This window comes from Leucopleurus acutus, assembly GCF_964270905.1.
Source record: "Leucopleurus acutus genome assembly, chromosome: 1".
NCBI lineage: Eukaryota > Metazoa > Chordata > Mammalia > Artiodactyla > Delphinidae > Leucopleurus > Leucopleurus acutus.
The window spans coordinates 178,468,333-178,529,023 of NC_139142.1; the positions used below are offsets into that span (position 1 = coordinate 178,468,333).

Below are 60,691 nucleotides of genomic sequence, written 5' to 3' on the forward strand. Positions count from 1 at the left end.
CTCAAGACAGCTGGTATATTCCACAGTGGTAAATGCTATGGAGAAAACATGAACTAAGGGAAGAAGATATAAAATGTTGAAGGAGGGAACAAAATTCTAGATCTGGTGGCCAGGGACGGGCCCCACTTTTAACACCCAAAGGAAGTGAGAAAAGTACCTATAATTAGGAAGTGAGAGAATAATACTAATGATCACCACCATTGTCATTAGCATTCTCAATATATTACTACTGCGGTAATAGGTTGTAATTACATCATCACCACTATCTTTGCCACAATGAATGTTACTATCATCACTGCCCTCTCTGGCTCTCGAGTAGCTTTGGCAGCAGCATCCAGCAGCCCTGTCCACACTACAGGGGCGTTTTCAATGGAGAGCCGTGTACTGGAGAACCAAGCATAACCCGACAGACCATCATCATGGCGAGTGTGTAAGGCAGAGGCACAGCTCGGGTGGGAACACACCTGTGTGCAGTCACTGCAAAGAAAAAGCTGCTTCACGTGTGTGTTGAGGGGAGAAGGGCAGCCCCAGACCGGTCTTTCTGTCCCACCTGCAAGTAGGGATGCACATAACAGGCCATCCTCAGACCCAAAGGCAGGGACACGAAGACATCTCTGGAGCAACAGGAAATGGTTAACTGCAGCTGGAGAAGGTGCAGATGGAGACAGTGTGTGATTCAGAGGTCCAGTCGTGTTTCTACCAGCACATTTATCTGGTTGTTAGGGATAAAAATCAGCCAGCACCACCTGGGAATAACAGAGAACTGGACATTCCTGCTATTTGCCCAGCCTGGCACGATGCTGAGAATGGGGGTGAGGGCATGCGATGAGTTCTTACCAGATGACACTGAACGAGGGGACTGAGTCTTGCTTGTGATTGATGCAAACGCTTTTTTAACAGATTGACTTGGACTAATAATTATTATTTGCATATAAAGAAAAAAAGAAAAGGAAAAGAAACAGGAAAAGAATCCAAATGCCTGAGGACTCATCCTTTCTTCAATCTGTTTAAGTTGCTACAAAATTTTTCAAAGTTACAATGTCGAGTGTTTCACTTCTGGACAGCCACAAGCTTCCGTGGGCAGGTGGAAGGTGGGACAGGAAATGTGACCTGTGGGACAAACCCCATTTTTCAAATGAGGTCGTGGAAAGGCTTTGTAAATATCTTCAATGCGTTTTGAGATGCCTTTATTATCCAAAGGGAGCCAATTCAGAACTTGTCATTAAAAAAATAATAACCTCAAGATTAAAACATTATAGCTCAAGGAGCAGTGCTTAGACTATAGAAACGTTTCCATTCCTTGTAAATGTCTATGTAAACAGATCCCAGCATTTCATTCCAGGCTTTGAAGCCAAAAGTTAAACCACTGCAATGCCAATGAAAAGCCCATGAAAGAAGAAGGTATACAGGCCAATTATGTTTTATCTCTCAAGGCAATAGGAACTTGCTATATTCTAAATATCATTATCATGGCCTCACCACACACTCTTGATTATAAAACATTTCACACACATACATAACAGCATGTACACTGTATTTTCATGCTTCTCTAAGGATTCCAGACACCGACTTCATCAACATCATCTGACTCCACTGGAAGGGCAGAAAAAGTGAATCAGAGATTATGGAAAGATTCCGATCATGTGGTGTGCAGTCATACAGCCAGGAAGACAGACGCCTCATCCCTGGGGAATCCGCCACCAAAGTGGGGAGTCTAGGAGAGGGAGGGCAGAAAACACTGGCTACTGGCCCATTTCACTGCATCTGCAAACAGATTCAAGCAGCAGGACGTGGATTACTGTGGGTTCACTGTTTTCCTCTGGAAACGCCCTCCGCTGTTGCGCTGTGGTTGAAGCACTGAAGGACGTCCGGACTCCGTGTGAGCTGCTGAGCCAGGGCGCCCGTCATGTCCAGAGAGTCCCCGAGCCCAGAGCACAGGAGGAACTTGACGCAGGCCGCGTGCTGCCCCGCGCAGGCCAGGTGCAGGGCTGGGTGGGGACAGAGGCACCCAGCTCAGTGCATCACCTACAGCAGTACTGACTGGGGAGCAGGATGCCCCTGATAAAAACCCTGACTCTTTTGATTGCACGATTTCATAGTTCCATATTCTTCCCCATGACTTTGCCTATTCTGGATCAAAACACTTTTCCTTTTAACCTGACTTGGTCACAAATGGTTTTAAAAGTAACAAAACCAATCGGAGAGAATTTGAGAGACTTGTCTAAAACAACAAAGTAAGTTAATGAGAAATAGGAGACTTTAAATAGTACAGAAGACATTTTCAAAGTTTTGTGAATTCTCTGTGTAAGTGAAAATATCACCATGAATGAGAATGACGTAACAGAAAGAAAAACTGCTGACACATCTTCCCATTCTGGTTAGAAATTGGCGCTGAGGGTTTCTGATGTGCTGTGAGCCATGATCCTGGGTCCTGCTCCCCTGTCGTTAGGAGACAGTTTGTGTCCTGGGACTTAGTGATCTTCCTCTGCAGCCCTGGAGTGAGTTGTGAAGCATCACAAGGTCCTACTTAACCCTTGCAAGATGGACACTGGTGCATAGAGTGCTACTGAGAAGGTTTATTCTAAAGTCCAGGTCTAAGGAATTAGCTCTGAATATATCTTTCTGAACCCAAAATCTAAAAAATTATAGTGATTAAGGTTTTAAAATACATTCTGTAGAGAGAAGACCTATGAAGAATCTATGTAACACCTGGGGAGCTGGTGTGATCATGGATTAAGATAGAAAGTGCTTTGATGTCACATACGTTGTGTGGTTTAAAATAATCAAAACAACAACAGTAATACCAGCAGCAGTAGGGAGTAGTAGTCATCATCGTTACCATGGTAACAGCAGTAGTTCTATAGCTTTGCAAATGGAGGAGGTGCTTTTTTAAGGAAAAGTTGCTGAGCTACTAGAGGAATAATATTAAAAGTGATGATTTTAACATAGAAGTCCATTGTTTACATGGTTTACATTCAGTTTACTAATAATTTTCAAAGCACGTGTAAAATGAGGTCGTACCTGATCGATTTCTTTCGTCCTTGGCGTTGATGTCGGCACCCAAGGACAAGAGTGTCTGGATTGTGCTTACGTGTCCTTCCTGAGAGTTGAAATAAAGGTGTTACCACTGTAATGACAACAAAAGCAAGCCTTAAACACAAACTCTAATGCACATTAGGTGCTTCTAAAATACTCGACTGCTGAAACTGAATTTTCATATCCAAAGGAAGGCTCATCACATTACTCTCGAACTTCAGCATAAATCATTAAAGATGTAGGTGACGTTTAGTTATTAGAATACAGGTGATCAATTTTGTAGCCAAATCACTGACCACTATGGTTGGGTTTCCCTCAGTGTAAGGAGTATACATCTTGTGATTTACTCAGAAAGCACAATTCTAAATGTCCCAAGCAAACACACTCTTTGCTAAATCTTTAGGGGAGAAATAAACTGGAAAAGAGCGTAACCTCCCCTGGATGGGATTCTTATCATAGCTGGCATTGTCCTTCGTGAAGCAATCATATACCTTTGTCCAGCCAGTTAGCCTGTCAGTACCTGCTGAGACTGAAACCAAGGCTGCAGGTTCAATCTTCCCACTCGCTTTTATCCCCGTGGCCATAGACCATGCTCTTAGCCCACCCTCAACTGTATACCCACGTTCTCAAAGGGGGAACACAGGCAGGGAGTGCAGTTCACCAGAAAAATGTTTATTCCTGTTGCTAGGAAAACAAGTAAAGGCAGGCGGCCAATAATATTAAAGATAGTGGCTAGTTTTCTAGCAAAAACTTTTGTGTGTCTTCAATACTTCATACATCAGAGAGCCCAGTAAATGCAATTCCCTTTTCTTAAAGAAATCTTCTGAAATCCGGTAAGAGGATAAGGAACTAGGAATTTCATACGATGGATTTTTACGGCTTCAAATAACATTATTCCTGAAAACAAAAAAGGGCAGGAGGGAACACAGAGCCCAGACATTACATGGAGTAAAGGGCTCTTCTCAGTTTTTACCCAGAAACAAATAAAGGCAGGTTTCTATTTAAAGGGCCACAGGGCTTTAGAATCATGACCATTTTAAGAGTATGTCATGGGCAATTTCTTTTTTCCATAGAGATCGAGCAAAAGAACCACGACTACAGGGTTACTCATCAACAGAGCTAGGCAAGCCTCAGGAAGCAGGAACACTGTTCTGGAAAGAAACAAACCTTAGCTGCGTAGTGAAGTGCTGTGAGGTGGGTGGAGGCTGCTCTCACATCTACGTTGATGCCAAGCTCAGAGACCAAGAATTGGATGGCCTCATTCTGCCCAGTGACTGCTGCCCGGTGGATGGCCTGGGCCCCCAGGGAGTCCTCAGCAGAAACACAAGCCTAGAGGTTGGGAGAGACATGAACAAAAGTAAGGAGCAGAGATACCTGGGTCCATGGACTTCTGACATTTTGGCAAAACTCTGTGGTCTACGTACATTTTCCTGGGCACATGATACATACAAAGCTTTTGTCAGATTCTCAAAGGATGCTCTAACCAAAAAAAATGGTTAAGATTCAACGCTGTAGGCTAAAGTGCCAAACAAATAGAGTTACTGGGGAGAGCCCGTTATTATTATTACGAAACAACTACTATTTATTGAATACTTATTTTGCTAACTGCTTTATGTACATTATGTTATGTAATCCTTATAGTAACCCTGTTTTACAAATGGAAACACTGCTGCTTAAAGAGGTAAAGGGGACCTCAGAGGGGGGGATGTGGCAGAGCTGAGATTTGAACCTGTGATCTGAACAACAATGCTTCCTGTTTATCCCATGATCTAAAACTTGTAGGAAGAACTAAAGGGATAAAACCAAACCATTTCTATACCTTGTGTTTTTCGAGGAGCAGCCTGGCTACGTCGATGTGTCCACACTGGATGGCGTCCATGAAGGGTGTGAGGCCACACTTGTCTCTGCAGTCCGGTTCATACTGGCACCTAGAGCCCAAACACAAAGTAACAGCTGGGAACAGTCACTGCTTCAAACCCAACGGTGCTGACTCCTGACCACCTGCCTTATAGATGATCCGTGAGAATCTGGAGTGCTTGCCCTCCTTCCCCACCTCAGTATCTGTACCGAGCTCTTCGAGAGCAGGTTGGTTTCCCCAGCAAACCTTCTCCTCCTCTAAGCTTCTTGTCACATTTTAGGGACCATGATCTCTCCAGCTTCTCATGCAGAACCTTGAAGTCACCCCTCATCCCTCATAGCCAATCTATTACCAAAACCTCTCACTTCTACATCCAAAATATTAAACAAAACTGTATCCTTGTCTCCATCTTTGTCAAGTCCAAGACCTTAAGACCAAGTCAACAGGGACCTCCCTGGTGGCGCAGTGGTTAGGAATCCGCCTGCCAAGGCAGGGGACACGGGTGCGAGCCCTGGTCTGGGAAGATCCCACCTGCCATGGAGCAATTAAGCCTGTGTGCCACAACTACTGAAGCCCGTGTGCCACAACTACTGAAGCCCGTGCGCCTAGAGCCCATGCTCCACAACAAGAGAAGCCACCGCAATGAGAAGCCCACGCAAGAGGGATATATGTGTATGTATAGCTGATTCACTGTGTTATAAAGCAGAAACTAACACACCATTGTAAAGCAATTATACTCCAATAAAGATGTTAAAAAAAAAAAAAGCCCTCACCCCACAACTAAGAATAGCCCCTGCTTGCTGCAACTAGAGAAAAGCCCATGTGCAGCAACCAAGACCCAGTGCAGCTGCGAAAAAGAAAACAAAGACCAAGTCAACACGCAACAGCCTCCTACCCATTTTTCTCTCTTTGGTTCCGGCCCAGCCATTCTGTTCTCACCGCTAACAGAGTAATCTTTTCACCATGTAATTTGGGTACAGCCTCTCCTGGTTAAAAGCTTTAACTACTTCCCAACCACAAAGGACAAAGCCTAAAACCTCAACATGACCTCCCATGGTCAGGATTATGTGGCATCCACTCACTTCTCCGGGATCCTCTGGCCCCTCCTCCCTGTGCTTAAGGCGACCCCCCTTCTGTCCAGTCCCACTTTCTTCTCGGTCCCACAGCCTATCTGTCCTCCTTCTTCTGTTCCTATTGCTTCATGGTCCTACCTTATTCCTACCCGTCTTCCCTTCTCCCCAGTCCTCCCTTCTTCCGTTCCTACCTTCCTCGTGGTCACACCTGTCTCCCCTTCCTCTCGGCCCTACCTCTCACCTGTCCCATCTTCTTCTGTTCCTACCTTCAACGGTCCTGCCTGTCCCACCTCCTTCTGCTCCCCTGGGTGCCAGGCTCTTTGCTGCCTCTGCACTTGCTGGTCCCCTCTGCTTGGAACATCCTAGTGCCATTCTTCACCTGGCCACTCCAAGGCATCCTTCAAATCTCAGCTTCAGGAGGACCTCAGAGGCCCATCTTCTCCCCCAGATCTACAGGACGACCCCTGCTCCCGCAAAGCATTGTGGACTTTCCCTTTGTAGTATCATCACCATTTGAAATTTTATGACATTTCTGTGATTGTGTGTCTATACTTGGCTTCCACACTAGCCTGCAGGCTGTTAGGGAAAGAACTGTGTTAACTGCTTATCACCCAGTGCTTAACACACACAGGAGGTGCTTAGAAAACATCTGTTGAATGAAGGAAGGAGTATTTATGACTGCAGGTATACAGTCCCAACGCGTAGGAGGCAAGCCCTACACAGTGATGCTTTCGGGGCACTACATGAGGCCTCCTCCTCTTCACTCATCGTCTCCTAGGTAACCACTTCCATCCTATGGCTTCAATCGTCACTTCCATGTTGACGAGGCCCACTCCTGTATCTCAGCCCACACCTCTCTTCTGGGCTAAAATCTGTGTCTAACTGCCCGCTGGATGTCTCTGCCTGGGTGTCTCACAGGTACATGTGACTCAACATGCCCAAAAGTGACACTGCCAGCTTCTCCCCAAGCCTGCCCCTCCTCCCCAGGTGTCATCTACCTCGGCAGGTGGCACCAACACAGCACCAGCTGCTTAAACAAGACACCTGGCCATCATCCTGGACTCGTCCTTCTCCCTCATTCCGTTTGTCCCTTTATTCACCGAGATCTGGTGATTCTACCTCTCAAGTGTCTCCAGACCTTTCTCTTCACCCTATAGTCAGCATCGTGGTCCAGCCACCACCATCTCTCCTGTTCAACTGCAATAGCCGCTGGACTGCATTCACAGCACCCACGCTTGCTCCCCCTCCAATCCATTCTGTTTTGCAACCGGGGGATCTTTGAAAAATGAAAATCTCTTATTATTCAGTGGTATCTTAGACGCTTAGCACAAGATCTGGAATCCTCAGGTGGTGCCCAGTGTCCCACTGGCCCTGAATCGCCCTTCCTCTGCAGCCTCCCCGTCACTCTTGGGACACAGCAAGTGCCTATCTTCTTTTGGTCTCTTCCGTGCACTGTGTTTGTCCCCGGCCCTGAGCATTCACGGTACTGTCACCTCTGCCTGGAATGCCCCCTCCACCCTGCCCCCATTTTCAGCCTCCTCCAGGTCATAGCATCAGTGTCACTGGGGCTGAGATCCCTCACCCCTAGGCCACGTCCCATGCTGTTGTGGGGACCTCGCAATTCCCTGTAATGCTCATCAGACTCTCACGACGTGGGCAGCGTCTATCTTCCCTGCCCGTCTGTGAGTTCCATGGGCTGGGGGGGAAACCGCATTATCTTGTTGCTGTGGTAGCCCCTGCGCCTGGTACAGTGAGTGCTGAGTGAGTATATGAATGTCTGTTGAATGAACAGATAAAAGGCCAATGTTTCCCCAGGTTTGTCAGCTATTTTTGTTTCACCTTCTTTATCTGCTTAAGTCCTTTGTTCATGTCTGTTTCGGTACCTTAGAGTCTTTATGAACATTTTGTCTGAGCTCTGATATTATGCAGCACTGATATTAACTGTCAATTAGCAAATATTTTCCTTAATCTGCTGTTCTGTTCTTACCTCTGAAGAAGCACCTCTACTGCCTCTGAACAGCCATGCATTGCTGGGTGGAGAGAGTTGAGAATGAGAGCTTTTTAGCACAAAAACAAAATGCTTCTTCCCTCCTGGCACCTCTCTGTGCCCCATCCCTCTAGCTGTAACTTCCAGGAAAGAGTATTAAGTTAGGTACACTGCCACCGCCCCAGAAAAAGACAAATTTAGCTCGATGAGTGGTAAAGGGTGATGTTTTCACTTAACAGGTACAAGGCTCACACTTGATTATCTTGTCTTTATGAGACTCTGATGGCAAACATTCAATCTTAAACCTGCCTCCTCACTTTCGTGCTACAAATCCCTAGGACCAGTCAGTTTTTTCCCCAGAAATGTAAAACATTTTAAGAGTAATCCATGACAAAATAACCAGGAATTTAATTCTCCTGCTAGAAATAACTATCCTCTATAATAAAGATTTCGAGGGAGTTCCCTGGTGGCCTAGTGGTTAGGATTGCGAGCTTTCTCTGCTCTAACCCGGGTTCAATCCCTGGTCAGAGAACTGAGATCCCACAAGCCACATGGCGTGGCCAAAAAAAAAAAAAAAAAAAAAGATTTTGACTACCTACTCTCCACTATTTTGTGTGAATGACTGGGCACTGACTGTTTCTCCACAAGAGCAGGGTAGTTCGTCAAACAATTCATGAGCAGAGAAGTTTTTCCACTCATGTGCAAAGTTTTATAAAGGATTCTTTAGTCCCTAACTGTGGCCAGAATAACTGTGTGCCTATCTCCTCAATTACATCATGTCACAGGTATTGATTTCAGAGAAACCTAAAAGCCCTGTATTCTAATTCAATGTGCTATCCAGAGGGCTAAAGATTATGTTCTAAATGTCTTGACCTGGACTCTTGGTCTATTTAATGCCCCTTTTGTCTTATACCGTGGTGCTTTTGCTTTCAACTAAAATAATCTACAAATAAACAGTTCAGAGTTAAGGATAATTACTCCAAACAATGAAAATGGTAGTCCAGATTTATATTCAACATTGTCACTAGATAAGTCACATCCATTGAGCCCTGGTATTTAATTATAAGCACCTATATTTATTTAAATGGACAGTACCATAGTAGGTATTACTGAAGATACAAGGAAATAGTCCCCTTTCCTTTTGCTTTTAATAATAATAATGTCAAAATGGTTGTGAAAATAGCAGCTGTAGCTGTCCCGTGCTCACTGCGTGTGGAGCACTGCACAGAGGGCCTTGCATGTGCCTTAATCCCTACGACCTTGTGATACGGGCATCATCATTATCATTATTTTGTGGCTGAGGAAACCTGCTCAAGAGACTAAGTTCCTTGCCCAAGGTCAAAGACTTAGTAAGGAACAGAACCAGCCTACCATCTAACTGGGGAGGAGAAGACAAATGTATGTGAAAAGTCACCTAAAACAAGAAAGAAGAGCATGTTAAGGGCCCGGTGACACTGGTTTTAGAAACTAAGTGTTTGCCAAAATACCCCAAAGCTGCTCGTATTCCTTGCCATTTCCCCAACCCCTCGCTCCCTGGTGGGTGGCATCCCGCACAGCTCCAGGTCATACCTGCCGTGTGCAGCGGGGTTCTCCCAATCTTGCTCTCTGTCTTCCAGGCAGCTGGGCAAACAGCGAGCAGGTACTGGAGGATCAGAGGGTCGCCTTCTCGGCTGGCAATGTGGAAACTGTTCCAGCCATCTTTGTTCTTCAGCAGTGGATTGGCGCCATGCTCCACGAGGTCCTGGACCACCTCAAGATTCCTCCTTGTGCAAGCCATCATCAGAGGAGTCCTAAGATCAATCGGGACAAGCTGTCAGACGGAAGGGCAGCTGAGGCATTAGAAGCGCTCGACCAGGGCTTCAGAAAAACGCACACCCTTGGCAGAGACGGAAGACCTAGAGGACTCGAGGGTCTGGGAAGCAGGAAAACAGCTTTGGCTGGCAACTTCCCTGCCTGTCGTGAGGGCCCTGGGAGAATTAACAAGGGGAAAATGATTGTGACGTGGGTGCCCCTACAGGTGGGGAATACTGAGGAGGCAAAGTTGTTTCTGAACTAGTTTTTAGTATGGCACTGAATTGGAACAGAACTAGTCAAAATCACAGTTTGTGCTTAATATTTGCATAAGAGGTACTCTGCTAGACTTATCCCATTCACATCAATCAGTAACCGATAATTAAACTGTTCTGAAACGGAGTTAAAACAGAGCAGATGACAAAGTGCCTTGCCGTAAGGAGCCTACATTGGTGGAGCAAATGAAACGGCGTGATTACAATAAGGTTCTGAACTGATGTGTGTCCACAACTATGGGACAGTGAACTACATCACTATCAACTCCTCTTCTCCCACATCAGTGATTTTGTGCTTCTGCCTTCTCATCTGCTATGACTCTCGGAAGCAGGGGCAGGTCTTGTTTACCTCCTGTCCCAGGGGCTGGCCCAGCTGAAGCTCAACGTAACTACATGGGTCTCAGCCAGGATCTGTCCTCTGAAACTGCTTTGACATTACTTAATTACCAACACTATTTTGATTTTTTATTTTTGGTAATGTAGTAATGATAGTGAATGAGAAATCAAGAGGGAGACACCCAGATAAATGAAGGCTGGAATCTTCAAGAAGTGCTTCACAGAGGGAATGAATCCAGGGAAGGGACTTGAGAAAGCCAGCAAGGTGAGAACAGGCAAAAATGTCTCACTGTAACTGCACTTCCTAAGCACACAATCAAATGAAACGTGCCCTTTTAACGGTTGTTTGGGAAGACTGTTTCCTTACCCATAGAACTGGATAAGCATAAGAAAAATCAGTTTTGTGCTTAGTCACAGCCAAAGTGCAAACCTCAAAAAGTCACCAGGTCTACGCCCCCCGCCCCCCCCATGCCAGTGGGCAAGATGCACTTTGTTTAGCTATCTGGCTGTCTGATGTGTTCCTTATTTATATCAGATCAGGAATCCCTTGTGGATTCATTCAGGAACTTCATTATGTTATGAATCTTCAGATGTTCATAACCTCTAAGGAGGTGGACAGACATAGTACTAAAAACGATGTGGATCTAACACAATGCAATTACTTTGTGTGATGGTTACAGGTGAGCATCGTTGACTGTGGAGGTGGTCATGCAAGGCTACACGTGATAAAATCACACAGAGTACCCCCCCACACACACATGTGTACGTATAACTGGTGAAATCCGAGTATGTATACTGATTGTAGCAATTGCAGTTCCTTCTTCTTGTTACCTTACTGTGGCTGTTAACATGTTAACTTTGGGGGAAGATGGGGGAAAGGTGCATGGGACTTCTCCCATGTCTTTGCAAATTTCTGAGAACCTATAACTACGAATTTCAAAGTATAAAGTTAAAACAATGTCACTGGTGAAGTAACCATTTAGCTACATGTTCCTAGAAGAACATCCCGCCCTGGGGCTCATGCTATACGTAGGACATATAGACAATTTGTAGCTTGCTTATATTCTATCTGATCATGTACTTTACTGTTCTCTGCTCTATCATGGGAGGCAGTCTGGAACAGAAGATCGGAGCAGTTAACCCCATAAGGGTAGCAACCATGTTCTGCTCAATAGGGGAAGGCTGAGGGGCTATGGCGTGGAGGCCGACCAAGGAGCGGGAATCTACTATTCTGCGGGGAATGGTGAGGGTCTCTCCGCAAGTTCCGCCACCTACCAGTCGGCCTTCTTCAGGCAGTCGACCGCGGCCCCTCGGCCCAGCAGATACCGCACGCAGTCCCGGTGGCCCATGGAGGCAGCCTCGTGCAGAGGCCGCTTGTAGTCTCGGTTGGCAGCCTCGATGTCCAGGTCCCAGGCCTCGGCCAGATAGGCCAGGATTTCCCGGCGGCCGTGGCGCGCGGCGCAATGCAGAAGGGTGTCCCTGGCCGGCCCCGCGCAGCCGGCGCGCCCGGCAGCCCGCAGTTCCTCCCGCAGGGTACACAGCCGGCCTTCCTGCACCAGCCGGCACAGCCGCCTTGGGTCCGCGGGCGCTGCCATGGCCCCTGGCTCCGCTCCTGGTCCGCCCCCGCCCCCCAAGGGCCCTCCCCGACCCTTCCCCCGGACGCCCCCGGCCTCGCCCTGCCGGCTCGGCCCCGGGCGGGCGCTCAGGTCTCCGGCTGACCACGCGCCCAGCTGGCCGCCGCGAACGCACGCTCGGCGGCTGCAGCCCGCGCTGGTTTCACTTTCCGGCGAAACATTAGGTGAACCCCGGGACCGCCGCTGCCGGTCCCGGTCACAAGCAGAGCGGAACCGCGGGGACGGGGTGGGGCCCGCGCGTCCCCGCCCACAGCCCCGCCCACCGCATCCTGCCCCGCCCACAGCATCGGCCCCGCCCCACCCCGACTGCCGCAGCCCCTCAGTGGGTCCCCGAGCTCGGAGGAACTCTGGGAAAGTTTCTGTTCGCCTCTTCCGCCCTAGCGGAAGCACGGACAGGGCGGGGCCCGCTAGCGGTAGCCACCCCTTCTCCGGATGCGCGTTTCGATTGGCCGCCAGAGAAGTCCGTAAGCACGCCCCCTCCGCACGCGCGTTTCAATTGGCCAGGGGCGCATTCCGTCAGCGCCGGCGGCGGGCTCTTCCCTGGGCTGCGGCGGGGGCGGAGCTGGTGAAGGAAGTCCGCGGCCTTCTCGGGCTCGCGCTGCCCGGGGGATGCTGGGACTGGGTGTCCGGGCGGCTCTGGCCCGGAGGCGGCGGCGGCGGCGGTGGCGGCGGCGGCGGGACCCCCGGTGTGGAGCGCCATAGTGCGTGAGGCCGACGGCGTGGAAGGGGGCGCGGGCGGGCCCAGTCGTGTGGACGCTGAACCTTTGGGTTCCTCAGCGGGTCCCGCCTCAGGGGGTCCGCGGGGGACTGGGGGCCGGGCGCGGACGCAGATGGGCGCGGGCCGGCGGTGAGGGGCGCGGCGGGGCGCGCGCGCTGGAGGCCGAGGCGCCCTGCGACGCGGGGGCGCGGCGCTGCTCGGCGGTGTGGGAGTCGCGGAGACGTGGCCTCCGCTGGGGGCAGCCAGCGTTTCCTTTCCTTCTGCTCTGCTGTTTTGACCTTGGGCGAGTCATTTTATGGTATCCTTTTGCCTCTTTCGTTTGCAGTCGCCCTCCCCCTAACCTGAGTATTAAGAAAATTAAGGTGATGTGGGAGGGCCTTGAGCGGGTGGAGGGTACTTGAGGTCTGAGCAAGCTGTGTGGGGTGACGGGAGACGTGAGGGTAGGTGTTGAGTTCTTTACCCGATCTTCCTGGATGCTCGTTGTTTAACCTTCCTGGTGTTTTCAGTTCCTTTAGAGATAAAATGGGAGCAGCTGCTATTTGCCAGGCCTGGAGACAATTCTGCTTTACATCTTGTATTGTACTCTGGTTTACAAACCACTTTACATTAATTATCTCATCCGCAAACAACCCTGTAAGGAAGGCATCATGACAGGTGGGCAAATTGAGACCTAAAGAAGTTAGCGATTTTCCCACGGGAGGTACAGCTAATAAAGACCTCTGGAAGGAAGGGTGGTAGCCCCTGGTGAGGGTCTGCTAGTGCTTGGCACTCTGCTCAAATAAATTAAGGGAGATAAAATGAAAAAAGACCTCAAAACAAGCTCATTTTACTTGTGAGCGGATTGAATTTGGTTAACTGAGTGTAATATGGATAATCATCAGAGATAGAACCAAGTCCAGTATCAGCTTTGCCAAAGTTATTGTCCCCTTGTATTTTGCCACTTCCAAAAGAAAGGAAGGTGTAAAAGTGCTTTGAAGTGCATCAAGTCTTAGGACATGCCAAGCATTGGTCTTAGCGCAGCTGTTGGTGTTGGTGCAAATGGAAGTTGAGGTATCTGGTAGTTTCACACTTTTTGTTGTTAATCCCCCTCCACATCCTCATTGCCAGTGACTCCACCTTCTCTTGCCTTACGCCTCCAGCTTCCTTGCTTTTAAAAACAAAACGTTTGCAGTATAGGACAGTATTTTAAATTCAGATGATTGGTTATTTAACTGGTATCCCACATGCAGTTCTGCACCTCCTGCCTTCTTTAGGAGCTTATTTTGGTCTGCGTCCCCCTTGAGATAACTAGATGACAATGTATGTTAACCTGTCCACAGCCCCTGTGGTTCTCTGGAGTAAAAGTTCGGTGTAGACGGGACAGATCTTGACAGTAAGCTAATGGATGGAGCTATACTGGGGTCTTAAGGTTTCCCAGTTGGTCTGCTCATTCCTTTTTGTGCAGGTGTTTGGAATTTGTGGTGTGCCCTGTAGTGACTCATTTCGCATGTGGCTTTCATTGGCATTGTGATTTGCTGCTTGGCTGTCCTCTTTCCTTTATCTTTTGCTGTGTTTCGTGGTTCCGGTGTTGTGATCATTTGACATGTTTTGTGACCTGTGAGTGTGTGAACACCAAACTTGGTATTGGACTTAGAACTCTCATTTCAGATTTGTTGTCATCATCTTTCTCTGCTTGTCATTCCCCTCTATCATTCCTAGGCTGATTTTATTAGAAGATTCAATGTGAATTCTGTCTTTGCCCATCTGTCAGTGGAATCATCTGCTCTTAGAGCATCTCACCAAAGCGTCTTGAATCTTATGTCTCCAGTTGTCACTCACAGACGTTTGAGGACAAGTCTCATATCTCAGAGTACCTCCCGGAGCTTAACCTGGCATGCTACAGATAATTTTAAAACAGAACAAACAGCCATTTTCAAAACTGAAAGCTTTCATTTTCCCTTCATTCCCAGAAGAAGTGATTAAAACGAAAACACGATTTCTCCTTTACGCTTTAACGTGGTTAATGATGTGATCATTGAGCTCTGGCTAGAAACGTCAGTTACCTGTTTTGTTTTTTCTCTTCCAGTCTCACCAGTCCAAAAAAACTTGTTAGGCTTCACTTTCCCCTTCTCCCTATTTTTGCTGCTGTTGCCCTTAGGCCTTGACCACCTCTTGCCTTGGTTGGTAAAGTGACTTTCTGCCTTGTTTTCTTGACAGTCTGCATGTTTACTCATCCTCTGCCTGCCTCCAGAGTTACCATTCTAATGTGTAAATTTGGTTGGTCATTGACCCTGCTTAGAAAAGCGAGATGATTCGCCGAGTTGCCTACATGATAAAGTCCAAATTCCTTGGCATTATATTTAAGGACATTTATCCTCTGTGTTTCCAAATTCTTTTCCATCCTTTTCCACAATCCATGAGCCTCTTGTTCTAATGAAACCCGGCTTACCGGCACACCACTGGTGTGCTATTTCTCTGTGTTTCTGCACACACTGTTTCTTTTGCCTTCCCCGATCCTACTCATCTTGCAAGGTTGAACTCTTCATAAAGCCTTTTTCATCCTTCCTAACTGGTCACTTTTCTTCATTTCATAAGTGCATTTGTGTAGCACTTATAGTGCCTTATGTATAGTAATTTGTGTGTGTTTTGAGAGCTGCCTTATGGACAAGTGACATCATTTGTTTTTGAATCCTCAGTGTCTCAAATAGCATTTGACCCCAGAGATGCCAAGAGAGGAAGCCCTCATGGTGTTTATAATGAATCTGGGAAATCATAGATACTTAAAAGTGGTTGTGGGTTGAATTGACAGTAGAAAAAAGCCTTTCAAATCTATAAATTCTAGTCTGTAAGTAATGGTTATTTTCTTGTATTTCCGTTCTTCCCCTGTTCTTTCTTTTCCTTGTGAGAAACACGTAGAAAAGCTCTTGCCATCCTTGTTTGCTGTGATAAGTGAGTGCTCTTCCAGGGGAGGAGCAGGTGTTTGTGGGTGTGAGGGGACCTAAGTGAGGTTGGGCCTGCGGGCCTGGACCTTTGGGTTTGTAGGGAAGCGGGATGTAGTGCTGGCAGGGACCCAGCTCTGCACTGAGAGTGAGGACTTGGATATTGTGTTTCCTTTCTGCCGTTGCTTCTTGTAGAGCTAATGGGGACAAAATATTTGGAAGTTTTTTCATTTTGAGTGTACAGTATTTTGTGATATTTTCCTTATGCTTGCTATTTTCTAAATACTTGCTATCTTTGGTTATGGTGTTCCACAGTGATTTCTAAAAAGGGACAGAGAAATTAAAGCTGAGGTTTTTAGAAGCTGCTTTGAATATTTCTGGATGTGGAAGAGAGAATATTACCTTCCGTAGAAAGAACTCTGGCTTGAGGAGTCAGAAGACCTAAGTTCCATCACCTGAGCCCCAGCGTCATCCTGGCACAATTGCAGGGTTGTGCAAGGATCAGATGAGAGTACGTGAAAGAACTTCCAAAAACTGTGAAGCACATTGGACCTATAACATAGTGTAGGATTTCAAAGCCAAAGAAGACAACCTCAACCTCATCTTCTTCAGAGGGAAGTGCCGTAGTTGTGCATTTGTTCTTTTAATGCATTCATTTCATTAATATTTATGGAGCAGTGAGTGTTGGGTGCTGGGGCCGAGTGCCTTGCTCCTCCCACCAGACTATAAAGCTTTCAGCCTAGGGGCAGAAGACATAAGTGTTAATACACGCTTAAACAATGATTAAGAAGACGTTAATAAAACATACTATAGGGACTTTCCTGGTGGTGCAGTGGTTAAGGATCCGCCTCCCAATTCAGGGGACACAGGTTTGAGCCCTGCTCTGGGAAAATCCCACATGCCGCAGAGCAGCTAAGCCTGTGCGCCACAACTACTGAGCCTGCGCTCTAGAGCCCACGAGCCACAACTGCTGAAGCCCGCAGGCCTAGAACTCATGATCCACAACAAGAGAAACCACCGCGATGAGAAGCCCACGCACCGCAACGAAGAGTAGACCCCGCTCGCCGCAACTAGAGAAAGCCCACGAGCAGCAACGAAGACCCAACGCAGCCAAATTAATTAATTAAATAAATAAATTTAAAAAACCATACTATAGTAATAGTAATAATTTGTATATAAATGACTTATATTAAATATAGTTGTACAGATAATTGTTGCAGGTCTCTCAGAGACATACAGGGTGGTTTTATTACTACAGAGTGCTGCCTGGGTTGAATGAATACTTTCTGTCGCACTGGAATTGGGGACCAACACCGTTCATGTTGCTCAGATTGGGCTCTTAGTTCTCTCAGGGCGCAGTTTGGCCTGTGAAGTACCTGCTCCTGGTAACGATGGGCCAGCAGTGGGCACCTTTGCTGTCTCACCAGAAACAAGAGGGTGTCCGCTTGATCTGCACGGAGTCCCTCGGAGAAGGGCAGGAGGCTTGTGGGGAGCTAACAGGACGAGGTTGGGTTTCTCTAGATTAGCAAAACCACCCAGCTGGGTTCTTGTTATGAGCTGTTTCTCCAGTCAGGCACCTGTGCTGGTGAGTTATCTTAATTTTTTTTTTAAATGGTTTTTTAATAATCTTTCCTTCCAGGAATTGTAGGCACTTATTATTTTCAGCTTGTCCATTTAGGTCTGTAACCTGTACATTTTGGAGGCCTTTTGTTTTTTCTTTTGTTTTAGTTTTTTTGTTTTTTTGCGGTATGCGGGCCTCTCACCACTGTGGCCTACGCCATTGCGGAGCACAGGCTCCGGACGCACAGGCTCAGCGGCCGTGGCCCATGGGCGTAGCCACTCCACAGCACGTGGGATCCTCCCGGACCAGGGCACGAACCTGCGTCCCCTGCATCGGCAGGCGGACCCCCAACCACTGCGCCACCAGGGAAGCCCTGTTTGTTTTAATTAATTAATTAATTAAATTTATTTTTGGCTGTGTTGGGTCTTCGTTGCTGCGCACAGGCTTTTCTCTAGTTGTGGCGAGCGGGGACTACTCTTTGTGGTGTGTGGGCTTCTCTTTGCGGTGGCTTCTTTTCATTGCAGAGCACGGGCTCTAGGCGCGCAGGCTTCAGTAGCTGTGGCACGTGGGCTCAGTAGTTGTGGCTTGCGGGCCCTAGAGCGCAGGCTCAGTAGTTGTGGCATACAGACTTAGTTGCTCTGTGGCATTTGGGATCTTCCTGGACCAGGGACCAAACCCGTGTTCCCTGCACTGGCAGGCAGATTCTTAACCACTGTACCACCAGGGAAGTCCTGCAAGCCTTTTGGTATAAATTATGATTAACAAATGTAGGGGAATAAGGGAAGTGACTTGTGTCAATTTCAAATGATCCTAGAATGGTTAGGGTAGGTGTGACTGCAGTAACAAACAGATCCAAACGTGTAATGACCTCACAATCCAAGCTCATTTCTCAATCCCATAACAGCCTCAGGTGGTTGCAGTTTTGTGTGTGTGTGTGTGTGTGTGTGTGTGTGTGTGTGTGTGAGCGTGTGAGCATTGTGCGGGAGGAGTGGTGCTCTTTAAAGCAGTTATCCGAGGACCCAGCCTGCTGGAGGGTCTTCCTTTTCGAATGTTTGGCCTCTAAGATTCTCTGGGGTCACCCTTCCCTTCTCTGGATGGGAGCAGCGGACGGAGGAAGGAGCAGGAGAGGCTTTTATGGGCCAGGCCTGGAAGAGGCGCACATCCTTCTACGCACATTCTGTGGGGCCTCCAGCTACCAGCACGATGGGGAAGCGTGGACCAGCCATGTGCCAAGGAGGAAGGGGACTGACAGTCTTCACCACGAAACCAGGAGCAGTCCATTCTGCTTTGTGTGACTTGTTTTTTAAATTGTCTTGCAATCAAGAAGATGACAAAACGAAGCTAGGCGGATTACAACAGAATTGAGTCATAGCATGTACTTCTCATTCAATAAGCGTTGGAGGAAATAACTGTTATTTGCACAATGTCGTGCTAAGTGCTTTGAGGAAGAAGCTGATGAGACATGTTCCCTGCCTTTTCAGGGCTGGTGGTCTCATACAGGTTTAGTGATGATCGTTCCGGGGGGGCTGAGGAGAGTCTAATCTCCAGCAGTGTGCCTGACTGGGGGCGGGGGTGGGTGGGACAGGTCATCATCAAGGTGAAGAGATCGGTGATTGGCAGAGGGCTGTACTCCAGGTGATCGCCACTTCAGAGTGAGATGCAAGGCCGGGACCTGCACCTGCGGTCCGGTGAGGCGTCTCTCTGTGAGAGGACCATCACAGAAAAAGCAGCGTGGGAATGAGCAAAATTCTGTTTGACAAATGGTTTTCATACTTTTCCAGTGTTTTTCTTTCATCACATCTGAGGGATGTGACACATTTCTGTTAGTTACTGTGGTAGAGTCTCCAAGGGTACAGATACCCACTGTGGCCTGGAGATGATTCCGCTGGGCCTCTGGGGCCTCACGTAGTTTGGTTGTCATCTCCCTCCATCCCTTTAATGGTGCACGTTCCTCACCGACCACTTTAAGTTTGCTTCTTGAAGAAACGCGAGCAGCTTCTAATAGTGCCCTTGGAGAGCGATGCAAAGGGCACCTACTGCTCAGAGGACGGAGGAGCAACACGAGGTTTGGGGACTCAGGGAAGCAAGAAGTAGCATTTGAGCATCTTTATTTTGATAAAGTTATATTTGAGCTGCTGGTTTAGAAGTATATTAACAAGAACAGAAGGTGGTTAGAATTTTACTGTAGTAATTTTAAATAACTTCACAAGAACATTGGTGCTGTTAAAATGTAGGCATCTTTTAGGAGACTCAGCACAGTGTGGTCCACGTGTAATTCTGAGCTGCTGGGCTTTGTGAGCCTCTGCATGGGTGTCGCTAGGTACTTTCATCTGTCTTGTCTGGTTCAAACCACATGACTGTGGTGTTAACTCTGCATGTTAGCTTGTCAGGGTCCTCGTTGTGATGAGAAGGGGACCAAGGCTGTTAGGGAGGAGGTCTCCCGGCTCCGGATCCGAGTGCATCACACGGCCTTTGACTTAAGTGCCTTGTTAACTCCGGAGACAGGTGCGGGGGCCCCAGCTCCCCGTGCAGTGAGTCACAGCGCTTCATCTCGCAGAGACCTGAGAGGCAGAAAGAATAGTCTCAGTTTCTGACCTCTCACTGAAGTCAGAAAAGTAAGAACGTAAAAGTGCTAGCTCTGCCTCCCAGATGAGCAGTCAGGGCTGTGAGGACCATTCCAGATGGACAGTGTAGGCGGCTGTGCTGGTACCCAGAGGCCAGATGGCCCAGTGTGGGCACCTCTGTCCCCAGCTGCTAGCCTTTGCTCTGTGATGGCTTCATGCAGGACCACTCTGGGCTCTACCAGGACTCTGGAAGCAGAACGCTTCCTGCAGGTCTGTACCAGCGCCAAGGTCCTGGGTCATATGAATTTGAGGGTTTGATATTGTTAATCTTATTCGTTTGTGATTTTATCTATGGAACCTTCTTTAAATAAGATACTGTCTGTTGATAATTTTTCTAGACTGTTTCCAGTTTTAATTCTGGACACTGTATTTGCCAGCTTTGAAACAGTTGGGAATGTTTGAAGAGAAAGCAGAGATCAGTCTCATATCTGGAATCTACAGGGTTAGTGGGTTTATTGGCTGGAATTCTTCAACTGCTTCTGTAGTTGACCCAAGTGTGTTTGGAGCACCTGAATTAGGGGCCAGTATTCGTCAGTATAGTCATTCCAGGGTTTCTGCAGGGAATTCGTTCCAGGACCCCCTATGGCACCAAAATCTGAGAGGGCTCAGGCCCCTCAGTCCACCCTGTGGACAGGGACCTGTGGATCCCACATCCGCGGATTCAGCCAACCACAGGTGTTGGTGTTTTTCATCTGCGGTTGGTGGAACTCGCAGGTGCGGAACTCACGGATCCCAAGGGCCAACTCTGTTCTGCAAGGCCCATTGTAGCTTCCTTATGTCTTCTGCCAGTCAGCCCAGAGGTCCCCATTCAGACAAAATAGCAATTAGGTTGTTGGCTTTGTAATATGAAGAATTTTGAGCAGAAGAGGTAAACTTTCGTGTCTTATTTTTAAAAAGAATAATCAGATTTCAAGCTTTTTTTTAATGTGGAAAATTTTCAAATTTATTGTTTTAACATAGAAAAACTGCACATTCATTTTTTCTGCCTCTGTAAGTATGAGGAATATGTTCAACAACAAAATAATTATAAAACCATTATAGGGGAGGGGATTTTTTTGTTCATAATAAGTAATTAAGATATATGACTTGGCTTTTTTTTTTAATTAATTAATTTATTTTTTGCTGCATTGGGTCTTTGCCGCTGTGCGCCGGCTTTCCCTAGTTGCGGCGAGCGGGGGCTACTCTTCGTTGCATTGCACAGGCTTCTCATTGCGGTGGCCTCTCCCGCTGCGGAGCACAGGCTCTAGGTGCGTGGGCTCAGTAGTTGTGGCGCACGGGCTTAGTTGCTTCATGGCATGTGGGATCTTCCCGGACCGGGGTTCGAACCTGTGTCCCCCGCACCGGCGGGCGGACTCCCAACCACTGCGCCACCAGGGAAGTCCCTTGGCTTTTTAAAAGGTATTTTCAGTAATACAGAGTATGCTGTAATTGGACTGCTGATATACTTCATGTCTTGCCATTAGGTGACATCTTTATAATTTGAAAGTTATTTCAATGTTTTATGCAAATCAGTCACATCTAAGCTTTGTTTAACACAATAAGCAGATGTGTATATTTGTGTAGGGTTTTATAGTTTAACAAGTCTTTTGGAGTGTGTTTTCTCATTTAATCATTGTAACGCCCCTGAGTCTTAGAGAAGCTAAGTGACCAGGGGTCCTCCGGCCACTATGTGGCCAACTTAGGGCTCACACCCAGTTTTTTTCCTTTTAAGTCCACTGTCCCCTCACTATGTGACACTGCTTTTATCCGGCTGAGCATTTTTTAAAATAAATTTATTTATTTATTTTTGGCTGCGTTGGGTCTTCGTTGCTGCATGTCGGCTTTTAGTTGCGGCGAGCGGGGGCCACTCTTTGTTGCGGTGCGCGGGCTTCTCATTGCGGTGGCTTCTCTTGTTGTGGAGCATGGGCTCCAGGCGCGTGGGCTTCAGTAGTTGTGGCTCATGGGCTCCAGAGCACAGCCTTAGTAGTTGTGGCACACGGGCTTAGCTGCTCCACGGCATGTGGGATCTTCCTGGACCAGGGCTCGAACCCATGTTCCCTGCATCGGCAGGCGGATTCTCAACCACTGCGCCACGAGGGAAGCCCGGCTGAGCATATTTTTAAGTACTTCTTCATGACTTAAGAGTTATACCACTGCATTTTAACTCTGAATTCAGGTAGTGAAAAGGTCTCTAGCGTCCTTTCAGAGGGGCCTGTAGAACTATTTCTGTGTGTAGAAGTAATTTTTAAAAAGTCTTGAAATATCCATGAAGTTTTTTTAAACTTCCATTAAACCTTGAAAGAATAAACTGAAATTTGGAAGGATCATTTCTGAAGAAGCTAAGGGCTGAGGGGAGTTATTAAGTTTATAAACTGTATCAGATATACTCAGTGGTGTCTTGGTTTCAGACGTTTTCAGGCTTACAGGAAATGTTGAGTGAGATTCTGGCATTTGATACTACAGTTTACTGGAGTATTTTTAGCATCTGAAAATACGGTACTGGCAGGAACTGATTTCTCTGTTGACCATCTCCTGTAAAGGGTCACGTTTTTATTTTTTTTAATTTATTTTTATTTATGTTATTTATTTTTGGCTGCGTTGGGTCTTTGTTGCTGTGCACAGGCTTTTTCTAGTTGTGGCGAGCAGGGGCTACTCTTCGTTGCGGTGCACGGGCTTCTCATTTCAGTGGCTTCTGTTGCTGCAGAGCACAGGCTCTAGGCACTGGGCTTCAGTAGTTGTGCCTCGCGGGCTCTGGAGTGCAGGGTCAGTAGTTGTGGCGCGTGGGCTTAGGTGTTCCGCGGCATGTGGGATCTTCCTGGACCAGTGATCAAAACCATCTCCCCTGCATTGGCAGGTGATTCTTTTTTTGTTGTTTTGTTTGTTTGTTTTTGCGGTATACGGGCCTCTCACTGTTGTGGCCTCTCCCATTGTGGAGCACAGGCTCCGGACGTGCAGGCTCAGCGGCCATGGCTCACGGGCCCAGCCGCTCTGCGGCATGTGGGATCTTCCCAGACCGGGGCACGAACCCGTGTCCCCTGCATCAGCAGCCGGACTCTCAACCGCTGCACCACCAGGGAAGCCCTGGCAGGTGATTCTTAACCACTGCGCCACCAGGGAAGTCCTTAAAGGGTCACTTTAATTCTCTTGTATCTGTTCTTGTCCTCTCTTTTTTTTTAAGTGTAACTATTCTGTTTTACAGTAGTGTAACTGTTCTATTTAATGCCATAAGGAGGTAGTTAGATCTTACATGCGATAAAATGCAGAAATAGGAATGAAAAAATACCTGGCAGAAAAATGACTAATATAAACAAAAGTATTTCAATACTCTCGAGACAGAATTCTAGGCACAGTCACTGCTGTAGTGTTTTGCTGAGGGAGAATATGAAATTTCCTCCTCTGAAGATGCTGAAAAGTGGGCTCCATTCTCTTCTACTTGGGGGCCTTGCTCCTGTCCTATTACATCAGTGCCCAATGCTGAGATGCTCTCGGGGCCGAGAGGGGTGCATGGGGTGGGGTGGAGTGCATGGGGAGAGACATACAGCAGTGGTGGGAAATCTCCTGTGACTGTCCGCTTAGTGCCTTCTGCTTCTCAGACTTGGAAAAGCTGGTGTATACAGGGGACTATGCATGAGTATATTTTGAAAAGCTATAGCCAACTCTTAAAATATTTATGGTTATTATGATAGTATAAATGGCCTGGCTAAAGTCAAGGAAAAGTTGCCAGATCTCCATTTATCCATTAGTGGCAACTTCTTTTTGAATGAGCATTTCATGATCAGGGCTTCTACAAAGTGTGATAGGTGGAAAAGAAGGCTATTTTAGGATCTTATTTTAGGATTCTCAAATCCTAAGGAAGAGATGCAAAGAAACTATAAAATGACTGAAAGTTGATGGGAATATGGGGAAGAGGGAAAGGGCTGGCTGGGGTGGCCCACAGCCACTGTATTCCTGAAAATTAAGGTTAACTTGCTAGCTTGTAGAATTGGTGATAACTAACAAGTGTCCCATTTCTTCTGCCTGTTGATACAAAACAGTGAGACGGTTTAAGCGGAAGCATCTTACAGCCGTCGACTGCCAACATCTGGCTCGCAGTCACTTGGCCGTGACCCAGCCCTTCGGTCAAAGATGGACAAACAGAGACCCGAACCACGGTCTCTATCCTAGACCCAGAACCAAAAGAGGGACTAGAGGTATGTCTTTCCCCCAAATATCTTGCGTTTCAGAATCTGTAGTGTGTGTGGCCTTTGAGTATCTCCCGGTATTTGTAAATACTGCTACTGTGATCTTGTGGTTCTGTTGCAGTAGTTTGACACTTTTTCACTATTTGTGAGTTTTCTTTGAAAATTCCATCCTATCATAGTGGTTGGTAAAAGCCCCAGAAAAGCACAGCTGAATGAATTCCACTAGCTGGCTTAACTTTAACGTGGCAGGGAACACATCCCAGCATCACCACGATACCATTCTGGAACCGTCGTGATTTCCTGACTCTTCAGCAGTCCTCTTTGTCCAATCCATCACTAGGTCCACCGTCTCACTCTTTTTCTCCCAAACGTCCCCTCACTCAGTGCTTTTACGGTAGATTGTGCGCTCAGTCACCTCGTACCTGGGCTGCTGCAATAACCCTCTCCTTGCCTTCAGACTTTATTTTTTCCATATCAGCTCGAATATCAAATAATTTTCCTGAGTACCATTTTCTGTCATGTCACTGCCACTCTCAAGAACCTCCAGTGTGGTATGTTCCCTGTTACTATGAGGGACTCAGGCTCAATCCCCTGACGTTATTACATGCAGGCTCTACTTCTGGCAGATTGTTTTCCTTATGACCCATTTAGTGCCAAGTGAATTCCCACTTTCATTAATACCTGTTTGTATAATCCAGATTGTCTTATTTCCCTGTGATATATCTCATTTCAGAATCCAACTCGGATCTCACTAGTCATCTTCAATTCTTGTGATGTGATTGTAGTCTCTGTTTCCCACTTTTTGGAACCACTGTAACCAATTGTATGAGGCAGTTTTAAACTCGGTGGTTATATAGTGTTTGATATTTTGTCTGTTTTGTGTGTATAAGTCAACTTCTTCTCCTCTGTGTTGTGAGTTCTTTACTGATAAAGACTTATCAGCATGTGTGTTTGAGCGTGAAGTCCTAGCACTGAGCAGGTGGTAGCTCTTCATAAATATTGGTGTAACTAACTTCACAATTAGAAAACATCAGAATTTAACCCTGGCCTATTGCAAGGTGTACTGTGGTCCTCACACCATCCAAAGACTGGTATCTGTCCCTTTCCAAATGTGTATCTGACTGTATGATAGAGCCCGATATAAATATTTTTTGGATTAACCTATTTATATAATCAGTTGACCAATAAAATACATCCTTGTCTCTTTCCTCTATTAAAATAGATAATTGAAAATTAGTTTGTCTTATTTGGGTCAACAAAGGGTCATCAGTCATTATTCACTTCTCGTTCACCTTGTTTGGGTTCTCTCTCCAGGTCGAGGATGCCTGGGATACAACCCTGAATTCTTCCTCGCTGGCCAGCAGCGGCGCACCAATGACATGGCCAAAAGCAATTCTGTGGGCCAGGACAGCTCTAAGGACTCGGAGGACGAGATGATTTTTGCTGCAGAAGGCCACTGCGCCCTGCCTCAGGGAGGTGATGGAGCAGTACGGCCACGCTCGTCAGGGAAGCGGTCTCGGTCCTTCGAGGACGAGAGGAATCAAGCCACAGGGACCAGTCAGTGGGATGGGGTTTCTAGGAAGACCCCACGGCATCATCTGTCCCTGTCGTGCAGACGGCCCAGGGAAGGCAGGCAGGAAGCAGAGGACGGTGTGTCGTGGTTCTCTGTGCAGCCTGGAGAATCCAGCCAGGAGGTGGAGGACATTGGTCCTGATCCTGTTCCTGACTCTTACTATGGGCTTCTTGGGACCTCGCCCTGCCAGGAACCCCAGAGCCACATCTGCAGCCTGCCCAGTGAGGTCCTGAGGCACATCTTTGCTTTCCTCCCCATGGAAGACCTCTACTGGAATCTGAGCTTGGTGTGCCACTTTTGGAGGGAGATAATCAGTGATCCACTGGTACGGAAAGCGCTTTTCGTTCTCTCATGTTTTCTCTAAAAAGTCCATGGATTCGCTTCACTTAATGCATACTCCTGACAATGGCATTTCTTCAGAAATGTTGGTGTCCATTTGCCTCCAGGATCAAATCCCAATCTCCTGGAGGCAACCGGGACCTTCTGTGTGTGTCCCACCTTATTATTCCAGGCTCATTGCTGACTTCATTCCAGTCCATTCCTGTATTCTGTCCACAACCAATGATGTTCTGCTTTCCAACTGTGGACTGCACAGTACTTCCCTTATGTTGGTCTAATCTGCACCCCACTTCCCCCAGCCAACCAAAAGGGCCCCTCATAGCTCTGTTGATGTCTTTCCTCTTCAAGGCTGCACTCTTAGACTAACGCTTTCCCATTCCATCCCATTGAAATCACTCACTCTCTTCCTTGTGCTATTATAGTGATTTATACCTCTGTTCAAGCTTATCATGTTCTGTTATGGTCTTAGAGAGCCTTCTTCCTCCCTGTAAATTATTAGCATATTGCTAGAGGGCTGGTTGTCCTGTTTGTTTTTGCATTCGGCACTGTCTCACGATGTTCTACATACAGTAGGTGATTAGTAAATGAGTGTTGCGTTTAGTCACAAGAGTACCTTTTGAAGATGACACAGGGGCAGCCCGTGATCTCAGAAAGGATTTCCTGATACCGTTATCCTGTGCCCTGCCCTTCCCTTTGTTGTGTCATTATACTTCCCAGGTTCAGGTCTCCAGTAAGCCTGAGGGCTGGGAGAATGTTCTCCTTAGCTTGTATGTCCCTTAGACCAGACATTGGGAAGAAACCAGAGGTAGAGAGTTTAATTTATTCTTCAAATGCATTGAAGTTTAAAACCTTGGAGATGGAGGGAAAGGTGGATATATCAAAACTTAGTACATTTCTCTTCCAAGCCCAAAAGATTTTGGAGGAAATTTCATATCGCTCTTGCTCCATTCTTTGCCTGGGGTCTTGTCTCCTACTTTCTAAGAAATATCTTTCTGTTTTTATTTGTGAACTCTGTTTTGGTTCAGTATTTCTACCCATTTAATTATCTCTCTGATGTGAACTGGGGATAGATGAGGTTTCACTCCATTCTGCTCGAGAGGATTTTGGGAAGATAACCCAGCTTATCCTTACCTCTTGATGTTTTTATCATCACCAGCAATGACTTGGTTATTTTCAGTGACCTTGTCACAGCTCTCATTTTCTTTTTATTTCTTGTAGTGTCTTTGTCTGGCTTTGGTATAAGGTTATGCTGGCCTCAGAATAAGTCTGCAAGTGCTCCCTCCTCTTCAGTTTTTTTGAAGAGTTTGAGGGGGATTGATGTTAGTTCTTCTTTAAATGTTCAGTAAAATTTTTCAGTGAAGCAGTCTAGTCCTGGACTCTTAACTTTTTGGGAGGCTTTTGATTACCGATTCAGTCTCTTTACTAATTATTGGTCTGTTCAGATTTTCTATTTCTTCATCATTCAGTCTTTGTAGGTTGTGTGTTCCTAGGAATTTATCCATTTCTTCTACTATATCCAGTTGGTTGATCTGCAGTTGGTCATAGTATTCTTATAAGTCTTGTTATTTCTGTGACATCAGTTGTAATGTTCCCCTCATTTCTGAGTTCAGTTATTTGAATCTTCTCTTTTTTCCAAAATATATCTAAGGGTTGTCAATTTTGTTGATCTTGTTAAAAAAACAAACAACTCTTAGTTTTATTTTTTTATTTTTTATTTTTTTTGCGGTACGCGGGCCTCTCACTGTTGTGGCCTCTCCCATTGCGGAGCACAGGCTCCGGACGCGCAGGCTCAGCAGCCATGGCTCACAGGCGTAGCTGCTCTGCGGCATGTGGGATCTTCCCGGACCAGGGCACGAACCCATGTCCCCTGCATCGGCAGGCGGACTCTCAATCACTGCGCCACCAGGGAAGCCCTTATTGGTTTTTTTTCCTATTTTTCTATTCTCTATTTCATTTATCTTTGCTCTTTAGTCTTTATTATTTCCTCCCTCCTGCTAGCTTTGGGTTTAGTTTGTTCTTTTTATAGTTCCTTTAGGTGTAAAGTTAGGTTGTTGATTAGTGATCTTTCTTCATTTTTTTAAAAATATTTTTAAAACATTTTATTTTTGGCTTGTTGGGTCTTCATTGCTCCATGTGGGCTTTCTCTAGTTGCGGTGAGTGGGGACTACTCTTTGTTGTGGTGTGCGGGCTTCTCATTGTGGTGGCTTCTTTTGTTGCAGAGCATGGGCTGTAGGCACGTGGGCTCAGTAGTTGTGGCTCGTAGGCTCTAGAGCACAGGCTAAGTAGTTGTGACACATGGGCTTAGTTGCTCCGCGGCCTGTGGGATCTTCCTGGACCAGGGCTCAAACCTGTGTCCTCTGCATTGGCAGGCGGATTCTTAACCACTGCACCACCAGGGAAATCCAGATCTTTCTTCTTCTTTAATGTAAGTTTTTATAACTATCAACTTAACTTTTAGCCCTGCTTGCACTTCATTCCATAAGTTTTGATATGCTGTGTTTTTGTTTTCATTTGTCTCAAGGTATTTTCTAATTTCTTTGTGATTTCCTTTTTGACCCATTGGTTGTTTTAAGTGTGTTGTTTAATTTCCACATATTTGTGGGTTTTCCAGTTTTCTTTCTGCTACTGATTTCTAGTTTCTATAGTGATTGAAAAACATACTTTCTATAATTTCAGTCTTTTAAAATATGTTAAGACACTTGTTTTGTGTTCTTGTACGTGATCTTTCCTGGAGAATGTTCTATGTATACTTGAGAAGATTGTGTATTCTACTGTTGCTGGATGGAGTGTTCAGTGTATGCCTTTTTGGTCCAGTGTTGTTTGTTCTATCCATTCTTGAAAGTGGAGTATAGAAGTCTCCTGTTATTATGTTGCTGTTTTTCTCTTCAATTCTGTCAGTGTTTCCTTCCTAGATTTAGGAGCTCTGATATTTGGTACATGCATATTTATAATTGTTATATTTTCTTGGTGAATTGACCCTTTTATCATCAAGTAATATTCTTTGTCTCTTCTAATAATTTTTTTTAAGTTATTTATTCGGCTGCATCGGGTCTTCATCGAGGCACGCAGGATCTTCATTGCAGCGCTCGCTGTGGCGCGCGGGGTCTTTGTTGTGGCACGCGGGCTTCTCTCTAGTTGTGCTGTGCAGGTTTTCTCTTCTCTAGTTGTGGCGTGGGCTCCAGGGCACGTGGGCTCTGTAGTTTGCAGCATGCAGGCTCTAGTTGAGGTGCGTGAGCTCAGTAGTTGTGGCACGTGGGCTTAGTTGCCCTGCAGCATGTGGGATCTTAGTTCCCCGGCCAGGGATCGAACCTGTGTCCCCTGCCTTGGAAGGCGGATTCTTCACCACTGGACCACCAAGGAAGTCCCTCTTCTAATAACTTTTGACTTAAAGTCTATTTTGTCTAATCTTAGTATAGCCACAACTCTCATGTTATTTAATCCTCGCTGAAGCTCTGAGCCATTAGTGTCCCAACAGGGACAGGACACTATTTCAGATAGGGAAATTGAAGCACTGGCTTTTCCCAGATTCTGTAAAAAGTTATGTTGGAACCCAAACCAAGAGCCCCCCCTTCTCCTAGTTTCCAACTAAAATTTGTATAATGTTTCTACCCTATTTGCCCAGCTTTTGAATTGTAGACTGTGATTGTTTTTCAAGCAATTATCTATATGTTTGTGGCCTGATCAGTTCTCTAATAGCCATTGCCTGCATGTTGTTTTGGATTTTTTAAACTGTCTAGTTCATTCCTTGGAAAAAGCTGTATCACCGATACCTGATGAATGAAGAGCAAGCTGTCAGCAAAGTGGATGGCATCCTCTCGAGCTATGGCATAGAGAAGGAGTCAGACCTGTGTGTGCTGAACCTCATCCGGTGAGTCCCCGTTTCCTGGGAGGAAGTCAGTTTCCAAAGTCCTTTCCCAGAAATCAGCACTTACTGGATCACCTTTCCCATGGACGCTGCTGTGAATGTCTTACAGCTACACAGCCACCACTAAGTGCTCCCCGAGTGTGGACCCTGGACGGGCGTTGTGGAGTCTGAGGGATCACCTCCTCCTCCCCGAGGCAGAGGCCTGCGTGCGCCAACACCTCCCCGATCTCTACGCTGCCCCTGCCGTACGTGAAGAGGCTGCAGGGAGGGGAGGGTTGGGGAGGTGACACCTTTTCTCTTTGGAAGAAAGTGTATTGGTGATCAAATTTGGTTGAAGGTTATTTTAGATTTATTTTCAAAATCTTCCTTCAGCCTTTGCTTTGAAGCCTTAATCTTGTCATTGGTCCCATAGAGAAATAAAAGGCTACATTGTTATAGATGCTTTAATTTGGAAGGAATTTTAAAAAGTATTTCATCCAATTTCCCATTCTGTTGAGCGGTTCCAACAGAGGATGGTCATCTAGCCTCTACACACTTTGATTAGTAAGGGCTTCTTTACAAGGCAGCCCACTGTATTGTTGACACCTTGGGTTATTTGAAAGAACCAGAGAAAAGAAGGATTTTGTACTGACGCACAGTGAGTTAATGAGAAGCTGGAAATAGTCTCCAGTTTCCTTTGTCTTGTGGCTTCTCATCTGGATAGCGATTCTTATTAAATTTTGTTTTGGAAGCCACATGCAACCTCAGGCTCATTCTGCAGCCAGTCGAGGGTTGGAAATCCAGCCATGTGCATTTCTCTGTCCATCTTTAGTGAAGTGATTGTCGATGGAGTGAGATTTGTTTCCCAGTATGGTTGTAGTGAAAGGTGTGTGGAACTTTGCTTTTGTGGAGGCATTTTTAACAGGGAGGCTTGCAGTAAAGTTAAGAATGATAGTTATATACTTATATGTCTATTATTATTATTTTTATTTTTATTTGGTTGTGCTGGGTCTTAGTTGCAGCAGGCGGGCTCCTTAGTTGCGGCTTGCTGGCTCCTTAGTTGTGGCTTGCGAACTCTTAGTTGAGGCCTGCATGTGGGATCTAGTTCCTTGATCAGGGATCGAACCCAGGCCCTCTGCATTGGGAGAGTGGAGTCTTGACCACTGAGCCACCAGGGAAGTCCCTATATGTCTGTTATTGATATTTCCATGTTAGTGAACATTTTCTTAGACATTAATAAATGGAGCATACTGTGTCCATAATAATAAATTTTCAATAATTTAATATTTAGTTAACTTAATAAGTATTAAATAATAATAATATAAATACTAAATTAACATCTTAATGCCATTGAATTGTCAGTCTTGATTTCCCCCTAAAGACTGCTGTCTTCTTTTGTATCCCCCAGTTTTTGTGCCTCCCAGATGGGCACCCATTTAATAGTGAGCTTGTTTGAGTTGCATGTCTGGACCTCAGAGCTCACACTGACCTGGTGCGGGTGGGGTGGGCTGGTGAGGAGGCGGGAGGATCACGTCTGTGCAGCGTCTTGCGTTAAGTACTTTATAAATGTTATTTAATCAAAGAAAACTTAAGAACTCAAACCCAAAAATGATGAGAAAGAAGGAATCCAGGGTAAAAGGAGACATGCCTGGTGTTTCCCAAATGTCATTCAGGAAGTTTGCGCTCCGTTTAGATGGTCTGAGGAAGGTACACGAACCCCAAACCTGGCTTTCTTCACCGGCTGTCCCATGTGATTCTTACCGGTTGTGTTTTGGGTCTCGTCTCCTGTCCTGTCCACCTCCCTCCTCAGGGTGTCAACGTGTGGGCCTTGGTGGCGGCCATCATCCTCCTGTCCAGCAGCGTCAATGACATCCAGCAGCTGCTCTTCTGCCTCCGGCGGCCCAGCTCCACAGTGACCATGCCAGACATCACCGAGACTCTGTACTGCATTGCCGTGTTGCTCTACGCCATGAGGGAGAAAGGGATCAACATCAGCAACCGGTAACTGGCCCCCGCCCTGCCCCTTCCCCGCGTTACTGCTGGGCGAGCCCCACCACCCACTGCTCCGCCAGGTTCTCCGTGAGGTTTGAGTGCAGTGATGCAGGCAGGCGGGCTCTGTGAACGTGAGGTGCCGTGGGGTCGTACACCATCCCCAAGATAGTGTTTACCTACAGGGCTGTTGAGCCTGGAGTGGACGGAGCCTTCTGTGTTCATACGTGGCTACATTTTGTTCCCCAAAGAGCACATCCTGGTCTGTCTCCTTTGCCTCTGCCCATCGCAGCCAGGCATCTCTCCCAGAACCGTGCTCTCCAAATATTTACCTCCAACAGTGCAGGTAAATATAGCTCAGCTCTAGGTATATTTAAACCCTTTTCTTCCCTTTTTTTCATAAAATGGTGGTACATATTTTATTTTTAGCAATGATTAGGAGTCTAAAAAACATCTGAGGAAAAATAAGATACAGGTCATGACTGAATTTGAAAATCTCTAATCTGCTTTTTTCCTGTTAGGATTCACTACAACATTTTCTATTGCCTGTATCTTCAGGAGAATTCCTGTGCTCAGGCCACAGAAGTCAAACAGGAACCATCGGTCTGGCCAGGGTATGTCTGTAAGGGGGTGTGTGTGTGGACGTCTTTGATTCCTTACTCTCGTACTTGAAGAGGAAAAGGTGTTTTGTTTTAACCACTTTATTGAGTTATAATTTACATTAAATAAAATTCACCCATTTTAATTGTATAATTCAATAATTTTTAGTAGATTTACTGAGTGTGCAACTAACATCATAACCTAGTTTTAGAACAATTTAATCACCCTAAGGGGGGGCGGCCCTCCCCTTTTTTCTGGTTAAATTTTATTCGTCCCATTTGGTTTCCTGTTTCATTTTTGACAGTCTATCACCTGATCTTTTCAATTCCTTATTCTTTTCCTGATTTCTCTTCTGTAATGATTATAGCAAGAAAACAACCATCCAGCTGACACATGAACAACAGCTGATCCTAAGCCATAAGATGGAACCTCTCCAGGTGGTAAAAATTATGGCATTTGCAGGTAAGGGGGCTGCCATTCCTGGAATGCCTCTTACCACCTTCCCCACCACCTGCCAGAATATCTTTACCTTAATCTATTATTGAACTGCTGCAATTAAATCATCTAAAAAGCAGTTGCCAAGGAATAAGTGCTTTTTCTTACCACTCCAGGGGAGCATCCACACTGGGCTTCCTGCTGAACAAATGGTCCATAGGAGTTTGTTTGTGGGGTAGATGCCACTGGGATTGATCCAGCCTATTATGTATCATCATATCTGCTCAGACACTGATTGCTTATGGGGCGGTAGGTCATGTGAATCCCTTGTTCAGACAGTGTCAGGAGCTCCTTGATTTCTATAGGGTGAAGTCTGGAAGGGCCTCCTACCTTTTGGTTCTGACATACATTACGCAGTCAGCTAATTGTGCTTCCTGGCTCTTAAAGTACTTGGTTGCTCTTTGAACCTTTGCTCATACTATTTTCTCTACCTGGAATGCCTTCCCGCTTCTTTTCTGCCTAAATATCGTACTAAAAACAACAGCCACTTTATCAAATGTCTGCCCTGTGCTAATCCTAACATTCTGTGAGGTTGGTTTATTTATTTATTTTTTGGCTGCACTGCGTGGCATGGAGGATCCTAATTCCCCAGGGATTGAACCCATGCCCTCTGCGGTGGAAGTGTGGATGGCCAGGGAATTTCTGGTTCATTTTATGTATGAGGTTTTAAAGCTCAGGGAAATTAAAATGATGTGGTCCAGATTAAATGAGCAAATACGTGGTGGAGGTGGAATTCAAAGCTGGATCTATTTCTCTCCAGAAACGTGCCTTTTCGCCTACCCTCCCCGTCCCCTACTTCCTCTATCTCTCTGCCATCTGACGTTGACCCCCGTCACTTCTGTGTCTTCTTGGTGGAGGCTTCCTCAGCCCTTTGAGATCTCCGTGATTCTGAACTCTCACTGTGACTAATCTGTATTAACTGTTTGGTGCCTGATTACATAGGAAGAATAGCCAACACACACCTTCTGTAAACACCTCCACACTATGTCATTGATCTGTTGATCTTCAAACAGCCCTGGTAGGTAGGAAAGGAGGTGCTATTTTTCTTCTTTCATAGGCGAGATTTTCTTTTTTGTTTCCAGATCCATATTCTTTTTCACTCTACTGTGTTATCATTATTCTCTTTTTTTTTTGTTCCAATTGTTCCAACTGTGTTGGTGTTTTATTCCCAACTAGATTGTAATGCAGGAACCTTGCTTTGTGTTTGTGACATGCCTAGTGTAGGGCTGAATGTGCAGTAGGTGCTCAGGAAATACTTGTTCAGTGGGTGACAGCTGACTAACTGAATAACTGAATGAAAGGCGGGGAGGAGGGGTAGATAGGATAGTTCAGAACAGGTTGGAAGGATCCTTGAATCTCATTTTCATGCTCTTGCTGTCGAAGCATGAATGGTGCCTAGGCCAGCATAGCTACTGTTTATGAGTTCCTCTGCTGGGTACCTGGGTAATTATCCTGCACACCCTATGAGGTCAGTGTTACCCCCACAGGCTGAGGAGCAGACTGAAGTGGCCCCTTTAGAGCTGCAGGATCTGCTACCCCAACCCAGGTGGCTCTGTCTTGAGTCTGCTGCTCCCTTCACAGCACTGTTTTTAGTTTTCATCAGTACTGGAGAACTTGCCACTGTCTGGTCCCAGACAAGCGGGGAGATAGGCATGGGTGGGACCCGATTATAGCGTCTGTGGGAACCGTTACTCCTGGTCAGAGGGTCACCTCCCTTGCTCTTGGCTTCCTCAGGTACTGGGAAGACCTCCACCCTGGTCAAGTACGCTGAGAAGTGGTCTGAGAGCAGGTTTCTGTACGTGACCTTCAACAAGAGCATCGCCAAGCAGGCCGAGCTCGTCTTCCCCAGCAATGTCATCTGCAAGACCTTCCACTCCATGGCCTACGGGCACATCGGGCGCAAGTGAGCATCATGGTGCCACTGTTGCCATTACGTCCAGTTACTGCTCTCACGTTGCAGTCAGTACACCACAGTGACTCGGAGAAAACTTAGTGCTTTATCTTCACTTACAGGCAGGGAATATGGCCATAGATTGAGTAATTTTTACTTCCCCCATAGAGATATATTGCTACTGAGGGAAGCTTAACACTGTCTCATTGAGGGAGGCATTTTCATGTCTCGAACTGAGGCACAGAAGGTCACAGTGACTTGCCTAAAGTTCAGGGCATCACCAGTCTGGTTGACCCATTCAGGCTTTCCTCAGAAGCTGGAGGGGAGAAGACGGGGCTGAGGGGCACTTGTTCCAGGCACCCAGGGCCTCTGAGCCATGTCCCCTTGGACGAGAAAGCTTCAGGGAGCTTCGAGGGTCCCCCCCTGGGGCCTCCTGGAGTCTGGTCCACACCTTGGAACAGTGGTATCTGCTGTGAGCCACTTCGTCTCCTGGGTTATTAGATGTGAATTCTGGAAAGCGTAACGGAGCCCTTTCCAATCCTACGAGGACCTCACTCAGCTCCTCAGGCTTTTTTTTGTCACCTGTATGTGCCACTTCCAGTGACCTGGTGGTGTCATTGGAGAGAAGGGGGCAGACCTGGGGGAGACACTAAATCGCGAGTTGCCACAAAAGCCAACCCGGTGCCTTTGGGACGTGCATTGCAGGTACCAATTGAAGAAGAAGTTGAATCTCTTCAAGTTAACCCCCTTCATGGTCAACTCTGTCCTCGCTGAAGGGAAGGGTGGCTTCATAAGGGCCAAGCTAGTATGTAAGACTCTGGAAAACTTCTTTGCCTCGGCTGACGACGAGCTGACGATCGACCACGTGCCCATCTGGTGTAAGAACAGCCAGGGACAGAGAGTCATGGTCGAGCAGAGCGAGAAGCTGGTGAGTGTCTCAGTCCCTTTGGAGTTAGGGCTCGGGAGGAACAAGGGCTCAACACGGTGCCAGCTTATACTGGTCTTTGATGTCTTTAGAGCTGCTGTCAGGAGGTAGAGGTGGAGGGGAGACCCTAGGCCAGTTGTGCTGGCTGCGAAGTATATAGGGTTTTCTGTGAAGACACTCATCTTGGTTAGTCCTCAGCCTGGTCCTCCATTTCACAGATGGGGCTCCTGCCCAGGGTTTATAAGAGCTCGTCGTGGGGTCTGCTGGTCCAGGGTCTAAAGATGTGATTCTCTTTTCTAATTTTTATCAAGTCTTTTCAGTCATTGACCACACTTTTTATGAATTAACTGTCGGTCATAAATCTAGAGGAATCATCCAGCCTTTCTTGGTTCATCAGATGCTGTGCTCCCTGAGCGATGCTCTACCTCTGGGTGTGGTCCAGCCCCTGGCTTTTGCCCATCTGGGCGCCTGACGTTGACATGAGGCACTCGTGGAGCCGGGGGAGGTCGCGGTGGGGGCTGCCGTTCACTGTGAGCTGGGGCCTTTGCTTTGACCCCTGCACATGGACATGAACTCCTGATTTCAGGGTCATGACCTTCACATCACCGTGTCACTTGCTTTCTAGAACGGTGTCCTCGAAGCGAGCCGACTTTGGGACAACATGCGGAAGCTGGGCGAGTGCAAGGAGGAGGCTTACCATATGACGCACGACGGTATGCACGCGCCCAGTCCTGAGCCCCGCCGTGGACCCGCCTCATTCCGATTTCTGACTCTTCTGCCCCTTCTTGTAGGCTACTTGAAACTCTGGCAGCTCAGCAAGCCTCTGCTGGCCTCTTTTGACGCCATCTTTGTGGACGAGGCCCAGGACTGTACCCCAGGTGATAAACCATTCAGGACACCAGTAGTCCCAAACACATAGCAACAGTGTTGTGAATGTGTAAGAGGACACGTGTGTGCATAAGTCGATGATTCTTGTCTGTCATGAGGAGGAGCGCGTGACGCTTAGTCATTCAGAAACCCTTTGCTGTCTGACTGTGGATTTCAGCACTTGTCTCTCCACCCCCACCCCTCACCCAAAGGAGACTTAATTTTCTCTAAATGTTTTGCTTGCGTTATTCTTAAAATATTGGCTGAGCCTAGGTCACCAGATGATTGGGTTGAGACTCATGTGGAGGGGGAAAAGGTAGTCAATTTAGAGTGAACAATTTGTGTTGTGTATTTTTCCAGTGGCTGATAGAAAATAGTGTGACTTGGTCATTTTGGGGCCTTAAATTATAATAAATTATAATATCAGAGAAGATAACTCATTTTTTATATATATATATAAATATATATATAATATATATATAAATATATTTTATATTTGCCTATGTGGTTTCTTATACTCAATAATTTATTCAGGAGTAAAAATAATCTGCATTCGTAGGGTTAGAAGCTGTTTCTTTTGTTTGTTATAAAATCATTTCTTTGGACTGAGTGTACCTATGCTGGAGGGAAAGATAACTGTTGTCCAGTGTGCAAGCGTTTTCATCCTTTTCTGTCTTAAGTTTGGTTTCTTTTTGCTCCGTGGGTTGGTGTCGCTTCAGAGCCCTTACTTTCCATCTTCTTGGTCACAGCGATCATGAACATAGTTCTGTCTCAGCCATGTGGGAAAATCTTCGTGGGGGACCCACACCAACAGATCTATACCTTCCGAGGTGCAGTCAACGCTCTGTTCACAGTCCCTCACACGCACGTCTTCTATCTCACACAGGTAAGCGCTGTACTTTTCTTCCCAGTCCCCAGACGCGTATATACACGCAAGCCTTGTGGCTCCCCACCCTGGTTCTCAAGTGTTGACTACGTGCCAGGCCCCGTGTAAGGCTTTTCATGAGGCTCACTGTGTGTAGCAAATCCGTGCCTCTAAGCAGTGGCTCTCCGTGGTTCTCAGGGGGTCTGCAAAGTCAAAACTGTTTTCATAATAGTTATCTGCCTCTTGCACTATGTTGACATTTGCACTGATGATGCAAAGTCAGTGGTGAGACTGTGGCTGAGAATCTCGGCTTTGGCACCAGCCGGTCCTAGCAGTTGCCTTATTCTTCACTGCAAGGCACTGAGTCAAAAAAGAAAGTAGGCAGTTCACTAAGAACATCTTTTGTTTTTAAGAGTACTATTTTTTTTAATATTTATTTTTATTTATTATCTTCATTGTAGCACACAGGATCTTCTGGTTGCAGCATGCAAACTCTTAGTTGTGGCATGCATATGGGATCTAGTTCCCTGACCAGGGATCGAACCTGGGCCCCCTGCATTGGGGGCGCAGAGTCTTACCCACTGGACCACCAGGGAAGTCCCTACTAAGAACATCCTTGATGGCACAGGAAAAATGATTAATTTCATTACTGTAGACCCTTGAGTCCGTCTCTCTCACAGTCTGTGTGATGAAATGGGAAGTAGGATGAAGTCCTTCTGCCCCTGCAGTGTGCTGCTGTCTGACCAGGAGCACTTTTGTGATTGTGTTGTGAGCTCCACCGCTGCTTCTTTCGTTTGTGCTTGAACGAGCAGCTGACAGACCAATTCTGGTTATTCAGACTTAGGGATTTGGCATTTTCTCAAAAACGCATGCTATGAGCTGTGACTTCAAGGAAAACAGCTGACATATGTATTGCCGAAGATAAACTTGCTTTCAAGTGAAATCCAGATTTTGGAAACCTTGTTTCCAGCATGAGCATGGCAACTCCTGGGGCCTTGATTATCTGGAAAAGCTGTTACATGTTCCTCCCCTTTTCAGCACTCATCTTTGTGAGGCTGTCACACCAGGCTGGATGCAGACAGAGCTCTGAGATTCGGCTGTCTTAAGCTGGGCACTAAAAACATTTGCAAAAATGTAAAAACAGTGCCACTCTTCTCTCTAACTTCTGTTTTGGAAAATACCACTTAAAAATTTTTTTTTTTATTTTTTGGCTGCGTTGGGTCTTGTTGCTGCGCGCGGGCTTTCTCTAGTTGCGGTGAGTGGGGGCTACTCTTTGTTGCGGTGTGCAGGCTTCTCATTGCGGTGGCTTCTCTTGTTGTGGAGCACGGGCTCTAGGCATGCGGGCTTCAGTAGTTGCAGCATGAGGGCTAAGTAGTTGCGGCGTGTGGGCTCTAGGGCACCGCCGTGGGCTCAGTAGTTGTGGCTCTCAGGCTCTAGAGTGCAGGCTCAGTAGTTGTGGCGCATGGGCTTAGTTGCTCCACGGCATGTGGATCTTCCCGGACCAGGGCTCGAACCCGTGTCCCCTGCATTGACAGGTGGATTCTTAACCACTGTGCCACCAGGGAAGTCCTGAAAAATACCGTTTTAAAAATATGTTCTGTATGTTATCATGTAATGGGGTTATTGTTATATTGAAATGCACTAAAGTTGCTAATGTGGTAATTGTAGGTAGGTACAACTCACGTAAATGATAAGCATCTTTGGGTGCTCTCTAATTTTTTAAAGTATGAGGAGTCCTGAGACTAAAAGGTGTGAAAACCACTGCTTTTAAGAACCTCACTTCTAGTAAGAGGATGTGAGACTGCCAGCGAAAGTGCCAGCATCATCTAAACTGTGTTCTGTTCTTTTCTAGGAGGCCCTGTAGCCCACTCAGTGACCTTATTTCCTGGAGTTTCCCTTGTTTGCTGTAGTGACTTAGGGTGGCGTCAACCCAGAGGAATTTTTTTTAATAGACGTTTTTTAGTTTCAGATATATAGAAGAGTTGAGAAGATAGTATGGAAAGTTCTTACACATCCTACATTCAGTTTCCTTTATTATTCACGTCTTATATTCGTGTGGTACATTTGCTACAGTTAATGAACTACCGTGGATACATTATTATAAACTAAAGTCCATCGTTTATTCAGATTTCCTTGGTTTTTTACCAAATGTCCTTTTTCTATTCCAGGATCTTATTCAGGTGACCCTATCTGCATTCAGTTGTCAAGTCTTCTTAGGCTCCTATTGGCTGTGCTCTGTGGTTTCTCACGCTTGTCTTTTTTTTGGACCTTGAAGAGGACTGGTTAGGTGTTCTGTCGGATACCCCTCTGTTGGTGTTTGTCTGGTGGTTGCACTGATGTTTTGGGAGGAAGGCCTTGGAAGAAAAATTGCCATTTTCATTACAAGGTATTGGGGGCCCGTACTGTCAACGTGGTTTATTTATTTATTTATTTATTTGAAAAATATTTATTTATTTATTTGGTTGCACTGGGTCTTAGTTACGGCAGGTGGGCTCCTTAGTTGTGGCATGTGAACTCTCAGTTGGGGCATGCATATGGTATCTAGTTCCCCAACCAGGAATCGAACCTGGGCCCCCTGCCTTGGGAGTGTGTAGTCTTACCCACTGCGCCACCAGGGAAGTCCCCCATCAACATGATTTATAACTGATGATGTTGTCTTGGTCCCCTGGCTGTAGTGGTGCTTGGCAGTTCCCTTCACCGTGAAGTGACTCCCCCCGCCACCCCTCCACACTGTGTGCCTTGGAAGGAAGTCACTGCCCTCAGTGCTCACTCGGGAACAAGAGTTGGAGTGTCTACATAGATTATTCGGAATCCTTCTGCAAAGGAGATTTTGTGTCTTCTCTTCCATTTATTTATTCATTTATTTATTTGTGTCAGTATGGACTCGTGTGTCTTTATAATTTGAGTTATGGCTCACTTAGAATAGTTCTATAGCAACAAAGTACTGTTTGTTGAAAGTCTTGCTTTCCTTAGGCTGTGTTATTGATATTCACCAAAGTACATAATACTTCATTACCTTAAGTTATAAGTGAATGGAAAAAGGCAATAAATACCACGAGTTTGGGCAAGAATGGTGTCTTTCCAGCTACAGTGGTCAAGGGATTAGTGTGTTGGGCCGCATTTTGAAGTTACTGCCATGCAGCACGGCAGGGGGAGGGCAGGGAACGCTCAGGAAATGGTGATTGGTCCCGTGGCCGGTCATGTAGGGTCTGAATCGATGTTGAGGGAGCCTCAGGGGGCAGGGAGAGACCCCCTTCCTCCCTTAATTTTCTGTATAATATACGCTTCTTTGTTAGAGGCAGTTTGGAAAGAATGGTGGATTTGCTTAAAAGAAAAGTTTGCTGCTGGTCTCGGGGAACGAAGGGGCTTAAGGCTGTCCAGGCTGCAGGAGTCCTGAAAGTCCACACGTCACCTTTTCTTCGTAGAGTGTTCGTCCTTTTTGTGGCGAGGCACGGGGCTTGATGAACACATGAGGGAAAGATTCAAGTGGCAGAGGGAAAGAGGCCAAGTTGGGGAGGCATGAGGTAGGGGTCTCTGAGCTGCGCTGGGAGCAGTGGTAAGAAAACGACTGTAGAAAACATGGTGGAAGATTGTCAAGGTTTGGATTTGGGGGCAAGAGATAAAGAAAAGCAGGTAACTCTCAGGTTTCAAGATAGAAAATGCTATTCTGAAAACTTAGAATGGTGATTCTTTGCTTGCCAAGCTCCTGTTCTGTGTAAGTCAGTTTACAGTAGGGAATTTCCAAGTACCCATTCCAGGTCGGGCAAGTCAGAGATGCTCAGTGGGGTTTGGCGAGGCCAGGCCTTGGCGGTGGTAGCAATGCGCTCACGTTCTTCAGGGGGTGTTAACTCCTTTCATTGTGTTGTTCTCCCACAGAGTTTTAGGTTTGGTGTGGAAATTGCCTATGTGGGAGCTACAATCTTGGATGTCTGCAAGCGAGTAAGAAAAAAGACTTTGGTTGGAGGCAACCATCAGAGTAAGGCTTTCAGTTACACGTATTTGTTACACAGATTAGCTTCCCTCTTTATCTGGATTTGCCCTAGAGTTTGTGCTTTCTCCCAAAAGGTGGCATTCGAGGTGACACTAAGGGGCAGGTGGCCCTGCTGTCCCGGACCAACGCCAACGTGTTTGATGAGGCTGTCCGGGTGACGGAAGGAGAAGTGCCTGCCCGGATCCACCTGATAGGGGTAGGAGTGCGTTTCTGTTCTCTGCTCTCGCCCGGAAACATTGCCGACACACAGAGCCATTGAAAACGGCCCACATGTCCAGGCTTACTCTGCACACAGGCATTTGGGTTTGTGACTGTTCCCGAGCTTGCGCTGTGAAGTCCTTCCCCCTGGCCATTCTGGTCCAGCGAGTCCTGTAAAGTCTGGCCCAGCAAGGACTGTGGACCTTTTCCTCCGTTATTTAAAAAAAAAAAAAGAATGCCCTTCTAACCTGTGTGCATGCGGGGCTGCCAGCTGCCTGTGAGTGTCCTGGGGTGTGATGATCAGTCGTGTAAGACAAGCGAGGTGACGGCACAGCTGGGAGGTGCCCGGGGCTCCAGATGCAGAGTGGACACTGGTTCTAGCTCTGCTTCTTCACTAACTGTGTGTGGCTTGTGGCAGGCGACTCAGCCCCTCTGTCTCTGGGACAGCGACACTGCTTGTTTCACAGGGAAGCTAGGAGGATTGAGTGACATGTGTATGGCGTTTTTAACTCTTGGAAGCAAGAGTTTTATGTCTAAGAGACATTCACCCGTTCATGTATGAAAAAAATATTTTCTAGGGCCTACTATGTGTAGACCCTCTGTACATACAGTAAGTGAATCAAAATAAAAAATTTCTGATGCTCCTTTTTTTAATTTATAAAGATTATGTAACCAAGTTACAGAAGTTTTGGAAATTAAAAGAAAAAAATCACCCTTAATCTCAGTGTTTTATGTAAAAATTCTCATTTTTGCTAATTATTTACGTCTTTGGCCTTATAGTTGTGTATTTTTACACAATTGCATTTAGAGTGTACAAAAAAGAGTATGTGTTTTTTACTCCACCCACGAGCATATTTTCTCCCATGTTGCTATTTGAGTGACTTTACAATACTTTCTCAGTGGATGTAGCATAGTTTAGCCATCTTTGTTATTGTAAGGAAATGGTACTGTTGGAGCATCTTCCACGCCAGGCAGGATGTGAGCTTGTCCTCTCCCCTGTCTCACTCCCACATGTGTCATCCCGCTTGATCACTTCTGGTTACGTTATAATCTGTACTGTCTTATTTTGGTCTCAGTTTGATGTTAATGTTTTATGTGTCCCTTCCCCAAATGATCTAAACCCTTGGAGTGTGGAGCCTTTGTCCTGGGCCCCAGTCAGCGCTCAGTACACGCTTCCCAGTAGAGGTGGGCTGAACTGGGAGGGTCAGGCCCTCTCCTCCAGGAGCTGACCTTTTAACAGATCCAGTACCTGTAGACAGTCTAGTTCTTTCCTCAGAAGGAACAGCGGCGAGTGTTTGTGCTCCACGCTCAGTATTCAGGTCTCATCTGTCTTCTTTGCTGCAGCTGTTTTATATTCGTGGAAGGTAGATGATTTAAATTGCCTTCTTTGACATGAAAGCAATATGTAGCTAGTTCTTGCCTTTTTTTTAAACGTAGGAGAAGTCTGAGGGAGCAGCCAGAGCTTAGCACTGGGTCATCCCGAGTTTGCAGGCTGCGTTGTAACCTCTGCTTTTGTGCGTAATGAAGGTTCCCACTTGATGTCTTTATGCATTGGGTGCAATTTGAGATCTGTTTCCAAAAAAAGCGTCTCATTTCAAAATCCCACCTCTACATTTGCTTTACTTTGTCCTGTTAACAATAGTAACAAAAATAAAACAAAATTAAAAACAACATAACACCAAAAAATTCCCACCGAAAAACTTTTTCAGGGGATTAAATCATTTGGATTGGACAGAATCATTGATATTTGGACGCTTCTTCAGCCGGAGGAAGAACGGAAGAGACGTGAGTGTCCTCCTTGGCACACAGTGGCGGGGTGGAGGAGGGCGGGCAGGTTCTGAGTCAGTTCCCGTTTGCTCTGGAGGAGCCAGTGTGGCGGCTTCTCATCAGCGGTGGGATGCCAGAGACCTCCTGTTTTCAGAGGCACCGATGGCTCTTTCCAGACCCTTTTCTGAGGAGTCTAAGTTTCTCTGTCACGCTGGCCCCTAGGCCGTCTTCCCCACCATCTTTCTGTCTGCCCGGGCGACCTCACACACCGAGACTTCTGCATGGGCCCCATGTAATCCTTTCTAATTTTCTGTAGCGCTTTCGTTTTTTCATTACTGCACAATTTCGAATCCCTGAGAAGCAGACAAGGATGTCAGCAGGGCTCTTGACCCTGAGTTTGGAGCTGGAGGGGCTATGGCACAGGTCACTGCGCTGACTTGCCCAGGCACCCACGGCAGGTTAGTGATGCCGTCGAGCCTGGACCTGGGTCTCCAGCTCTGAGACCATTCATTTATCATGTGGTCAGTGAGGAGTGCACGTCGGTGCAGCCTGTGTCACCTTGACCCCTACTCCTGTTCCCTCTAGGAAACCTCGTCATTAAAGACAGGTTCATCAGAAGGTGGGTGCACAGAGAGGGCTTCAGTGGCTTCAAGCGGTATGTGACTGCGGCCGAGGACAAGGAGCTGGAAGCCAAGATTGCGGTCGTGGAGAAGTACAACATCCGGATTCCAGAGCTGGTGGAAAGGATAGAGAGATGCCACATAGAGGACTTGGACTTTGCAGGTGAGGGACACGGGGGCTCTTCACTTCCCCCTGGGGGCGGGGGCAGCCCGCCTCTGGTGCCTCTTGCCAGCGTGGACATCATGGGTGACTAGGGGCGGCTGTGTTAGTGGAACAAGGCTGCTGTTCTCCTGTGGCCCCTTTATTTCTGTTCTACTTCCAGCCCGTAGAAGGGGCTCCCGAGTCCCATCTCTGCTACCGGCTGACCCTTGGCAAACCCCCAGCCTCTTCTGGGCCTCTGTCCCCTCGTGCGTAGGAAGCAGGCGGTGGGCAGCCGCCATGAGCTCTGGACTGGAACTCGGCCGTGTTCGCAACACCTGCAACGAATTTCTACTTTCCCCTCGTCTTTTTTTTGTCTCTCCCTTTTTTATTCTGACTGAGGTTTCCTCTTCCCCCTTTTTCTGCAGAGCCGCACCCAGGCAAGAAAACGTAATTAGCGTTTTGGGAGTGGTGGGAAGTGTAAGCTTTTCACCTCTTTCCTTTCTTTCCCAGTCACCCCCTCATCTGCCCGTCCGCTGTGTTTCTGTTCCAGAGTACATCTTGGGCACTGTGCACAAGGCCAAAGGCCTGGAGTTTGACACTGTGCATGTCCTAGATGATTTCGTGAAAGTGCCTTGTGCTAGGCACAACCTCGCTCAGCTGCCCCACTTCAGAGTCGGTAAGGAGACCGCTGGCGCCTCACTGCAGGGCTGCCTTGCTTTTTCTTGCACGGTGTGGCTCCTTGGAAGGATCCTTCTAGAACAAGAAAATCCTCCTACTCCTAAATTTGTTGTTTTTAGACTGTGTGTTTAGAAAAACTGAGCCTCCAGGGTCCACCTCCCTCAGGGCTGCTCGGAGGGCAGCTGTGTTTATTGCATCCTGTTTAACCTGCACCGGCTCTTCAGCTGTGGGTTTTTCCCCATCAGACAGAAGCTCTAAAACAGTTTACCTGCTCGCCAAGGTGTTTTTCTTTAATTAATTCTCCTTTTTATTAAAGAGGCCCGAAAATCATACAAGGGATTAGTGTAAGCACTCTATCATTTGTCTGCTTTTGTATCAGTTTATACTGAAGGCTACCTGTTAAACTCTAAGCATCAGTGCTGTTTTTTTTTTTTTTTTGTGGTACGTGGGCCTCTCACTGTTGTGGCCTCTCCCGTTGTGGAGCACAGGCTCCGGACGCGCAGGCTCAGCGGCCATGGCTCTCGGGCCCAGCCGCTCCGCGGCATGTGCGATCTTCCCGGACCGGGGCATGAACCCGTGTCCCCTGCATCGGCAGGCGGACTCTCAACCACTTGCGCCACCAGGGAAGCCCAGTGTTGTTGTTTTGGTTTTAAGTCTTATAATAAAACCATTTGAAGTTTTCCCACAAACAGACAAACAAAAGCTCTCTGTTAGTCATGGAGTCAAAATGTGGGTGTTCTGTGCCCCTAGTCTGTTAGAGTTTTGTTTCTTTTCGGAGTTGGTGTTTGTAGGAAAATTTTGCTTATAAAGCCAGCAAATCCTGAGGGTTTTTTGGGGCGATGGGGAGTAGTAAACTTTTTTTTTTTTGGCTGTGTTGGGTCTTCGTTGCTGCACGCGCGCTTTGCACACGGGCTTTCTCTAGTTGCGGTGAGCGGGGGCTGCTCTTTGTTGTGGTGCATGGGCTTCTCATTGCAGTGGCTTCTCTTGTTGCGGAGCACGGGCTCTAGGCGCACAGGCTTCAGTAGTTGCAGCACATGGGCTCAGTAATTGCGGCACAGGCTCTAGGGCGTGCGGGCTTCAGTAGTTGCAGCACGTGGGCTCAGTAGTTGTGGCATGTGAGTCCTAGAGCACATGGGCTTCAGTAGTTGAGGCATGTGGGCTCAGTAGTTGTGGCGCGGGCTCTAGGATGCATGGACTTCAGTAGTTGTGCATGGGTTCAGTAATTGTGGCTTGTGGGCTCTTGAGCACAGGCTCAGTAGTTGTGGTGCATGGGCTTCAGTAGTTATGGCTTGCAGGCTCTTGAGCTCAGGTTCAGTAGGTGTGGCGCATGGGCTTAGTTGCTCCACGGCATGTGAGATCTTCCCGGACCAGGGATCAGACCCGTGTCCCCTGCATTGGCAGGCAGATTCTTAACCACTGCGCCACCAGGGAAGACCCAAATAGTAAACGTTTAGATAAGAATATAAATTTCTGTAAGCAGGCTTCTGTGTTGATTTTTTTTTCCCCTTTGCTTTCTTCAGAGTCATTTTCTGAGGACGAGTGGAATTTACTGTATGTAGCAGTAACTCGCGCCAGGAAGCGTCTCATCATGACCAGGTCACTGGAGAACATCTTGACTTTGGCTGGGGTAAGAGGACAGCACGAGTTAATTGAACAACGTCCGGATTTTACCGGTTTGAATAAGGGATCAGCCAACCCGGGGCCTTCGAGGCTTTTGGTTGGGGGTCTGCATCAGAAGAGAGGGACTTCTCTTTCTTGGGTGCTTGGAGGCCGATTGCCAGTGGGGGAGGGTCCTTCCTAACCACAGAAACAAAAACCTGGGTTCTTTTCTACGTTCTTTCCTGAGTCAGTTTTAAAAGTTCTTTTTAAAACACTAACTGCGCTCACGTCTTTGGTGAGTTCTCCCTGCTCGGTTAGCGCTCAGCACTCTTCGGGAAGAACAGCAGGAATGTCCTCTGGGTCTGCACGCCCTCCTCCTGCTCCCTGGTCCCTTTTGGACTGGTGGACTCCAGACTTGGACAGAATGTGTCCTGCCAGGGAGAGCGCGTGTTCAGGCACCTGTCCTTGTCACTGGTGAGAAGCAGGAAAGTGTCAGCCCTCCCTCTTTACCCCTCACAGACCAGCCCCCTCCCCCACCCCCTCATTTCCACGTCTTTTCTGCCTTTCAGGGTCTAGAGGATAAGCTGTTCAGTTTTTTCAACGCTGTTGGGTTGAAACTAGAACAGAAATTTGAGCTAATGGTTACTACTTCGTCTGTCTTTCCCTGAAGCAAAGATTCTTAAGCCTGAAACATAAAACTTACACGTAAAAGAGACTGTAAATATTCTTTTTTTTTTTTTCCTTTTGGCTGTGCTGCATGGCTTGCAGGATCTTAGTTCCCTGACCAGGGATTGAACCCTGCATTGGAAGTCTTAACCACCAGATCGCCAGGGAAGTCCCTATAAATACTCTTTTTTCCTTAGCCGTCTCCCAAACGTGTGAGGTTTTGTACAGTAGGAGGATTTAGTCCAAGTGCTGTAGTGCGTGTTCTCTCAGAGGTGAGAACACTGGGAGCTGCAGAATCTCAGCTTTGCTGCTCACGGCTTGGGGCCTGGGCTGGGGGAGATGGGGGGCAGTGGTCCTTTCTAGTAAGTGGTGTCCACGGTCTCAGAGTTGGTAAGTGGTGGTAACACAGAACCCTGATGCTCATAATCGAATATCTGTTGAGTGTCTGATGTGTTCCAAGTGCGTGTCTAGGCCCTGGGGTGTGATAGTGGGCCGGAGAAATTCCTTCCCTCACAGAGCCTGAGTTCTAGGACGAGAGATAGATGGTAAACAAGTTAGCAAATAGCATTTCTCTTCACATTCTTGAGGAAGAGTGTGTCAGCGCTTAAAAGGGAGAAATTGCAGATGAATATGCTGTATGACCTGTCGTGGCAGCAAAAGCTTCCTGTGTGAGGCTGATGACCTTGCATTTTTATTGCACTTTTCTCTGAACCCTCTCTGGCACTTGTCTTCCATGCCTCTCTAAGACAGGCCTGTTTGGCCATAAGAATGTTTCTGGAATTTGAAGTCAGCTGCATGCTTCCCCAGCAGCTTTGCTTCGCCTGGGCCTCGCTGTGTGTAACAGCTAATGTGTCAGCGCTTAGAACTGTAAGCCTTTTTCTTTGGCTGCACCCTTGGTGGCACCTGGGTCACCCAGTGGGGTTTCCAGAGATGACTTAGAGCAGAGTGCTGCCGTCTCTTTCTGTCAAGGGCCAGACGGTAAATATCTGAGGCTTTGCAGTCCTGCAGTTTCTGCTGTGTCTTCTCAACTCTGCCACCACAGCAAAGAGAGCTGTGGGCCATCTGTTAACAAACGGTGGGCCACGTCCCAATAAAACTTTATTGACAGCAGCAGATGCTGGTCTGGATTTGGCCCCTGGTTGCAGTTTGCTGACTCCTAGTGTAGAGATAAGCATGGCTTTTTTTAACCTCTAAAACCAGTACCCTAGGGAGTGAAGTAGGAGAGTAATTTTTATGTACAAATAATCTGTACCTGCTGTGTGAGTTTTTGCATAAACTTTGATCATAAGTAATTTTTTTTAGAACCTGTAGTATGGTTTTCTTGTAGAACCTGTGTTATGGTAGTGGTTAGATCTGTAACAAAAGCAGATTGTCACATCCGTGACTTTTTGTTTTTTTTTTTGCGGTATGTGGGCCTTCCACTGTCGCGGCCCCTCCCACTGTGGAGCACAGGCTCTGGACGCACAGGCTCAGCGGCCATGCCTCACAGGCCCAGCTGCTCCGCGGCATGTGGGATCTTCCCGGACCGGGCCACAAAGCCATGTCCCTTGCATCGGCAGGCGGACTCTCAACCACTGTGCCACCAGGGAAGCCCTCATCTGTGACTTCTAATGGAGGTCTTGTAGAGCAGTGATACTTCACAACATGGGCTACATAAGGAAAATTTTGAGACGTTTTAAAGTTGAGAAAATGGTATATCGAATTTCCGTGTACAAATCACCCATGTGTATATTTGGAGTCCACATCTCTAAAACGCCCTGGACCTTTCTCTCGTAACCACGGTCCCATTTTATATCTTATAAAATTTATGGTGATTCCTTATGGGCTCTACTACCCATTCTGCAGTCATACTTTTATGATTATCTCAGAAATGTCTTTTACAGTTGATTTGTTCAAATTAGGACCCAAACGCATGTTTGGTTATAAGGTCTTTTAAGCTTCTTAATTTAGAGCAGCCCAGGACCCCCTGCGTCCTTTCTGACGCTCCTGTCTTTTTGTGGAAACCTAGTTGGTTGTCCCCCAGAACGTCTCCCGTTCTGGGTTTGTTCTGCTGTCCCCCGCCCTGGGCTCCCCATCACTGGAAGTCACTGCAGGGGCATGACTGGATTTGGGTCTAACTGTTCTGGCCAGAATCCTCCATGGGGGGTGGGGTGGGCAGGGGGCTTTGCTTTGTGTTGCATCCCATCAGGAGGCAGTGATTTCAGATTCTCTCCCTCTTAGTGATGCTCAGACTGTTTACCTTTTTAGTAGACAGGGCTAGGAAATCCGTATTTTTGAAAAGAAAAATCAACAGTTCTGATTATTATCATACTGATAATTCCAGTCGCAATTTTTAATTTAAACTTCTTGTTGTTAAACGTGACACAAATGTATAAAACACACGGGCGGGCGCAACTAGGGGTGAGGTGGGCGTCCACCCAGGTCAGGAGAGTGGGTCTGCCAGCTGTCCCCACTGCCTTCCTGGTGGCCTCACAGCCAGCACCCCCACCCCACCCCCACCCCCGGGAGTAGCCACCGCCCCAGCTGTGACCACAAACACTTTCTCACTTTTCCTCAGTTTTTTGCCGAGTGTGCACCACAGACAGTGAAAACCTTTTCTTCACCTGCTGTCCTTCTGCTCCCGTTTCGTGAGGCTGCTCTGTGTCCGCACTGTCGGAGCCTGTGGCCAATTACATTTATAAACCTCATCACTTGTGGTTTTCCAGCCCAATCAGATTTAACCTTTAAGGATTTTTACTTCTTTTAAATGCTTGAATATTTTCTCTTACACTGAAAATCTTGGTTCCGAACAGTATTTATTACTTACTTATTTACACTATTCTGTGTATAAAAGTTTTAATGTAATACCAGTATTACTGTTGGCAGAATACTGTATGGAATTTAAGATTTCCTACCAGCTCTGTTTCCCCACATTCCACTGAGGATGTGCAGTCAGAAGAGCATGTTCTGAAGGTGCCTGAGATGAGTCTCTCTTTGTGTGGTATGATCACCAGTTTAATTGTAGGCAGATATGTTTCTTTGTCTACACTTCCTGAAAGAATTGCTTTCCTGTTTGATTATCGTTTTTGAATGTATAAAACTTATGTTTTCAAAGTGAAAACTTTGTAACACATGTATCCCCGAGAAGTCTCATTCCCTCCCTGTCTCCTGCAGACTTTCTCTCCCTCCATTGTTGATAGCTAGTTTTTATTTATTTTTAAATTTTTGGCTGCGTTGGGTCTTCGTTGCTGTGCACGGGCTTTCTCTAGTTGCGGCGAGCGGGGGCTGCTATTCATTGTGGTGCGCAGACTTCTCATCGCAGTGGCTTCTCTTGTTGTGGAGCAAGGGCTCTAGGCGCACAGGCTTCAGTGGTTGCAGCACGCGGACTCAGTAGTTGTGGCATGTGGGCCCTAGAGCACGTGGGCTTCAGTAGTTGCGGCATGCGGGCCCTAGGGCACAGGCTCAGTAGTTGTGGCACACGGGCTTAGTTGCCCTGCGGCATGTGGGATCTTCCCAGACCAGGGATTGAAGCCATGTCCCCTGCATTGGCAGGTGGATTCTTAACCACTGTGCCAACCAGGGAAGTCCCGATAGCTAGTTTTTAAAAATTAGTTTTTGATTTATCCTTCAGTATTTCTTTTTGCAAATATTGGCAGATATGTGTATATATATTCTTCTGTTCTCCTTTTTCACAGAAAGTAGCATTCTGTAATATTCTGTACCTCACTTTGTCACCGAGAAATAGACATGGAAATCATTCTTTATCAGTTCCTTTTTTTTTTAATACATTTTTAAATAAATCTTTACTGGGGTATAATTGCTTCACAATGTTGTGTTAGTTTCTGCTGTATAACAAAGTGAATCAGCTATATGCACACACATATCCCCATATCCCCTCCCTCTTGCGTCTCCCTCCCACCCTCCCTATCCCACCCTTCTAGGTCATCACAAAGCACCGAGCTGATCTCCATGAGCTGTGCAGCAGCTTCGCACCAGCCATCCATTTTACATTTGGTAGTGTATGTATGTCAGTGCTACTCGCTGACTGCATCCCAGCTTCCCCTTCCCCCCTGGGTCCTCAATCTGTTCTCAACGTCTGCATCTTTATTCCTGCCCTACCACTAGGTTAATCAGTACCATTTTTCTAGATTCCATATATATGTGTTAGCATACAGTATTTGTTTTTCTTTTTCTGACTTACTTCACTCTGTATGACAGACTCTGGGTCCATCCACCTCACTACAAATAACCCATTTTCGTTCCTTTTTATGGCTGAGTAATATTCCATTGTATATATGTGCCACATCTTCTTTATCCATTCGTCTGTCGATGGACATTTAGGTTGTTTCCATGTCCTGGCTATTGTAAATAGTGCTGCAATGAACATTGTGGTACATGTTATCTTTTTGAATTATGGTTTTCTCAGGGCTATATACCCAGTACTAGGATTGCTGGGTCATATGGTAGTTCTGTTTTTAGTTTGTTTTTTTTTTTTTTTTTTTTTCGCGCTACGCAGGCCTCTCACTGCTGTGGCCTCTCCCGTTGCGGAGCACAGGCTCCAGACGCGCAGGCTCAGCGGCCATGGCCCATGGGCCCAGCCGCTCTGCAGCATGTGGGACCCTCCCAGACCGGGGCATGAACCTGTGTCCCCTGCATCGGCAGGTGGACTTTCAACCACTGTGCCACCAGGGAAGCCCTGTTTTTAGTTTTTTAAAGGAGCTGCATACTGTTCTCCATAGTGGCTGTATCAATTTACATTCCCACCAACAGTGCAGGAGGGTTCCCTTTTCTCCACACCCTCTCCAGCATTTATTGTTTCTAGATTTTTTGATGCTGGCTCTTTATCAGTTTCTAAAGCTCTTTCTCCTTTTTACAGCTGAGTAGTATTCACTGTGTCCATTTATCATGATTTATGTAGCTCCTCACTGATGGGTATTGGGTTCTTTCCAATCTTTTGGTTTTAAAACTAATGCCACAATGCATAATCTTATGCACAAGTCATGTTCTGTTTTTGCCAGTGCTTCTTGGGGATACATTTCTATAGTCTAAATTTCTGGGTCAAGGGTAAATGGATATGTCATTTTTCTGGGTATTGCTAAATTCATCACATGGATTTTATACCTTAGAGTCCCACAAGTTATGTATTAGAGTCTAATAGGCTTTTTTTTTTTTTTTTTTTTTTTTTGCTGTACGCGGGCCTCTCACTGTTGTGGCCTCTCCCGTTGCGGAGCACAGGCTCTGGACGCGCAGGCTCAGCGGCCATGGCTCACGGGCCCAGCCGCTCCGCGGCATGTGGGATCTTCCCAGACTGGGGTACGAACCCGTGTACCCTGCATCGGCAGGCGGACTCTCAACCACTGCGCCACCAGGGAAGCCCTCTAATAGGCTTTTTAAAACTAACTGGAAGCTTATCAGTTGGTCACTGCATATATTTTATGGGGAAAATGAATTTTCTCCATGGAAAAAAGAACACAGACTCTAGAGAAATACTTCCCCCTTACTGAGGCTGGGCTGGGAAACATCTGTTGGCCCACAGGGTGGGGGGCTCTGAGGAAGCCCCGGAAATATTGCCCATTTGCGTGACTAGATGTTTCTAAGTCTGAAGGACCTTGCCTGAGGACTTCTGCTTTTTCTTTATCGCAGCTGCAATATGAATCAATTTGGGGGCATCCTGTTTCAGAAGTGGCTAAGTCTACCCTCAGCTCATGGGAGATCTTGGAGGTTCTGGAGGGGGAGAGGAGGGTAGTCACTGGAGAAGGTGAAAGCAAGTCGTGCCTGGTGAGGATTTAGAACAAAAGGGAGCCCTTGTTTCCTGCTATCTTATCACCTGTAAGGTGATGAGCCATCCTGGTCTCCCCTGTAACCAAAAGTAGGGCAGGCAGACTCCTTTTTCTCTGACCCCCTTAGAAAATCTAGGTAAACACCTTTTGTTTCTTTAAGTTTTGAGGAAGCGAGGGGATCATTACATTATTGAATTATTAAATGACGTGGAGTTATGCTGGTTGCTCAAAGACGCTTCTCAGCCTCAGCATCTTGGATTCTGAACCCAGCGCTCACGGGTCTCTCCTTAGAACAGGGCCTGCACAGAGTCAGCACTCAGTGCGCATTTGTGGGATGAGGGACAGCAGCATCCCCTCCTGTTGAGAGGCTTTGCGGGGCCAATTCTACAGATCCGGGTCAGACTGGGTCCTCCACGTGGGCGCTCTGAGACCTTGGCAAGTTACTCATTGCTCTGTACCTCTGTTTCCTAGTCTGTAATACTGGCAAAACGGCGATCACCACACCTCAGAGGAGACGGTTAGAGAAGGGTTGTGATGAGCTGGTGAGATAACTGCATTACAGTCGATTGGGAGAAGCGTCAGGGTCCTCAGAGATGGCTACTTGTCTTTGAGACGTTGACCTCCAGGGGCAGAGGCCGAGGGAGGCCTGGCATTTAGGAGGAGATTAATAATAAGCAGGACATATAATAGTAAATCATAAAACAGGTAAATCGATTGCATCGAGATGTAAAGCTTCAGTGTGATAAAGTAACAGCTAACATATAGTTAACCCTTAAAAAAAACATCTTTCGTGATGCAGTTGTCGTTTTGCCAGTTTTACTGATAAGAAAACTGAGGCACCGCGTAGAATCACCTGCCCAAAGGTGCACTACCCCAAAGTGGGTAGACTGGGCTGTGAACTGAGGTGAGTCTGCTGGGCCTGTGCCCTTCACCGTGCCGGCCGCTGCTTTGCATGAAGTTAAAAGGCCTGTCACGGAGTGGAGGGGACACTTCCCCCATCCGTCCTGCATGTGCTTACTAAGCACAGCTGTACTCAGCACTGTACTGGGCACAGTGCTGAGGTCGTGGGCATGAGCCAAGCATAACTCTGCCCTCCTTGAGCTTATGTGATTGTGGAAAAGAGGACCCACACAGTCATAAAGAACTGCACATTCCTGAGACACAGGCAACCTAGTGGGTAAATGGGCAGAGGAAGCCCCAGGGGCCAGGGAATCTGTTAAAAAATATATATTTATGCAGCCTCCTTGATGGTCAGGGAAATGCAACCTAAAATTGTCTGATGGGTGAGAATGAAGAAGTCTGTCCTTTCAGATTCTGGCCAGGATGGTCAGGGGTGGGCACTGGTTCTCAAAGTGTGGTCAGAGGAACCTTCTGGGAACCTTTCACAATACACACTGTACGTGTACTCTGTGCTCTTCTCATAATACTGGGTAGTTACTTGCCCTTTTCCCTCAGTGCTCTCACAAGTGTACAGTGGAGTTTTCCAGAGGCCACATGGCATGTCGTCACCACAGATTGAACCCAGAGGCAGAGATGGGAGCCCAGTTGCCTTCTTTTAAGCCGGACATGAAAGAGATTTGCAAAAATGTATAGCAATGCTACTCTTCTCGTTAAGGTTTTTTTTTTTTTTTTAATAAAAACCCTGCAATTATTTGAGCCATTATTTAAGTGTTACAGGCAGTAGAACACAACGCCTAATTGACATATTAGCTGTCCAGTCTGTTTATTTACTTTTATTGAGCTGGCTTGTTTTCATGGTACCCGTTGTTTTTTTTCTTTTTTGGCCACACTGCACGGCATGTGGGATCTTAGTTCCCCAACCAGGGATTGAACCCGTGCCCCCTGCATTGAAAGGCAGAGTGTTAACCACTGGACTGCTGGGGAAGTCCCTTGTTAAGGTTTTTTTTTTTTTCAATACAGTTGTTTTTCATAAAAATATACAGGTTAACATATGATAGGTTTATTATGTTATGTTTTAAATGAATTAATAAACATTTTAAAACGTTTGGGACTTCCCTGGTGGTGCAGTGGTTAAGACTCCAGGCTCCCAATGCAGGGGGCCTGGGTTCGATCCCTGGTCAGGGAGCTAGATCCTACATGCATGCCGCAACTAAGAGTTCGCATGCGTCAACTAAGGAGCCCATGAGCTGCAACTAAGACCTGGCACAACCAAAAAACAAAAGTTTAAATTTCTAATCAGGTAAACATTAGTAGCTCTAACTCATGGAAGCAATACCTCTTTGGAGCCTTCAATGTTTATTAGTGTAAAGGAGTCCCGAGACCAAAATGTTTGAAAACCACTGCTCTGCAGCAGTGTTTTTCCAACTGTAGATTGCAATTTATTAACGACTTAGGAACCTAGTTAGTGGGTTATGATGATCTTTAAAAAAAAAAAAAAAGGGAAGTGGAGTAAAGTCTAAAGGAGGAATCAGTCCACAGCATGTGAGGTTACATACTATTTTGTGAAACTGATTTCAGTCTTTCATACATGCATGTGTGTGTATGTAGAATTGTAAAGCTGAGTGGATTTCTTGGCGTGGATCGGGGTCAGAAAAGGTAGAAAGCCCTGGAGGACCTCTTGCATGTGTGGGTGGGAAATCATGTACAAGGATGTTCATTGCTGCGTTGTTGGAAATAATTTGGTAACATCAGTCTCCACACAAAGGGACTGTCTTAATAAAATGTGGGGGAGTGAGATGATTGAATCCTGTACAGCACTTAAAAGAAATGTACTAGGGCTTCCCTGGTGGTGCAGTGGTTGAGAGTCCGCCTGCCGATGCAAGGGACACGGGTTCGTGCCCCAGTCCGGGAAGATCCCACATGCCGCGGAGCGGCTGGGCCCGTGAGCCATGGCCGCTGAGCCTGCGCGTCTGGAGCCTGTGCTCCGCAACGGGAGAGGCCACAACAGTGAGAGGCCCACATACCGCAAAAACAAAAACAAACAAACAAAAAAACCCAAAAAGAAATGTACTAGATGAGAAGCAAACTAACAGTATAACACTTACGTAAATAAATACCTATAAGATGACACCTTATGTTCTTAGAAATATACGTTAAGTGTAAAGCCAGTTTAGAATGGATTGGAAAGGATTCATGCCAGATTCATGATGCTGCTTTCCCCTAGGGAGGGAATGTGATGACAGATGGGCAAAGGGGACTCCAAGAAAATCTCTAATTTTATTTTAGAAAGGATTTCCCACAGTTAGATCGGGAACACTAGTGTGTATTTATTTTCTGTTCTTTCCTAAAGCAGGTAGCCAGATCCTGAAAGAGAGAAAAACCATATAAATCAGAACTTTGGACACGGATTTTGCAAAAATTGGATAAATAGCCAGTTGTAATCCAAAAAAACATGAAACCATAATTATTTTGTCAGCAAGTATTTGCAGTCTTACTGGTATGCCAGAACCTTGTTAGCCTCCTGTGGGGGGGCAGCAGCAGACCAGACCCTGGTCCCTGTTCTCATGGCATTTCCCGTCTGGCGTTTGATCTGGGTGCCCATTGTGTGCAGTCGCTGAGCACTTAGCTCTCGGTGTTGTGTGTCTTCCTCACAACAGCCGGGTGAAGTGGGTGCTGGCTTCTGTGCATTTTACAGATGGAGAAACTGGGGTTTAGAGAGGTTGAGTGTTTGTCCCCTAGGACAGCCAAAGACTTGCGAGATGGCAGTGGGCAGAACTGATGTGGGCAGGTCTTTTAAGCTCATCTGGGCTGTAAAGAGAATATACAAGTCATCCTTAATGATTCAGGCACAGGTCAGCCTAAGATAAAATCCAGAAATAGTCCTGAAATACCATTATAGCCAACAGTTTCACATTTGTCCGTTAAACCTTTCCTTTATAAACTGGCCGTTTTAGCAAGAATCCAGCTAGACTGGGTCCAGCTGTGAGTGTTCTCTTGGAGACAGTGTTACAGGCAGGAGGAAGGTAGAGAAACGGAGGGAAGATGCAGGGGTCAGTGCTCTTCTCATTCCGGGACTTGTGCAAGGTCTACAGAGTGTTGACAGCCCTCAGCTGTTGGGGTGTCCAAGTAGGAAGTGGCAGAGGCATTGCTGTGACTCTTGTCCTCACTCTTTCCTTCCCAGGAGTATTTCTTGCAAGCAGAGCTGACAAGTAATGTTTTGAAGACAGGCGTGGTCCGCTGCTGCGTGGGGCAGTGCAGCAACGCCATCCCCATGGACACCGTGCTCACCATGCGGAAGCTGCCCATCACCTATGTACGTGTCTCGGCCACGACCTCTGCTCTCCGTAGGATTTAGTTCAGTCGTCTTTGTGCCCATCTGGGTTGTGGGTGAGGGAGGTGAAGGGGAAGCTCGTCCAATCCTTCCATGAGGAAGGCCCAGAGGTGTCTGGTGGGCCTCAGTGTCACAGACGCTGGACCCAGTGGGGCCAGGCTGGGTGACCACAGTCTGGGAGGTGGGCTTGTGTGGACACTCAGGTGAGGACAATTTACCTGGGGGCCTAGTTAGGTTTTTCTTGGCTCTTCATCCCTTGCCTTGATACGTTCTGGGGGATTTGATAGAGCAGAGTCCACCCTGGGCACTTGTGCTGGGGGAGGTACAGCCTCAGGGCCACACAGGCGGGTCTGAAAGCATCAGTCATGATGGCAGTGCTGGTGGTGGTTGTTTCACGCTTCTTGGTGGGAAACGCTTGCCCTTCAATTATTCCCCCTGCTCCCTTTTTCTCATCCCGCCCTGCAGAGCAACAGGAAGGAAAACAAGGGTGGGTACCTGTGCCACTCATGTGCGGAGCAGCGCATTGGGCCGCTGGCCTTCCTGACTGCCTCCCCCGAGCAGGTGCGCGCCATGGACCGCACCGTGGAGAACATCGTGCTGCCCCGGCATGAGGCCCTGCTCTTCCTCGTCTTCTGAGGTGCAGGGAGCTCTCTCCTCCAGCCGGGATGCTGGGCAGACTCCTGCCTGCGTGGACGGTGGCATGGGGGGCTCCCTCCCCAAGACCGGACTCACTCACAGAGCATCTTCTGAAGAAGATGAAGCCGACTGGAGCTGGACTTGCCGTGTCTCCACCCCTGGAGGTAGCCAGACCCCACTGCCCCTCTTCCACCCCAGCAGGCCGGGGATGCAGGGGATGGTCTTTTGATAAAAAAAAAAAAAAAAGAAAAAAAAAGAAAAATTATGTATTTAAACTTTTATTACAAGGTTTCAATTAAACAGGCATTGTAGCACTGGCGTTCCACTGTGTGACGGCCCCTGCCTTCAGCCCTGCTGTTTCTGGACTTTCTCCTTTTCTCCTCTTACTCTTTTCAAAGCTCTGTAACTGTTCACAGTGCACACCAAGCAGAGTAGGAGGCTTATTGTCCAGGGTGACAACTAATGCATCAAAAATGAGAGTTTTCATGCTGTGGGGAATCACACATGTATAAGACACAGGGTGCACCTTTGTCATCACGGGGTTCACAGCCTGAACAGGGAGGCAGCGTGACATATAACAAGACAAGTAGAAAGTGACACTAGCTAGACACCTTGTGTTCCCACAGGTAGAATGGAAGACCAGAAATACCTGAGAGGGAGGCGGAGTAGGCCAGCCACGTTGTGGGGGAGACAGGAGCAGGTGGAGATGGGCAGCTGGTACCTAGTTCACTGCCTGGGGATGCTGGGTGGATGTCGTAATAAAGCTGTTCTTTATAGAGACCAGTGGAAAAACCCACGTTGCTTAGCCGTACATGGATCTGGTTTTTTACATTTTTGCCATGCAGCACTTCAGGGATGCAGATGGCAGGTGAGGGCATTGCCCAGAGAGTTCACCAGCTAGTGTCTGAGCCCAGTCAGCGGAGTGGAGAGCAGACTCCTAGCCTCATTGTTGCGGCCACCCCTAACCTCTCCCACGTCAGGCCTCTAGTGGAGTTTAGCGAGCAGGCCGGTGAGTAAAGCAAGGGTGCTGTTGAATTGGGCTGGGGTGCTTGGAAAGGGTGAGGGACACGTCTGCATATAGCAGAGAATTCACAGAATGGGCCCTGAAGACAGAGGTGGGACGGGTGCTTTCATCTGCTCCGCCGGCATGCCTGGCCTGGCCTCGCCTCATTTGGTGCTTTTGGTTAACTCAGAGCAAAACAGCACGTGAAAGGAAATGGTTTGGATTTGGAGGTCACAGTGCTCAGAGTCGTTCAGAAGAGGGGTTTGTGGGTGGCAAGAGGGGCCATGAACACGTTTTCTGGAAATCTGCTTTTACCAACCAGCGGGGAAGCAACTTATTTATTGGGGAGAAGTCATGAATTCTCTAGACCTTTTCAGAGCACCTGATGTGGGGCAGGGCCTTGGTCGCGGCCGTCTGCAGTCAGCCGTGGTCCTGACTCAGAGAGGTGACAGTAAGAGGTGTGATGCGTGTGGGGTGTTTGGAGGCGGGCCCCTAGGGTGTGGGGCAGAGGGCGTCCGGAGAGGGGGCCGCACTGCTGCTCTGGGGTGGGAGGGGTGTCTCTCTCAGAGGTGAGGTCGGAGGACCACCAAAGCGGGTGGTGCTGGAGCTGTTTTTAATAACGGGGTGAGTCGTTAGCTATTAAAGAAGAAAAGAATATTCTAGAAAGAAGGAAAAACATGAAGGTGTTGGTGGTCACGGCACTACCAGGGCAAAATGTCAGCACTAGTATTTTGGTACTTATTTAAAAAATAATAGGATCTAGGAATTGATGCTGGTACTTTATTTTTTAAGTGTTAAGAATTTCTAAAAAATCAGTAAAATCAAATGGTTGGTGTGTTTCAAATAGAAAAACAATTTTTAAATACACAGTAAAAATAGAAATGTTATTTATTTTAGTTTCTTATCAGTAATCAGTTTAAGGTAGAAATTCCTATATAAAACTTACGATTTTGTTAAATATACTTATAAAGTTAATTATATTCTATTTATTTTTATTAAAAATTTTTTATTGAAGTGTAGTTGATTTACAATATTATATTCGTTTCAGGTGTACAACATAGTGATTTAATATTTTTATAGATATACTCCATTTAAAGTTTTTAAAAATGGTTATATTTCCCTGTGCTGTACAATATATCTTTGTTGCTTATCTATTTTATACATAATAGTTTGCATCTCTTAATCCCATACCCTTATCTATAAGTGTTAAATACCCATTATCACTTTAATAAAAGTGATTAGATGGAAAGAGTAAAAGCATTATTCAAAAATGTAAACTAAATACTACATGAAAATGAAAATCTTTTAGATCTTTTATAAGGTATAGTCTTTAAAATATGGGGCTTCCATGATTTCATTTAGTTGTTAATGTATTTTTGTGCACAATTTTCTGTAGAAGTTTGTTTTGTTTTTACACCACGTAAATTGGGAGAAAAAATAATTATAAGCTAGTTTCAAATATTTTTCTTTGGTTCATTAATTTTTAAATAATCCCTCTTATTTGATAACTTAGAGGAGTTCTTTTTTCAGTTGTTTAAGAATGTGCAGTCTACTGATAGCAAGTTCTAGTTTTTTTGTTTCAAAGTTAGGATTTCTGGTTTGTCTCTGTCTTGACTTTATCATGTATATAGAGGTTCTGATGCAGTTACTCATATAAAAAGAAATTCTGTTATGTCATAATCCATTTGTTTAGAAGGTATTTGAAATAAAATAAAAATTATTCTTGGAATAGAAGTGTTAAAATATAGTGCATTGTAGACTATGCATTAGTTTTTCCTTTCACATAATTATTCTCAAAACATATTTCAGATTTTAGATTTTTAAAAAACTAGGTGATAGTAGTTGACCAACCTGAAATATTGGCATAGAGAAATTTTAAAATGTCACAGAACATCAGCACCTGAAATTGCATTCACTAAAGGTATGCCACTGTAGGAAAGGCTTGGGGAAATGAGATGTGTGTGGCTGGAGAATGTATATAGTAGGAGCCGGCTAGCAAGGGCCAGGTAACAAAGGGCCCGGGACACGAAGGAGTTTGGGTG

General features: G+C 46.6%; 2 protein-coding genes across 3 annotated transcripts; one reads left to right on the top strand and one right to left on the bottom strand.

The window, feature by feature from the left end:
• Positions 1–860: 860 nt before the first annotated feature.
• Positions 861–11,954, bottom strand: ANKRD16 (ankyrin repeat domain 16). 2 transcript variants are annotated; one of them, XM_082840565.1, is made up of 7 exons: positions 11,632–11,954; positions 9,524–9,744; positions 7,955–7,997; positions 4,856–4,964; positions 4,204–4,365; positions 3,022–3,100; positions 861–1,110 (listed from the first exon to the last, which is right to left on the bottom strand). In XM_082840565.1, the coding sequence occupies exons 1-7, from the start codon at positions 11,949–11,951 to the stop codon at positions 1,034–1,036; spliced, it is 1,011 nt and encodes a 336-aa protein (XP_082696691.1). In that variant the 5' UTR covers positions 11,952–11,954; the 3' UTR covers positions 861–1,033. The 2 variants fall into 2 exon arrangements, with proteins under 2 accessions (XP_082696691.1, XP_082696690.1); XM_082840564.1 differs by lacking the exon at positions 861–1,110 and adding an exon at positions 1,171–1,988.
• A 667-nt stretch (positions 11,955–12,621) lies between these two features.
• Positions 12,622–57,965, top strand: FBH1 (F-box DNA helicase 1). The gene is made up of 21 exons (XM_082838099.1): positions 12,622–12,691; positions 23,825–23,980; positions 25,286–25,869; positions 29,621–29,751; positions 29,858–29,993; positions 31,538–31,728; positions 32,238–32,330; positions 32,684–32,778; positions 34,546–34,714; positions 35,408–35,630; positions 36,253–36,340; positions 36,419–36,505; positions 37,244–37,380; positions 41,236–41,335; positions 41,425–41,546; positions 43,258–43,333; positions 43,901–44,098; positions 44,628–44,753; positions 46,276–46,382; positions 56,861–56,992; positions 57,476–57,965. Coding segments are annotated over exons 1-21 (3,123 nt in total). The 5' UTR covers positions 12,622–12,690; the 3' UTR covers positions 57,647–57,965.
• The last annotated feature ends 2,726 nt before the right edge of the window (positions 57,966–60,691 follow it).

Excerpts from the sequence above, each read along its gene's own strand:
- ANKRD16 (XM_082840564.1), bottom strand. The coding sequence starts at position 11,951 with ATGGCAGCGCCCGCGGACCCAAGGCGGCTGTGCCGGCTGGTGCAGGAA. Across the intron at positions 4,965-7,954 it reads GTAGAGGTGCTTCTTCAGAG|GTGCCAGTATGAACCGGACT; the intron begins GTAAGAACAGAA and ends TTTGGGCTCTAG. Across the intron at positions 1,989-3,021 it reads GGACGAAAGAAATCGATCAG|CCCTGCACCTGGCCTGCGCG; the intron begins GTACGACCTCAT and ends GTCCCCACCCAG.
- FBH1 (XM_082838099.1), top strand. Across the intron at positions 34,715-35,407 it reads TACGGGCACATCGGGCGCAA|GTACCAATTGAAGAAGAAGT; the intron begins GTGAGCATCATG and ends CGTGCATTGCAG. Across the intron at positions 41,336-41,424 it reads GGTTGGAGGCAACCATCAGA|GTGGCATTCGAGGTGACACT; the intron begins GTAAGGCTTTCA and ends TTCTCCCAAAAG.